Genomic DNA, 72,089 nt, shown 5'->3' with positions numbered 1-72,089 from the left:
GTAGTTTTGTGTTAGTGTAGTGTAGAGTTGTGGTGGTTGTTTAGTGTAGGGTCATGCTGGGGGTAGTGTTTTAGGGTTTAGGGTTGTGTTGTAGTGTTTGCGTAGTGTAGGGTCATGCTGGGGGTAGTGTTTTAGGGTTTAGGGTAGTGTTGTAGTGTTTGCGTAGTGTAGGGTCATGCTGGGGTGTAGTATTTTAGGGTTTAGGGTAGTGTTGTAGTGTTTGCGTAGTGTAGGGTCATGCTGGGGGTAGTGTTTTAGGGTTTTGGGTAGTGTTGTAGTGTTTGCGTAGTGTAGGGTCATGCTGGGGTGTAGTATTTTAGGGTTTTGGGTAGTGTTGTAGTGTTTGCGTAGTGTAGGGTCATGCTGGGGTGTAGTGTTTTAGGGTTTTGGGTAGTGTTGTAGTGTTTGCGTAGTGTAGGGTCATGCTGGGGGTAGTGTTTTAGGGTTTTGGGTAGTGTTGTAGTGTTTGCGTAGTGTAGGGTCATGCTGGGGGTAGTGTTTTAGGGTTTTGGGTAGTGTTGTAGTGTTTGCGTAGTGTAGGGTCATGCTGGGGGGTAGTGTTTTAGGGTTTTGGGTAGTGTTGTAGTGTTTGCGTAGTGTAGGGTCATGCTGGGGGTAGTGTTTTAGCGTTTTGGGTAGTGTTGTAGTGTTTGCGTAGTGTAGGGTCATGCTGGGGGTAGTGTTTTAGGGTTTAGGGTAGTGTTGTAGTGTTTGCGTAGTGTAGGGTCATGCTGGGGGTAGTGTTTTAGGGTTTAGGGTAGTGTTGTAGTGTTTGCGTAGTGTAGGGTCATGCTGGGGGTAGTGTTTTAGGGTTTAGGGTAGTGTTGTAGTGTTTGCGTAGTGTAGGGTCATGCTGGGGGTAGTGTTTTAGGGTTTAGGGTAGTATTGTAGTGTTTGCGTAGTGTAGGGTCATGCTGGGGTGTAGTGTTTTAGGGTTTTGGGTAGTGTTGTAGTGTTTGCGTAGTGTAGGGTCATGCTGGGGGTAGTGTTTTAGGGTTTAGGGTAGTGTTTGCGTAGTGTAGGGTCATGCTGGGGTGTAGTGTTTTAGGGTTTTGGGTAGTGTTGTAGTGTTTGCGTAGTGTAGGGTTATGCTGGGGTAGTGTTTTAGGGTTTAGGGTTGTGTTGTAGTGTTTGCGTAGTGTAGGGTCATGCTGGGGGTAGTGTTTTAGGGTTTAGGGTTGTGTTGTAGTGTTTGTGTAGTGTAGGGTCATGCTGGGGGTAGTGTTTTAGGGTTTAGGGTAGTGTTGTAGTGTTGTAGTATTTGCGTAGTGTAGGGTCATGCTGGGGTGTAGTGTTTTAGGGTTTTGGGTAGTGTAGTGTGTGCGTAGTGTAGGGTCATGCTGGGGGTAGTGTTTTAGGGTTTAGGGTAGTGTTGTAGTGTTTGTGTAGTGTAGGGTCATGCTGGGGGTAGTGTTTTAGGGTTTAGGGTAGTGTTGTACTGTTTGTGTAGTGTAGGGTCATGCTGGGGGTAGTGTTTTAGGGTTTAGGGTAGTTTAGTTGTTTAGTGTATGCTAAAGGCATATTCGTTCTAAAAGTTTTCGTTATTTTAATTTGCGGCCTAATAGTACATGCAGGAGTTTTTTTTGCGGACTGATGGTATGCGGGATTTCGTCATATATTCGCTAATCATACTTTCCATGGCAAAATGAACCCCCTCATTTTGTTCCTTTTTAAATTAAATGTTTTAAGAGTTACCACTTTATTCCAATCGAGATGGCTTCAGGTGTGCCATACCTTTGTAATAAGTAGGACTGTTAGCACTCTAGTTGTTCTTTAGAACACTCTGGGACATTCTGTCATTGGGCTATAGTTGGGCTACATCTGGCTGATATGGGGGCTACATTTGTTTTTTTTGTCTCTGGTGGCCATCTTTGGGCTACATTGGGCTACATTGGGCTACATTGGGCTACATTGGGCTACATTTGGACTCCAACATATATATAGCCCAATGTAGCCCAATATATATTTTTCAAAGTTAATTTTCGTAAAAACCACTGGAGCCTATATCTTGAGACATAGCAAAGGCACATCGGGCTACCAGTCCCTACAATTTTGCCAAGTTTGGTGTAAATCCATTCAGCCGTTCAGGCTAAAAGTGAGGCCAACCGCCCTATGGAAAATTGCATGGGAAAAACACGTTTTGGGACCCCCCTTTTTTCTCGGCCCCCCCTTGACGAAACCCCCCCAAATTTTCAGGGGCTGCTCAGAAACAAAATGTTCCATTTTCCTGAAAATTTCAGCCAATTCGTCCTCAAACGCCAAAGTTATTCGACATAGAATTTTCAAAAATCCCATAGGAAAAAAATCCTAACTATATATACCTACTGGCTATCGCCAGTAGGTAATAAATGCATATGCATATATATGCATATATATATGTGTATATGTGTGCATGTAGAGAGAGGTAGAGAGGTAGAGGTGTAGAGGTAGAGGTGTAGAGGTAGAGAGGTAAAGGTAGAGAGGTAGAGACTAGTAGAGAGAGAAGTAGAGAGAGGTAGAAAGTAGAGAGTGAGTAATAGAGAGTAGAGAGTGAGTAGTAGAGAGTCGTAGAGAGCAGTAGAGAGAGTAGCAGAGAGTGAGAAGTAGAGAGTAGTAGAGAGTGAGTAGTAGAGAGTAGTAAAGAGTGAGTAATAGAGAGTGAGTAGTAGAGAGTGAGTAGTGGAGAGGGAGTAATAGAGAGTGAGTAGCAGATAGAGAGAATAGTAGAGAGTAGTAGAGAGTGAGTAGTAGAGTGAGTAGTAGAGAGAGTAGTAGAGAGTGAGTAGTAGAGAGTGAGTAGTAGAGAGTGAGTAGTAGAGAGTGAGTAGTGGAGTGAGTAGTAGAGAGTGAGTAGTAGAGTGAGTAGTAGAGTGAGTAGTAGAGAGTGAGTAGTAGAGAGTAGTAGAGAGAGAGTAGTAGAGAAGAGAGTGAGTAGCAGAGTAGTAGAGAGTGAGTAGTAAAGAGTGAGTAGTAGAGAGAGAGTAGTAGAGAGTGAGAAGTAGAGAGTAGCAGAGAGTAGTAGAGAGTGAGTAGTAGAGAGTAGTAGATAGTGAGTAGTAGGGAGTGAGTATTAGAGAGTAGTGGAGTAGTAGAGAGTGAGTAGTAGAGAGTAGTGGAGAATATTCCAAAGTTTGGCAGAGCACCACTTGCATAACAAGTCCAATCAAATCATATCACTTAGAGTCCTTATTGAAGAGCTGAATCTTGGTGTATATTCAAATGCTTTTATTTTCCTTAAGTTTATGTACCACAGCCAGCCGACGCGTTTTGTTCTGTACAACAGAACTTCTTCAGGGCGTTCTTATTTCCTTCAAGTTATGTCGGTATCCTGTTGTCATATAACTAGATTTTTCTTCCAAATGTTAGATGAGTCGTAAATACATTCTTATTCAAAGTGACTAGGTATCAGTTTTACCCACACAATTCGGGCAGACGAGTAATTTATAGCATCCTCAAAGTCAGTCTTTCAAAAATTCCAAAGTATAGGACACGATAATCCAAATCCAAATGTTTCTCAAGAAAAGTCATTTTCAATCGTTCGGAATATCAGCGTCTGGGCAGATATGACCCATGGACACGGTTTATGACTTTTCTTGAGAAACATTTGGATTTGGATTATCATGTCCTATACTTTGGAATTTTTGAAAGACTGACTTTGAGGAAGCTATAAATTACTCAAGTCCATGGATGCTGCTGGGAACGCCCCCAGCAACACCCATTGCACGCCCCTTTAACGCAGGACACTGCGTTAAAGGGACTGATATTTATCAGGCAGGATTATGCCACAAAAAGTGGCTTAGTCCTGCCTGATAAATATCACTCAGTCTTCTGCGCCACCGGAACGTCACAAAAAGTGACGTACCGGAGGCGCAAGGGGCTCGTAAATAAGGCCCCATAGGTTTCACACTCGATGTAGTTAGGAATTAGCATTTAAAAAACCTTTGAAATTCACTGAAAAAACCATAGGTTTCACACCAGTTATAGTTATCTGGACATTTTACTCATACAAAATCATTGAAATTACATATCACATCATTCATGACATGGTCAGTGACATCACTGATGACATCATCCAGTGAATTTGGTTTGCTTTGATATTTAAAGATGTATTATAAATACACTACTTTGCATTGAAGACGCAAATAATTTTAAATGTTTGATAACCAATTTTTATGCATTTTAAATTGTGAGTTTTAATTAACTGTGCAATAAATTTACCTTACCATCAGCATTGAAGAATGAGTGGATATATAAATATAAATGTGTGGATGGTGGATTTATTAACAGTGTCATTGATTGTTTCCTTGCCTGATTTGTAGAGTATCACTATATATATAATGTGTAGTTACTAAACTGTGTGAAAGTCTTTATTGCTTTGTCTTAATTGCTATGTTAAAGACTATCCCCCAGATGCATCAAGCATCCATTTTGCGATTCCTTATTAGCGAAAAATAAGGATTCGCTAATAAGGAATAGCAAAATGCTATGCATGAAGAAATTGCTAAAATAAATTGCGATTTCTTAATATTCCTTAATTGCGACTCGCAAATTGCGATTCGCAATTAAGGAATACCTCCCCATTCATTCTAATGGGCCTAGAGGCCCATAGGAAAGAATGGGAAGACATTTTCAATTTGCGATTAGCAATTAGCGAATCGCAAATTGAGAATGCAATTTCAAGGGTGCAGGGGTGTCCAAAGGACACCCTGTTGCACCCCTGAAATTAATCTGTGCACATATGTTGCGCACACACATCCCCTAAGGGCATGTGTGGCGTAACATGAAACTTTGAAAAATGCACAAAAGTGCATTTTTCAAAGTTTTTGCCAATTACCATGAAGTTCAGCTTAAATATTAAACACAATTCTGTGCTGGATCGGGAGCAAATGAAGATTCTTCCTGGCTAAAGTGGCAGAGAAGGATTTGGGGACGTCCAACACAAATCTCGCCGCAGCGTTCTGCACGCTCTGAAGGCATTGAATAAGGCCCTTATTAATATCTGCGTACAGAGCATTGCAGTAATCCAGACTGGAGGATACCAATGCTCCTACAGTCTGCTTACGTGCCTGAGGAGAAAGATAATGGACAATTCTCCTAAGAATCCTGATGACTCCCCAACAGGTAGCCACAGTTCTATTTACCTGAAGATTCATAGTCAGCGAGGTGTCAAAAATGACACCCAGATTCCTAGCAGAAGACGAAGGTATAGGACAAGCTCCCAACGATGGAGGCCACCACTCATTGGACCAGACATCCTGGTCTTTGCCAAAGATCAGCACCTCAGTTTTATCGCCATTCAGCTTCAGGGAGTTTTGAATCATCCATTCTGCAACAACTTGCATGCTGTTCCTGAAGCTGGACGCAGCGGTGCTGACCGAATGGGCCACATAATCTGTGTATCATCTGCGTATGATACAACCTCCATCCCCTGCGATTTTACTAACCTAGCAAGTGGGGCCACATAGATGTTAAACAGGGTCGGACTTAACGCCGACCCTTGAGGCACCCCACATTGCAATGGTTTAGCAGGGGAGAGGAACTCTCCAAGCTTGACCCTCTGCTCCCTAAGATCTATAAAGGAGGACAGCAGGCTCAACGCTGGGCCCTGCACCCCTATTTCCCTCAGACGAGCTGTTAAAGTCGAGGGGGACAGGGTGTCAAAGGCTGCCGTCAGATCTAAAAGGACTAGCAGAGTAGACTGTCCTTGATCAACCTTAGTTCGAATATTGTTCATCACCACAGTAAGTGCTGATTCCATACTGTGTGATTTCCTGAACCCATGTTGGGACTGGTCCAGGTAACCAGAGGAAGCAAGGAAAGCTGTGAGATGTGAATTAAGATTCCAGCATCTTAGCAGGGGCAGGGAGCAGGGAGATAGGTCTAAAAATGTTAAGGTTTTCCGGGTCCATGGTAGGCTTTTTAAGAAGGGGCTTAACAATCGCCTTTTTCCAGGCTGCACGGAAAGATACCCTGAAGGATAGCACCATTTATCACTTCCAGTAATGGTGGTAACAGGGTATCCCTACAGTTACTCAAGACTTTTAAGGGACAGGGATCCAGCGGGGAGCCTGATTTCGTTTTGTTCAGCAGGGAGTCAAGATCTTCAATGGAAAGGGGGGGGAGACCGTAAGAGATTTAGCCAGATCTCTAGACCAGGGCTCTATACTATCCTGGTTAAAACTAGGATTGACATCAAGAGTCTTTCTCTGTGCTTCCAACGTGAGGTATATATCCACAATTTTAGAGTGGAAGAACTCAGAGATCCTGTCCCAAAGCTCTTGCGAGCCTACGACAGGATCCGGTTCTTGTAAAGAGCACAGGGAATCGACAATCTTAAAGAGATCCCTAGGTGAAGAGAGGGACATCGTGCGATTGGTAAAGAATTCCTGTTTCTCCTTGATGATCCTGGCCTTATACTCTCCCAGTAACTGCTTGTGACAATCTCTTTCAGTCGGCTCCCATGATTTCCGCCATTTCTTCTCCTGCCTCCTACACTTCTGCCTCAGGAGTCTCAAAGACTCTGTGACCCAGGGGGCAGAGGGTTTAGCCCTTGCTGAATAGCAAAGGGATGCCGCAGCTAGAACATCCATTGCTCTAGTGATGGAATTATTGAGCTCCTGTGCCGCAACACCGGCATCTCTGGAAGCTAAAAAGGCCACAGATCCTATTAGGGGGGCAAGTGCCTCATTAGTAAATATTCCTAAGGCATCTCTTAGGGATTCTATTGGTGGAAACCTGGGAAGTCAGAGATCCTAGAGAGGAAATCAGCTCTAAGGGCACGGCCCAATGATCTGACCAGACCAGTGGTACTGGAGGGCCGGAGGAAAGCCTGGGGTCGTTGGAAAACACCCCATCCAGGATATGTCCTGCCAGATGGGTAGGACTGGACACCAGCTGAAGAAGGCCACATGCCGTGAGAGGATCCGTTAGAGAAAGAGTGTCTTTCGTACTCTGATCGTCTAGATGGAAATTTAGATCCCCTAGAATAGTAAAATGAGATTTACCAAAGTAAGGTTCCAGAATTCTGAACAAATCGTGACAAAATATAGATCTGGGACCCGGGGGTCTATAGATAAGAAGACCCGTGAAGGATACTGAAAGAGAGGAGATGCAAAAATGCATGGCCTGAAAAGAGTCAGAGCTCTCCGAGAGGACTTTCATGCGACATACAGAGGAGGTTTTATAAAGAATCGCAAGTCCTCCCCCTCTACGTTTTACTCTATCAAATCTATGTAACGCGTACCCTTCCGGGATTGCATCCGGACCCGACGAATCCGAAGCCCAGGTTTCCGTTATAAAAACCCAGGAGGGATTTCTAGCCGAGACAAAATCATGGAAAGCAATATTATTTTTGATGAGCGATCGGGCATTAATTAAAAAACCCCTTTCCAAATGAAGGGGGACCCCATGATTGGAGGGGCCTTGTAAACTTCCTGAAGCCGAGATAGATAAGGGGTCACTATAACACATACGGCAGATGGAAAAGTTTACCAGGGACTCAGGTATAGCTTTATGATTACAAGGTAAGGGAGAGGGTTTCAGGGCAGTCAGATCAGCAAAGGAATAAGAGCGGAATACCTGACGTATGGTACGTGTACGCGGTGAAAAAGGAAAAAAACTAGAAGTTCGCTTTATGTTAGGGTTTGTGCACAGCAAAGAGCATGTCCCCTCCCATTGCACTAGTGGTTTCTGTAATAGCTCTCTTTAAACATACTATTGAAATCCTTTCTTGTTATCGCAGCCCCTCCTTAAGACTTCTGTGTATGTTGCTCAATATATTCACAAGTTTTGACATTGCTGTCGTGTTTGCACATTGGACCTTGCTTTTACCAAGGCTTGTTTAGAGCACTCCTCCCAAGGCCATGTGTTACTTCAACTCATTAGCATAATAACTGAAGCTCTGATCACCTGCATGTGGGAACCACACCCAGTTCTTCGAACCACACCCAGCTCTTCTTACCACACCCAGCCCTGTCTATAAAAGGCAGCATCTGAGCCTCACCCAGTGCTTGTGCTCGTCTACCTCCCACTTACCTGAGAACATTTCCTTCGGCGCTGGCACTCCTACTCCGACATAGTGCAATTGTCCTTGTTTTAAATAAATCAAGAGTGAATTCAATGTTTTCTGTAGTGCTGGCGCTCCTGGTATCTAGTTGTCAACTCTACTGACCAGAGAATAGATTGAAGGCAGTTCTCAGCACAGATACTGAAGACAAATTTAGATCCAAAGCTGAATTGAAGTAGTGAACCCTGCTGTCCGCAGTGGACATCGAAGGCACTACTTGACACAAATATCGATGAATGCTATTTTGTCACAGTTAACAGAATCTGAAGACATAGTACAATTGTCTCTGCCTTAAATAAATTGAGACTGTTGTCTGTGGTGCTGATGCGCTTCTGGTATCAAGTGGTAAGCTCTGTTGATCGCAGTGTACATTTGAAGCAGTATTTAGTACAGACATTGAGGAACGTTTTTTGTGGCATCCATTAACAAAATTGTCTCTGCCTTACATAAATCAAGGCTAACTATAATGGTGTTCGTAGTGTAGATGGAAAGCTGAATTCAAGTTGTGAACCCTGCTGTCCGCAGTGTAGATTAAAGGCAGTTGTTGACACAGACATAGACGAATGCTTTTTGTCACTTATTTAAGCAAAATGTGAAGACATATAGTAGATTTGCCTCTGCATTAAATAAATGAAGGCTGAATTTCCTACTGTTCAAACTTTAAGGAAATCTGAGGACATAGTGCAATTGTCTTTGTTTTAAATAAATCAAGTCTGTGATGCTGATGCGCTTCTGGTATCAAGTGGTAAGCTCTGTTGATCGCAGTGTTCATTTGAACCAGCGCTCCTGGTATCTAGTTGTCTACTCTACTTACCGGAGAATAGATTGAAGGCAGTTCTCAGCACAGATACTGAAGCCAAATTTAATCCAAAGCTGAATTCAAGTTGTGAACCCTGCTGTCCGCAGTGGAGATCGAAGGCATATTTCCTACTTCCTTAGGCCGGAGTAGTAGCTACAACAAAAAAGGCTCAATAAAGGTCCTTGACTTTGAATCAGAATATGAAATTGAAGAATAATTGATAACACCTGCCAAGAAAGGCAGCAAGTGTTTAAATTTCCCACTGCCTTTGGCCGGGGTAGTAGCTACAACAAAAAGGCTTGTTAAAGGGCCTTGTCTTTGAATCAGAATATGAAATTCATGAATAATTGATAACCCCAGCCAAGAAAGGCAGCAAGTGTGCAAATTTCTACTTGCCTTCGGTTGGGGTAGTTGTTACAACAAAAAGGCTCGAAAAAGGGCCTGCTCTTTGAATACGAATATAAAATAGATGAATAGTTGATAACCACACCCAAGAAAGGCAGTAAGTAGGTGTGTGTACATGTAGATGATGTGATGATTGAGGTGAAGATGAATAAGGTAAAAAATAAGAAAGTCTGCAAGTGTGCAAATTACCCACTGCCTTCAGCTGGGGAAGTAGTTACAACAAAAAGGCTCGATAATGGGCCTTGACTTAGAATCAGAATATGAAATTGAAGAATAATTGATAACCCCAGTCAACAAAGGCAGCAAGTGCGCACATTTCCCACTGCCTTTGGCCGGGGTAGTAGCTACAACTAAAAGGCTCGATAAAGGGCCATGAGTTTGAATCAAAATATGAAGTTCAAGAATAATTGATAACACCAGCCAAGAAAGGCAGCAAGTGTGCAAATTTCCCACTGCCTTCGGCCGGGGTAGTTGATACAACAAAAAGGCTCGATAAAGGGCCTGCACTTTGAATAGAAATATGAAATTGAACAATAGTTGATAACCCCATCGAAGAAAGGCAGCAAGTGCGCAAATTTCCCACTGCCTTCTGCCGGGGTAGTATCAACATGAAAAAGGCTCGATAAAGGGCCTTGACTTTGCATCAGAATATGAAATTGAAGAATTGATAACCCCGGCCAAAAAAGGCAGCAAGTAGGTGTGTGGATCTGTGGATGATGTGTTGATTGAGTGGAAGATAAAAAAGGTGAAAAATAAGAAAGGCTACAGACGCGCGAAGTACCCACCGCCTTGTAAGGGAAGTGGATCTTTGGATACCCAGCTCATTACACAGACTGTGCGTCCGATTCCGCAGTGGGAGCATGTGAAATGGCTACCACATCGAAGCATGCAATGCAAGTGCACTAAATTCCCACTGTGGGCGGTAGGGCTGAAAAATTACAACACCGGGCCCATTTCAGGGCCTCTACTTTGAATTAGAATAATACGTGGCAAAGGCAGCAAGAAAGTCAGCAGGTCAGTGTGTTTCAGGTAGTGGATGCAGAATAAGGTGTAAATTAAGAAAGGCAGCAGACGGGCAAACAACCCACTGCCTTGTAAAAGGAAATGGGTGTTTGGTTTTCCAGTCCATTACAGACTGCGAGTCGGATTCCGCATTGGGAGCCTGAGAAACGGGTATGTCATCTAAGGAGTTACAAAGTACACACACTGTGCGGTAGAAAGGACGCAAGAAAGGACGCAAGTGTGCAAATTACCCACTGCCATTCACGGGTAGTAGTTAGCAGGAAGGCTCAATAAAGGGTCTGGGTTTTGAATTTGAATTACTTGAAGAAAAGTTGATAACCCCAGCCAAGAAAGGCAGCAAGTGTGCAAATTAGCCACTGACTTCGGCCGGGGTAGTAGCTACAATAAAAAGGCTAGATAAAGGGCCATGAGTTTGAATCAGAATATGAAATGCGAGAATAATTGATAAACCCAGGCAAGAAAGGTAGCAAGTGTGCAAAGTTGTTATTGTTTTCAGCTGGAGTAGTTGTTACAACAAAAAGGCTCGATAAATGTCTAATGACTAATGTCGAGGACGGCGATGCTCCTGCATCCTGCGTTTTATCAGGTAACACAAAAGTTCATTGCAATAAATGCATAGAATTTTAACTTCACCAAAATCAGGATCAATATGTGGGTGTGGATTGCTTGCCGAAGATGCTGCTGTGGTAGTTGATGTGCTTGGTGCAGCAACAGGTGGGTTGTCCTGCAACGTCCGTGTTGCAGCTCGACCAAAGTTGTTGGGATGCAAGTTTTTGATGTGTTACACCATATTTGTTGTGCCAAAAGAGTATTTTTGGGATGAATCACCCTTTGAAAGAGTTGTTTGGCAATTTTTACAGGTTACTTATGGAGCATTACCCTTTTTTTCCCTTCAGGGAAAGTGGTGAAACTATATTATAGATTCTACTGTCAGACGTCTACCTTAGTGATAGTGGATTTACCACTACTTGTTAGACTATCATTGAACAATAACGTGTGGATAAGCGGTATTGCTTTTTCACCTTCAAAGACGAAGAAGATTTAAATTTATATTTTGACACTCTAGGAAAATAGTTGCTCAATTTAAAAAAGAAAATTAAGTAGGAATATTAGAGAAAGTCTGGCCCAAATTTAAAAGGATTGTGCAAGTTGTGTCAGCTGAAGGAAGTGTGTCTCAACATTACTTCTTATGATAATCCGGACACAACACTACATGGCAGGAGTATGCAAAACATCTAATTAGACATTTTGCATGCAATCACATGTTTACTTTAAAACATACATCTTTACTTTCTTAAGACATACATTTTGTAAATTTGTAACCAGTTAAAGGTAACCAGGATGTTACATTCGTTTTGATACATTCAAGGTGGACCCGTCTGTCGCTTTCGAAACATTGGGCCTGTTGGGAAGATAGTGAAAAGTGATTTGTTATTAAGATTGCATTGTTTAAAGGTATATAGCTTTTTTAAATGAAAAATGTATATGTATTTACATAGTAAACATAGTGACTTGTCAACACTCAGTGGGAAAGTGGTAATGAGAACATAACTAGGAAGGGTGCATAGCCAGCTATCCAACATGGTGGACACAACTCTGAAAAGATCCTTGCAAATGCCTCAGTTATCTGAGTCATACTAACATACACCCTGCATCAGACGAACGTGAACTGGAGACTTAATGCCACCAAAACAGCCCGAGGACTTATATCACTTAATTTTGATCTTCAGCATCTAGAGTCATTGAGGATTCTTACCATTTAGTTTTGCATTTAAATTGGTGAAGTATCTTGGTTGCAGACACCACAATACTTTTCAACAGACTCTAAATGTAAAAAAAGATGTACATAAGCACATCATAACAGCAATGCTAATAATTCAAAACTTATTTTGGAATATATCATGCATGATTCTAGTTGTTTTCAGATCCAGGAATAGAGACAGTCACAACTGTTGCAAACATATTCAAATTGTTATATTACGAACATCATTGAAAATTCACAAGCATAATGATAGTATCTTACTATACTATGTTAAAAATTAATGGTATGCCTTTATCTATAAAAGGCCTATGAAAAAACAAAAGACAGAATAATCCAATGTTCAGGATAACACTACAGTGTGACACCTTATTTATCATTGAAATGTTAAAGTCAAACCTGATGACTCCATTAGGTCCATTGCAATTTTCAGTAGATAATTCCCATGAAATATTACATTAGTAAAAATCTCAGCAACTGGCTGCTGAGTTAGGCACATTCTTCAAACTGAAAACATAATAACTAATGTATATGTTGAGCAAAAGTCCAGCCTGAATGTTAATGTACATAAAAACAATTAATCACAAAAGGTTTGAGGTTGAAAAGCAATCATAGGTTTCAGTGCTCTAGATACATTACAAAATCATTTAGAAAAATTAGCATTTAAAATAATTGAAAAATATTTCTTTGGCAATTTAAACTATTGAAACCAGTCATTTTCCAACAAGAACTTTGAAAATAGATTGATAAATGTAAAAAAAAAAGTTGCACTTACCAAAAGTATCCAATGTCAGTCAGTATTTGTCGGGTAAAGAACAGTGTCTATTTTGTCAAAAGGTATCTGAAGAGTTCAAAATGGCAATCATGAAAAGCTATTATATAAAAATATATGAAACCATATTATCTTCTAAAGAGGAACCAACATGTATATCATACGCCATTAGCCATAGTATACACAATTTACATGTAGTAGAAACTAAGTTTATCAACTATCCATTAGTCCGTTGAAAGTGACCAAAAGAACTGTTGTATATTTTAAAGCTCAACACTATTGCTTCCAAACGTTCTTTTACTGGTTTCTTCCACACATTCAAAACTTTTTTTAGGGATATATATTGACTTGATGCTGGAGATGGATAACGAGCTGCAGCTGGTAGAGGTGCTGAAGATGGTTCAGGTGATGAAGATGGAACAGGTGATAAAGATGGAAGAGGTGCTGAAGATGGTACAGGTGCTGGAGAATTATCACTCGTCATGCTTCCTGCAAATTCATTTTGAAAAAGTAACATTTCTTAAAGAAGAAATTACTTAAACAATCTACCACAAACTTTTCTCTAACAAAAAAGCTAATCAGAAATACCTTTCTTACATTAAAGTAATTTGCAAAATATGTCGTGTGCAGAAAGACATAATCACGTACTCTTCCTAAACTTACTAACTTTTCACCTATATAGGAGAGCATTGCAACAGCCAATAGAATTCATTACTCTAGACATCCAAATTATGTGCCATTACATAAAAAAGGGCTAAGCACGACCCTGTGACACAGAAAGAAACATTTCCAATATGTACGCACAATTTAAAACCATATAGGGCTGGGAGGGCCACGTGATGCAGAAAATAATACCATCATGCACTTACAATTTATCAGAATAAAGGCCATAGCACGTAGTGCTCCATAGAAATACGACACAGAAATTCATGGACACACAATTTATAAGAAATGAGGCCTGGGAGGGTCCCGTAACACAGAAGGAAATATTACGATCATGAACAAAAGATCAATAAGAATAGAGGGCTAGGAGGTCTCCTGACGCAGAAAAAAAATACTATCATCCACGTAGAATTAATATGAATAGAGGGCTAAGCACGTGGCATAGCACAGAAATACGACACAGAAATTCATGCATGCACAATTTATAAAAATAAGATGCCTCGAGGGCCCCGTGACACAGAAAGAAAAATTGTCATTATGTACGCACAAATTAAAACCATTGAGGGCTGGGAGGGCCACGTGATGCAGAAAGTAATAACATCATGCACTTACAATTTATAAGAATAAAGGCCAAAGCACGTGGTGTACCATAGAAATACGACACAGAAATTCATGCAGGCACAATTTATTAAAAAAAAGAGGCCTGGAGGACCCCGTGACGCAGAAAGAAACATTTCCATTATATACGCACAATTTAATACCATTGAGGGCTGGGAGGGCCACATGGTGCAGAAAATAATACTATCATGCACTTACAATGTATAAGAATAAAGGCCATAGCACGTGGCGTACTATAGAAATACAACCCAGAAATTCATGGACATACAATTTATAAGAAATGAGTCCTGGGAGGGCCCCGTAACACAGAAGGAAATATTACAATCATGAACAAAAGATCAATAAAAATAGAGGTGTAGGAGGGCTCATGACGCAGAAAAAAGTACTATCATGCACGCAGAATGAATAAGAATAGAGGGCCAAGCATGTGGCGTAGTTCAGAAATACGACACAGAAATTCATGCATGCACAATTTATAAGAAAAAGAGGCCTGGAGGACCCCGTGACGCAGAAAGAAATATTTTCATTATGTACGCACAAATTAAATACATTGAGGGCTGGCAGGGCCATGTGATGCAGAAAATAATACCTTCATGCACTTACAATTTATAAGAATAAAGGCCAAAGCACGTGGTGTACCATAGAAATACGACACAGAAATTCATGCCTTTACAATTTATAAAAAAAAGAAGCCTGGAGGACCCCGTGACGCAGAAAGAAAAATGTCCATTATGTACGCACAATTTAACTCTTTGCATGCTCATGACGAGCTCAGCTCGTCATGAGGCACGGTGCCCCGGTGCTCATGACGAGCTGAGCTCGTAATGAGCCGTGGATCGCTCGCACGCTGGGCTAATTCCCCTGCTGTGCTGAACGTTCCACGAAAACGGGTGTGGTCATGACGAGCTCAGCTCGTCATGAGCACACCACTTTTCTCTAACAAAAAAGCTAATCAGAAATACCTTTCTTACATTAAAGTAATTTGCAAAATATGTCGTGTGCAGAAAGACATAATCACGTACTCTTCTTAAACTTACTAACTTTTCACCTATATAGGAGAGCATTGCAACAGCCAATAGAATTCATTACTCTAGACATCCAAATTATGTGCCATTATATAAAAAAGGGCTAAGCACGACCCTGTAACACAGAAAGAAACATGTCCACTATGTACGCACAATTTAAAACCATTGAGGGCTGGGAGGGCCACGTGATGCAGAAAATAATACCATCATGCACTTACAATTTATCAGAATAAAGGCCATAGCACGCAGTGCTCCATAGAAATACGACACAGAAATTCATGGACACACAATTTATAAGAAATGAGGCCTGGGAGGGTCCCGTAACACAGAAGGAAATATTACGATCATGAACAAAAGATCAATAAGAATAGAGGGCTAGGAGGTCTCGTGACGCAGAAAAAAAATACTATCATCCACGTAGAATTAATAAGAATAGAGGGCTAAGCACGTGGCATAGTACAGAAATACGACACAGAAATTCATTCATGCACAATTTATAAAAAAAAGATGCCTCGAGGACCCCGTGACGCAGAAAGAAAAATTGTCATTATGTACGCACAAATTAAAACCATTGAGGGCTGGGAGGGCCACGTGATGCAGAAAGTAATAACATCATGCACTTACAATTTATAAGAATAAAGGCCAAAGCACGTGGTGTACCATAGAAATACGACACAGAAATTCATGCATGCACAATTTATTAAAAAAAAAGAGGCCTGGAGGACCCCATGACGCAGAAAGAAACATTTCCATTATATACGCACAATTTAATACCATTGAGGGCTGGGAGGGCCACATGATGCAGAAAATAATACTATCATGCACCTACAATGTATAAGAATAAAGGCCATAGCACGTGGCGTACTATAGAAATACGACCCAGAAATTCATGGACATACAATTTATAAGAAATGAGTCCTGGGAGGGCCCGTAACACAGAAGGAAATATTACAATCATGAACAAAAGATCAATAAGAATAGAGGTGTAGGAGGGCTCATGACGCAGAAAAAAGTACTATCATGCACGCAGAATGAATAAGAATAGAGGGCCAAGCATGTGGCGTAGTTCAGAAATACGACACAGAAATTCATGCATGCACAATTTATAAGAAAAAGAGGCCTGGAGGACCCCGTGATGCAGAAAGAAATATTTTCATTATGTACGCACAAATTAAATACATTGAGGGCTGGCAGGGCCATGTGATGCAGAAAATAATACCTTCATGCACTTACAATTTATAAGAATAAAGGCCAAAGCACGTGGTGTACCATAGAAATTCGACACAGAAATTCATGCCTTTACAATTTATAAAAAAAAGAAGCCTGGAGGACCCCGTGACGCAGAAAGAAAAATGTCCATTATGTACGCACAATTTAACCCTTTGCATGCTCATGACGAGCTCAGCTCGTCATGAGGCACGGTGCCCCGGTGCTCATGACGAGCTGAGCTCGTCATGAGCCGTGGAACGCTCGCACGCTGGGCTACTTCCCCTGCTGTGCTGAACGTTCCACGAAAACGGGTGTGGTCATGACGAGCTCAGCTCGTCATGAGCACACGAGCACTGTGCCTCATGACGAGCTGAGCTCGTCATGAGCACTGGGGTGCTGTGCACGCCCCCCATCCCCCCAGCATAGCGGGGGAATAACCCCAGCATGCGAGGGGTTAAAACCATTGAGGGCTGAGAGGGCCACGTGATGCAGAAAATAATACCATCTAGCACTTACAATTGATCAGAATACAGGCCAAAGTACGTGGTGTACCATACAAATACGACACAGAAATTCATGGACACACAATTTATAAGAAGTGAGGCCTGGGAGGGCCCCGTAACACAGAAGGAAATATTACAATCATGAACAAAAGATCAATAAGAATAGAGTGCTAGGAGGGCTCGTGACGCAGAAAAAAAATACTATCATGCACGCAGAATTAATAAGAATAGAGGGCTAAGCACATGGCATAGTACAGAAATACGACACAGAAATTCATACATGCACAATTTATTAAAAAAAAGAGGCCTGGAGAACCCCGTGACGCAGAAAGAAAAATTGTCATTATGTACGCACAAATTAAAACCATTGAGGGCTGGGAGGGCCACGTGATGCAGAAAATAATACTATCATGCACTTACAATTTATAAAAATAAAGGCCAAAGCACGTGGTGTACCATAGAAATACGACACAGAAATTCATGCATGCACAATTTATAAAAAAAAGAGGCTTGGAGGACCCCGTGACGCAGAAAGAAACATTTCCATTATATACGCACAATTTAAAACCATTGAGGGCTGGGAGGGCCACATTATGCAGAAAATAATACTATCATGCACTTACAATTTATAAGAATAAAGGCCATAGCACGTGGCGTACTATGGAAATACGACCCAGAAATTCATGGACATACAATTTATAAGAAATGAGTCTGGGAGGGCCCCGTAACACAGAAGGAAATATTACAATCATGAACAAAAGATCAATAAGAATAGAGGCGTAGGAGGGCTCGCGACGCAGAAAAAAGTACTATCATGCACGCAGAATGAATCAGAATAGAGGGCCAAGCACGTGGTGTAGTTCAGAAATACGACACAGAAATTCATGCATGCACAATTTATAAAGAAAAAGAGGCCTGGAGGACCCCGTGACGCAGAAAGAAATATTTTCGTTATGTACGCACAAATTAAAACCATTGAGGGCTGGGAGGGCCACGTGATGCAGAAAATATTACCTTCATGCACTTACAATTTATAAGAATAAAAGCCAAAGCATGTGGTGTACCATAGAAATACGACACAGAAATTCATGCAGACACAAAAGATGCGTGGCTGCTGGGCCTGGGTTGAGGATAGGACTGCCTGAGGGTAGGGGCTGGGCCGCTGGGTCCGCATGGACTGGGCCTGGAGCAGAGGCTGATGGTGCAACGGCTTCTTCTACCTTTGCTTCTGTTGTGTCTTGTCTTGTCTTCAAAGGCTGGTGCTTTGGCTGGGCCTGGGCGTAGGCCCCGCCGCCACCAGGCCTATGGTGGCGTGGCTGGGCGGCTGCAGTAGTGACACCACGTCAAGTGTCACGAGTCCTCCTCCGCTCCAGCAAACAGTTCATAGTACAATCGACAACGACGAGAGTCAGTCTGTCACTGCAGCACAGGCAGGCAAAAGAAAAGGTGCTCACGTCAGTCCCTCTGGTTTACTTTTCACATACATGACTGATTCATTAGGGGCACCTCCTATCTCCATGTCAGCAGGTTGTCTATTGACAAGCTATTCAGCTCTGGCAGCCATTAACACTCCCTCCAGATAAAGAGCTTCTCTCAACATTCATCGTGTGAATGAATCTGACAAGCATCCATCAATAACTCTAAGACATATAGTTTATTCATCATTAAATTCATTGAACTTACAGTATTTGATGAGAGTGTTGAGACTCTGCACAAGTTCATTGATGGTTTCACTAAATTTCTGTCGTTCTTGGCTGAAATTGTATATTTTGTAAACAACTTTGGGCATTCAATTAAACTTGTGAATCATAGTTTGTTTAATCTTATGGTACGTGATTCCTTCATTACCTGGCAGCACCTTCTTTATGACTTCTTTTACACCATCATCAGCAAGAGTTTTGAAGTATTTCATCATCTTTTGTTATCAGTGCATCAATGAAATCATCAAATATCTCTATCAACATAATCCATATTTTGCTTTTTGATGGTATCAAAAAGTGGTGGTTACAGAAAGGCAGCACCATTGTAGGTATTTATGGGAGTTGCTGATATAGATGATGGAGCTCTCTCAGGGTTTGTTGGCTGTCCACTAGTACCTGAGTCATCTGCACCATCTCCGAGGCCCAGCAATGGATCAGCCTCTGGATTGTCCTGGACAGTCCATGGTACGGTGAGCTCCTTCTTGGTCTGCATTGGATCCCTTCACTTTCTGGAGGCCTTTGGAGTTGTTGTGAGCCACCAGCAGGCAGCTATTGTGGTATGCCACATCAGGTATTAGACAATTCAGTAAGCACAGCCTTCATGCTTCTTCTTGGGTCTCCTCGCTTGTTGCTGAGGTCGTAGAGCTCCACTTATCGAGGCTCTGGGTAAGCTAGGTCTCGACTACTGCAGTTTTTAGTGCTTCTTTTTTTGTATCCGTTCAAATACGCCTTTGACAGCAGTATTCTGTATAACTTATGACTTTGTCTGGCATGGCGGTACCTTTATGTATGGTCTAACTAGCAGGTTCTTGGCCAATGCCATGTAGATTCTCTGCAAAGTTTTTATTCTTGTGAACTGCTTCACATCGGCTAGAGTTGTGATTTGACTCCACATACATTAAACATCGATTATATACTTCGATGACGGCGCATGTTGTATGCGCAAGCAGTTTGCTTGGACCACGGTAAATTCTCTGGGAGAGCACTATTGATCTTTGGGTTACTTATCCCCTATCTCATTGCCATTTGTATCATCTTCCCCAGCCTGGGTACCAGCAAATGACCACGCCAAACACAGAGCATTGTATAACATGTCTTTACTCTTCTGCATGTAACTGTGAACTCAACATTCTAAATCCACCTTCATTGCATTCTTCTCTAACACCTATGTCACAAATCTACAGAGTCGTTCAGGAGTCAAAGGAGTTCTGTTATTGCTAACTCGCAAGCCATTACACCTTCCCCCTCTTTCGACCATAGTCAGCTGTCTCAGGGAGCCTGACGGAACAAAACTAGCAGATTTGTACACATCATGAATGATCTCACTGTGTCAGGTTCATCATCTGAAACAAGCAGAGAATATTGCAATAAGATCCCAAGGTATGCAATCATGATGATATGGTTAAGGTTGATGCATTCACAGTTTTCTCTGCACCTTTCGATGGGAATAATGAGATGTCATCACAGCCAGGATATGTGGAGTTGCAAATTACATTACCAAAGGTAAATAACTGTGTTTCTATTCACACACCTCTGCAATAGACACTTCAAAATAGGGTAAAGGCCAGTGCCTGACAGAGAGAGGCGCCTGTCTTAGCAGGGACTGAAAACATAGGACTTGTGGTGAAGGAAGCCTGACTTACTCTCTTCCAGTAGCAGGAGGCTTGTAAGCCAGCCATGCATTTTTGGTATTAATAAGCACACAAAATGGCTGCTCCTTTTCATGTGTGATCACACTAAATCACAAGGTGCAACATTTGCACTTAGAAGGTCCACAGCAGACACAACGGAGCAGATTTACAAGCTCATTGCGTCACTTTTGCGCTGTTGTTGTGTCATTTTTGTGACGCAGTGGCAGCGTAAATGTTGCGGCCCATTTACAATGTGACGCATCTAGGGTGATGTGTCACGTTGTAAAGCCCTGTGTGACATTATACCTGCGTCAGGTATAATGCATGCACGGTAGGCGTTCCCACGCAGGAAAGCCTAGTAAAAGTGATGCAGTGAAATCTACAAGGTTTCACTGCGTGTCTTTTAGGGCACCACTGCGTCAAAACCTTACGCCTGTTTCAAGCAGGCATAAGGAGTGACGCAGTGTATTGGGAATAGGCCACAACACGCATTGCTGGAGTTGCGTCGTGCTTGCGACACAACTCCAGCAATGCATGACTTTTCCGTCAACAGATTCATCAGAATGTCTTACCCGTCTGTCAATCCATGCGCCATGGTGCGCCGTGTTGTAAATACGGCGCATCCATGGTGACGCAGGGGTTTTGCATGGTGGCGTAGGGAAAGTGACGCATCTGTACAGATGTGTCACTTTCTTGTAAATCTGCCCCAAATTTTTTTTATATTTTGACAAACTACTTTCCAAGTAAAGTATGTACTCTTTATTATGTGATTACTATGTACTATGTAAGTAGTCTGAATAACGCAAAATGGATTGAAATAACTTAGCATAATGTTTTAGTAAGTCCGATAAAACCTTCAACAACCGATCTACATTCATATTTATTCTGAACTATAAAAGTAAAACATTTTTGCGCACATAGTACTAGATTACAGACTAAACATAAAAGGTCATGGCTCAGGCATTATGTGATGATTTACCACAAAATTGCAGATCATCATTTGAATTCCCGGTATTTTGAGTTTTATTTTAAACGTACTGGCATTTTTCATGATTGAATATAAGACATCCAGATGAATGAGTTTATGGATCGTGCCTACATGTTTGCAATTGTATACTGGCATGCAAATCTCAATCTCTATGCACACTATCAATAATACCGTATTATATTACGTGTTCACACATTCAAGTTAGTACAGGCTTATGTACTATACTTGTGCACACCTATATTAACATGAATATCAAAAGTTATCGCTATGCAGGTATTAAGACGGTGTCTGCATATAAGTGATTTAAACACGCACATACGTACCCCATATGCAAACAAGCATGCCACACACGCAGGTGCGCACGGTCATAGGCGGGCTCACTGCTCTTTCTTCTATGCCTGCAATCCCGTGTTTTTTTCCAAAGCAGAGTGATGAATTACTATCAACCTAAGACAGATTTTTGATGTGTCCTCGTGTACATGAGAAACCAGCTTGAGACCACCTGAACTCATTTCTCTTGGGATTGTGAACAAGTATAAAAAATGGCTTTGTTTTGGACTTGGTAGGCCTCAGAAATGAAAATGCCAGGATATCGAGGACAACACATCAATCTAAATTGCGACCGGAGTTTCATTCCTATCTTCCTCTCTGTAAAATTGCAGCACAATGTGTAATACAATATCAGCCATACTTCACTCTTGTAGAATAAATGAAGTGGGCAGCATTTTGCACTAGGATTTAAATATCTGAACAGGCGTAACTCATGATGGAACACGTTTACTAATTTGTGTTGTACTATAAAGATTCAGAACATGATTTACAGTCTTACGATACTCATCTTGAGGACAATAAATCAGTGGCCAGCGTAATTGAATTAAATTGCCCAGTAATGTTATTTTAGTTCACCCTCAACTCTCCTTCACACCCATCCGAACATTGGCAATCGCCTTCCAAACTAAAATCAAATGCTACCAAAAATATTTAAACAAATTTGATTTTGAGATTCAGTGTAAATACAAAAACACAAGATCACACATTTACACACACACGCATACACATATTTTACATATAAATATATATATACACATACACCCGCACAAACGTGTAAATACATATGTATGTGTATGTGTGCATATATGTATGTGTATGTATGCATATTCACTGAAAAAAACAAGTGCAGCCTCCTGAGTGTGGTCCCGTGGGACCAGAAAAAATCAAAATATAAAAATAAAATTAGGTTTGGGGGCTTAAGACCATGTGCAGCAGGAGGTTGGTGGTTGGCTTCCCGTGTATGGTTGACCGCCCGCTGTGGTTAGGTATGGGAATAAGGCTAGGTATATTAATAATATCTCACTTTGCATAAAGAAAATCCTAGAGATTCAATGAAAAATTAAAAGTTAAAGTACATTTATTGTTCGACAAAAATTTCAGCGATAACGTCATGTTTTAACAGCAAAAAAAACATTGAAATTCATCAGTTATAGTTTACTGAGCAAACTATAACTTGTGCCCCTGGCATGCCCTTCTTATGACCTCACCTATCTCAGGGCAAGATCATCTGCAACACAGGCTTGGCCCCGGGTGTTTAGTTAATGCCAGCTGAGTTCAGCCATCCACAAAATGTTTAGTACAGGCTAAGGCCTTGTTCACCTAAGGGAGGCTGTGTGAGTGAATGGTAATTTATAGTTTCATGATTCTGCACCAGTTGGTATTTAATTTTATATCTATCATGAGCAAGGCATTGTGATGGCACAAGTTATACTTAGCTCAGCAAACTGTAACTGGTGAATTTTAGTTATCAGTGACATTTTCATCACAGTGAGATGTAAACCTAATGGAAACTAAGGTGCTAATAATGTTGGCGGTCGGAAGAGCGTCTGACCTCCATCATTTCGGGAACGGGAGAGGCAGACAAGTAGTCGGCGGTCCCGCCCACCAAATTATGATCCGACCGCCGTGGAAGTGGCCGGAAACATGACTCTTAGGGCTCCATTAGGATGACGGGCGGAGGGTCCCGTGGGGGGAATTAGGATGTGCCCGCCACAGTGGCGGGCACATCCTGTAGTTTTAGCATTGTGGCAGGCGGTGCACTCTGCACCGCCGGCCACAATGTGAAAAATGCTTTTTTGCATTTGCATATGCAAAGCGGCAGGCACCGCGCGGTGCCTGCCTCTTTGCATATGCAAATGTGGGGGGGTACCTTAGGTACCCCCCATGTGCCCCCCGACAGTGGTGGCAACCTGGGGGCCCTGCAGGGGGCCCCCGCACCAATCTCCGCCTGCCTTTCCGTGGCGGCATTGCCGCCGCGGAAAGGCCTCTACATATTGCCATTGTAATATGGCTGGCGGTGTCCATTGGACACCGCCACCATATTAATCTATTACCGCCGCGGTCGCAGGGCGACCGCGGCGGTAAAGCGGCGGACGGTCTTTCCGTCCGCCATTGTCCCCTCCGCCATCCTAATCAGGCAGAGGGGAAAACAAGAGTGGTTGTCGGGCGGATTGCCTGGCGGAGGCAATCCGCCCGATATCGTAATGGAGCCCTTAGCATTGAGGCTTGGGGTGCGGACCTGAAAAGGACTGCAGCACAAGCCTCAATGCCAAAAGGCATGTTTGTAAACATCCCGCTCCCTGTGACAGGCACCATGCAGTGCCTGCCACACGAATCAGGGATGTTTAGGGGGCACAATAGCAGAGGGCCAGGGGGACAGGTGTCCTACTAGGGGCCCGAAAAAACCTTTCTGTCAGTCTTTTAACGCCGATTCTTACGGCGTGAAATGGCTGGCGGGAAAGTGGATCATAATCCCCACAGCGGTGCCTGAGAAGCTACAGTCCCCATTGTGGAGAAAGCCATCTGACCAATTTTCCGACAGGCTCCTTGAGCCCGTCGGGAGTTGTCAGTCAGTCTCCGGGTAACATGGTCCGACTAGCTGCATCGTAATGCGGCGCTTTGCCCGCGGTTGTAGATGTTGATTAGACCAACACCGACAGCGAGTCAGTGTTATTCCCACTAACATAATAATCAGCCCTTTAGTGTATAACAGTTGAATGGAGAGCATGATCACATATTAGACTGTAGTCCTGACTTGTGACCATTATGTTTACCACAACAGTTGTTACATTACACCTCAACACTTTTTTACTAAAACCCCACGTCACCTGATGGGAATCCATAACAATCACCTGAGTGCTCAGCCCAGCATGACACAGTTCCATGGAATGCAGATCAAAGGAATATATGATATGCGGAAGTTCAAATAGTGTACCCATGTCAATGATTATTCCATGTATTGCTGTGAATCCGATACGAATCCACTTTGCTGACATGCATACAGTTTCATTTAAAAACAAGATAAAGAAATTTAAAAAAAATCAGTGCCATTATCACATAAATATAACTCCACTTTAATCTTTGTTTTTTTCAGTGAAGTTCTGATTTTATTAAACACAAATTAGGATCGTATTATCATAACTAACCACCGTGGGCAGTCAACTTCACATGGCAAGCCAACCAACCACCTTGCATATGGCCTCCAACCCCAACCCTGATTTTAACCTTAGTTTCTCTAAAACAGCTGAGCAGGATTGCACCAAATCACAAAAAGCATGCTTTCTGAGTAAAAATCCAGCTTTCTGATAAACTTGATTTAATGTTGTTCAACAGCTTTTCTGTTTCTCGGACTAATTTTCTCTATTGAAACTGCATGGGAAAAAGTGTATTGGGGCCATGCCTGTTTATCGGCCCCCACTTTAAAAATCAGGCTGAAACTTTTCAGAAAGAAGCAGAGATGGAGGAACATGTTTCATATTGTGTAAATGTTTGTGAAGATTTATTCAATGGCATCATAGTTATTACCAAATAAAAAATGTTCTTCCTTTAACTACATAGGGCCCGATTCCGATCTCGCTCGGAAGGGCACCGGACGCGATCCGGCCGGAAAAAGTAGGAGCCGTACGCGTGTTTTCCGCCCAACTCGTACAGCTGTACGAGCGAGCAAGTACGATGCATGCAATGCGAAATTCACCAAGTGAATCGTTTCCGGGTCCAAACCCCTCCGTACGTCTCGTCCGTAAGAAAACCTTGCCGTGCAATGAGTGTGATTTACATCCGAGCCAGTATGATGCATGCGTCCGTCAGCCGCTTCAAGGCGAAGTTTCCGGCTCGCAAAACATCCAGGACATTGCGGGGGTCTGCGTAGGACTCCTTGCCATCCACAGCCTTACGAATCGGACACAGTGGGAGACCCAAGGGTCTCCCCAACTCATGCATGTATGGTGCAGATGGCACCAACGTGTGCCCACTGTAGGGGGCGCCTTTGTGTAAGACATGCCAATTAAGTCAATGGGAGCCCACGTACGCCTCGTACGACTGGATCCAATTGACTTCTATGGGAGTCCGACTGAACCGAGTCCAGCAGCATGTGGACGCATCGTACTCTCTCGGTCGAACTGCAGGAGTCCGGCTCAGTCGGAAAACACTCCGGTTCTGGCTCGGTTGGAGAGATTTCGGACCCAGATCAGAACAGGGCCCTTAGTAGTAACTGCCACTGTGAAATATCTATATACAAAAGTTAAAGTAACAGTGTATTTAGGTAAACATGTCAGTGACAACAACCCAAAAAACGGGACATATAAAAAGGACCATTGCAGATGATGGAATGATGGGCTGTGTTCTGTTAAGTGTCCACCTGTTGCAGTGTAGTTTAATACTTACATGAGTAAAGTGAAGGATAACTCTCTTCAGCAATTCTTACCATTTACCTATCAGGTTATGTGGGTTAAATGACTATTGCATGTACCTGGTACCATTATTTAGTAAATGCTGGTGAAAATAGGCATAACTTTGATCTGCATGAAAGATTACGGGTGTTCCATTGCCATTGAATCTATTTAGAAATGCATTATTTTTCCAGGTAGGAACTTGGGATAGAAATGTTCTACATTGGGGATGATGAGCATTAAAATCCTATTACACACACCTTGCACTCTTATTTAATAAATGTTAAAGGAAAATGGGTATTGTTGTGTTCTGCATAGGGGATTATGTGGGTTACATGCTCATTGAATGTATTTGGGACTCTATTAGGATTGCTCTAGGTAGAAAATAGGGATAGGGATGTTCTACATCAGGAATGATTGGCATTAAATGGCTTTTATACATACCTAACACTGTACTTTCATGATTTCTGTAAGGAAATGGTAAAAGCTACTTTACTCACAGGGGATTATGGGCTTAAACCACTTGGTGATACAAGGTCCCCCTATATTATGATAGTCCTGTTAGGAAAATGGAAAGAGATGTTGTTTAAATAGGGGGTTATGGGATGTAAATGGATGCTACATACTCTGGGCATGGTATTTTAAATAGCCCTCTTGGGATAATGGCCATAATGATTTCTACATGGGGGATGGTGGGTGTTAAATGGCCATTACATACACCTGCCACTGTAGTGTAGTTACGTGTGTTGAAAAAACAGGCATAAACATCTCTTTAAATGGGCATGATGGGGGTTAAATTGCTAGTACATATACCGGGTACTATTAGTTAGTAAATGTTGAAGGTAAATGGGTATAGCTCTGTTCTACATGGGGGATTATTGGTGTTACATGGCCATTGAATCTATTTGGAAATGTATTAGGATTGTTCAAGGTAGGAAATAAGGATAGGGATTTTCTACATCAGGGATGATGGACGTTAAATGGCTTTGACATTTACCTACCACTGAATGTTAATGATTACTGTAAGGAAATGGTAATAGGTACTGTACTCACTTGGCATTATGGGCTTTAAACAGCTGTTGAACACATTTTCCCCTGCATTATGATGGTCCAGTTAGGAAAATGAAAATAGATAATGTTTGAATTAGAGATCATGGTGGGTGGGGGGGCAGGGAAGGCGGCTGCATACCCTGTGCCTGGTATTTTATGTAGCTCTCTTGGGAAAATGGCCATAATTATTTCCACATGGGGATGAGGGGTGTTAATTGATGTTAGATATACCAGCCACTGCAGTGTAGTGACTTGTGTTGAAGAAATGGGCATAAATATTTCTTTAAATGGGGAAGATGGAGATAAATGGTTGGACCATATACCCAATACTGTTATTGAGTAAATATCAAAAGTAAATTGGCAAAGCTGTGTTCTGCATGGGAGATTATGGTTGTTGCATGATCATTGAATCTATTTATAAATGTATTAGGATTGCTCAAGCTAGGAAATAGGGATAGGGATTTTCTACTTCAGGGATGATGGGCGTTAAATGGCTTTGACATATACTTACCAATGTATTTTCATGATTTTTGTAACAAAATGGTTATTGCTACTTTACTCACAGGGGATTATGAGCTTTACACCACTGCTGAACACAATATCCCCATATTATAAGGGTCATGTTAGAAAAAGAGATATAGATAATGTTTAAATGTGGGATCGTGGGGCTGCTACGTAGCTCTCTTGGGATAATGGCCGTAATGAGTTCTACATGCGGGAGGATGGGTGTTAAATGGCTGATGCACACACCTGCCACTGTAGTGTAGTGAAATGTGTAGAAGAAGTGGGCATACATTTTTGTTTTCAATGGGACTGATGGGGTCAAATGGCTGGTACATATACCCAGCAATGTTCCCTCTAATTTTTTTCCTCTGTGTGCGACAGTGTGAGGTCTCTGTGTGCTCCAGCCACAGCAATGTGCGCCAAGAACCCGACTGGGTGTGTGGGTGTAGCGACAGGGGGTTTGACACTGGAGTTCCTGCTTGATTGTGCAGATAAATGACCTAGGTACTGGAACGGAGGAGGCCTGTTTGATGGGGCTGGCAGGGCCGGACTGCGAACCCAAAAAAGTAGCGCTGGCAATTTTGCTGCACTGGCTCCCACCCACCAGAGGTGGGGTGGAGGGGGGTGAGGGGGAACAAGTGTCAAGCACTACTGCTTAAACCCGGTCCCCAGCACTGGTGCTTTTGTTACTGAGGGCCATATTGCAGTATCGCTGCCAAACTGCCATCAGTAACACAACTGGCCCCCACTGCTCCAAAACTGACCCCCAGCCTTCCAGGCAATCGCCTGATGCCTGCTAAGGCCAGTCCAGCCAGGATGGTGGCCTTTGTGTTGGTGACTTCTGTACAATGATTGTGTCATGTTTGAAATGAAAAAATGCAGTGCAGAGCATCTGCAACCTCGACAAAGCTACACTAATATATAGAGTAGGAAAACGAGGCAACCAGCCTCATTCCACAGTGCCAGTTAACCTCTTCTTTACTAACTAACTACACAGCAGCGGCTCAGGGACATCTTAAGGACTTTGAGCGCCCTCGGCCAAACGTATTTTGGGGGCCTCTGTGATGATCAGCTTTGAATTTATGATCCAGTTTCTCGTGTCCTTTTGGCCAGATCACAAACAGTGCACAGACACACTGGTTCAAATTCCAAATGTGTTTATAGGTAATATTCAGGGATAGTGATGTATTTTTCCAATATTGTAAACCCACTAATACTACTGCAAATAATCACTGTGACATCCTCCCATTTCTCATAACCGAGATCCTTTTTAAATCTAAAATAAACATTTCTTATGAATGCTGCATGAAACAAAACCACATTTGTCAAAAAATGTCTATAATACAATCTCACACATTACCCAGATTAAAAATAAATGAAAGGAGAATGCTATTTGCAATAATCTGTTTAAGAATTATTAAAGGTCATCAGGGCAAGCCCGGTTGGGGCTCACTCTACTTGATCCATCTGGGTGTTCTGGGCTTTGGTGAGCCATGAGCTACAATTACAAGTCTTGCTTAACCATTAGTGCAACTTTCAAGCCTGTAAGTGACCAATTATAAGTGGCATTTGCTACATTTGAAGCCTCTCTAACCTCCAGAGGGGGCTGGTGTAAGTTACCACCACACGGAAACCTTGCTGTCCTAGCCAAGATTACTGCTGAGAATCTCCATGTCCCTGATGCTCTACTCCTAGCTGAACAGCCTGTCGGTATTATCAATGCAGCCTTCACCTGGGAGGCCTTTGAGATCCCTGTGTGTATACAAGACCCTGCCTAACAAGGAATGGTCACGTGCACTCCCTCCATTGCATCCCTTTCTAGGCGGATCTGCAACCTTCATTATCTCATAAGTGATGGAAAACTACTAAAGGAACAAGCTATTTTGGTTGTTGAGGTGCCCACCTCTAGTTTGCAGAGACAGGCTCTTGCAAGGCTGACATGCGTGCAGACTAACTGTAGTCCACAGTGCATGCGTGATGTCATAGGGTTCTAAACATGGGACCCCATGTTTGCTAACTATGATAGAGTCAGGCCAACCATGCAGATCGATGCATGCATTCCTTGTCATGGGATTTCATGCACTATTGATCCTATCTAAAGTGTGTGCTTGTTTTTGTGTTGTACTCTTTACCATGTCCAGGACTTTATGGTTCTGCCCGTGGTGCACAATTGCTGATGTATGGTCCTGTCCGCTGTACACGCTATGTTATGTGCCCTACGCTCTCATCTGCAGATAGGCGTCATATGGTCTCATCTTTGAAGGGAATGGAATGATGTGGTCTTGCTTGGTGTGCACACTTGGTCTTTGGAGCAGCAACTGTGCAAACCACACCCACATATACAGTACAAGATTCCTTCAGGTGTAGTATATAGTGCAGGCATCAGCAACAGCGTAACTTGGGAGGGACGGGGCAACTTTTTTAGTTTGTCCCGTCACTGTAACATCAGCATAGGAGGCCCTGCTACTATAAACATGGTGGTGAACATGGCAGAGAGTAGCAAGGCTGAAGCAGGTTGAGTAAAATCTAGGTTGCACCTCCATATAGTAAAATACATGTCTACTATGGTGCAGGTAAATGTGGCCTGTGCTGTCAGCTTATGTATAAATGGCACTCTTAGTATCAATAAATACGAATAATTACTAAAACTATGCAACACTGCCACATTCTCACTTGTGTCTTTCATTTATGCAATCTATCATTGATTAATGAGTTTTTGTGAGTGGAAATAAGATACAATGCAATAGCTAACTAATCTAAAATGTTACAAGAGTAGTCCTGTTTATTACTCATTACTTTCCTCCCCAATCTCAAATCAGAAAACCTATATACAATCTAATGCAAAATCAAATCAGGACTTCACTTATTTGGTTTCAGATACCGCTCCCAGATTTTGACAAATTCTTCATGTCTGTCCTCCTAGGTTTGTAGTCTGGTTATATTCACACAATCTTCCGGCAGCCACGCTCTAGTAACAAAAAGCATGCTGCAAGTCCAGAAGCAGGACGCGTGCCTTTAGAATCACTAACATATATTAGTGATTGTAAAAGCACACGGTATGTTTTTAGGCATGATGCATGCCTTTGTTAATAGAGGGCGCAGAGTACATGCCTTTTGGAAAGTGTTCATGTTAATTGCGAAGCCCGATATAGTTATACACGGGGCTGCATTTAACATCAAAACTTTCAAAAAGTCACACAATCTGCCGCACTCTATTAACAAAAGATATGCAGCAAGCCTAAAAGCACCATGTGTGCTTCCTTTACACGTCGATCTTTTGTGCTGGTTGCATGCCTTTTCTTAATAGAGCACAGCTACGAGCTGTCTGTTGACCATTGTGAAAATATTCCTGTTAATTGCAGCACCGTCGTGCGCATCAATTAACAAAAATATTTTCACAATGGCCCACAATCAACCCGCAGCCGCGCTCCATTAGGGGAAGACATGCACCAAGCCCAAAAGAACGACGTATAAAGCACATGTCATGCTTTTGGACTTTCTGCATTACTTCTCTTAAAGGAGCGCGGCTGCAGGCTGATTGTGGGCAATTGTGAAAATATTTATGTTAATTGCAGCGCACGACAGTGCTGCAATTAACAGGAATATTTTCACAATGGTCCACAAACAGCCCCCAGCTGTGCTTCATTAAGAAGGAAAACCCGCAGCAAGTACAGGAGCCACCAGAAGCCGGACATTACAATTTTTCACGCCGCTCCTGTTCTGAAAGAGGCAGGGCGAATGCTCTCCTAAGATGTGCTGTGGATGCGATTTCCACACGCAGCACTGCACACTCGAGGGATCAGACTTGGGCGCGCACGTTACTGGGAACACTGATACCCATTACTGTTGTTTAGTAAATCTTGAAGGTAAGTCGGCAGAGCTGGGTGTAACATGGTCATTTGGAAATGTATTTGGATTGTTCTAGGTAGGGTATAAGGAAATTCATTTTAAAGTAGATAAAGACTTTTGACCATCTACATGTGGGGTTTGCCTCTCTTAAATGGCTATCATGTATATTTGGCATTACATTTTCCAGCAATGGTAAGTTTTTTTATGTATGTGGGATTAGGGGCCTTAACAGGCTGTTGCATACTTTTACCCTTGTACAAAATCACACAAAGAAATAAAAAGTATGTATACTCCATTGGAAAGCCAAATGCCAAAGTAGTTGGACCTTAGGTTTAATAATGGTGAAGACTACTCTGTCCCCTTTCTGATTAAACTTTCAACAGGCCTCTGGAGTAAGCGTGGTTCGAAACAGACATCTAATTCCACCCACCTAATTTAGATGGATGGAATTAGAGAGTTAGTTTTCACTGCCTGTCACCGCCAGCAAAACCCTGGTGGTAAGGAACAGTGAAAACTGCACAATGCTCCCATCGCCAAGAAACTGAACACCCATGGTGAGGGGATCTTGTGCTATAGCCGCTTTGCGGCTGCAGCACAAGGTCCCATAGAGAAATGGGAGTATACGACCGCACCATGTCGATCAGTCATGATTCCGCAATGGTGTGCCAACATCATAATAAGGCCCATAGTAATTATAGGGCTTTTGTATTTGCCACACATGGTGTAGGCACAATTGAGTTCAAGCAGTTTGAAATGCTCCTGCAGTCTGCAATGGCAGGCCTGCTGACAATAATTTCCTTGAGTAACTCAGGGTGGCACAATCAGTGCTTCAGGCTCTGGTGACCCCTTTACCATCCATGTCCTGGTACCACTGGTACCATACACTAGGGACATGTAAAGGGGTTTAAAATGCTTGCCAATTGGTGTTGCCAATTCACAGCTACCAATTTATGGAGAGAGCACTGGCACTGGGGCCAGGTTAGCAGGCTACAATGCACTTCCAGTGTCATAACCAACAGCATCCAGAGAAAATAGTGTGGGGGTGACCATATGTTACAAATTGGGTCTCTAGTTGGCATAGGTTTGCACCCTGTCCAAGTAGGGACCCACAATCCTAGTAAGGTTAAGCTAGAAACACACTTTAAATTATACTGTGCTCAACCTCTGGTAGCTTGTCATGGGATTCAGACAAAATATCAAAACCAAAATATCATTCTACCAAAATATTGTGTACAACATATCATGATATGGAAATATCATCGGCAACAATATTGCATTCCAAATTATGAATTTACGGTAAATAAAATTGATTTTGGTAAAAATATCTAAGTCGTTAATATTGTTTACAAAAATATGGGGCATCATTATGATGCCTGGCGGCCCCACCGCCACCCGCTATCAGGTCGGTCCAAGGACCGCCCGACAGGCAGGCAGCAGTCTGACTGCCAATTATGATTTGACCGCCATGGTGGTGGTTGGAATGTGCTTTTTCCATGCAGCTTGTGCTGAGGTCCAGGAAACAGGCACGTGGTGCATGAATGTGTGGGGGGGCATTACATGTGCCCCGCAGGTTACTTAGCAGTGGCCCACATGGGACAGGGCCCCTGTATGGGTAACCAAAGATTGAATCCATCTGATTCTTCATAGCAATCGAACTGCCATGAAAAGGCAGTCGATAAAGGGACATTGTAATCCCTACGACGGTGCCAGTGCAGAAACTGCCCCATGGTAGGGATATGAATCTGACCGCCACCCTGACAGGATCTTACCCCCGGCCCCTGCGATGGCCTGTATATCGGCGGGCTCACCGACATCGTAATCAGTACGTAGTTGTTTATAATATAGTTTTTGAGTAATTGTTATGTATTTCAGTATATATTTTAAATGTATATGATTTAAAATGGTTGTATAATGATTGCATGTTTATTAATATAGGTGTTGCATTTTTAGTAGTTATTACATTTAATGTAATACATTTTAGTGATTTTTAGTACCGTAGTGGGTTGTGGGTTTATAGGGCTACAGGATGGGAAGTACTTTAATTTAGAAATAATATTTCGTTTTTAATTAAAATTAATCATTACATTTATAAGTAATTATGTTCAGTGTGCAATTCATTTTTATAATTTAAATGTTATGAGTGGGTTGTGGGGTTTTAAGGGGTACTTGGTGGGAAATTAATTATAAGTAATTAATTATTTATTTTTTAATTAGGATTAACGATTGAATTGATAATTAATTATGTTAATTGTGCAATTATTTTTTTAAGAAGAATTTTTGGTGTGGGTTTTGTAGGGGTACAGGGTGGGGAGTAGATTCATTTAATAAAGTTAATTTTTAATCATTATAGAAATGAGAAATAATGATATTACATATGTAAATAAAATATTTTTCTATATTATGTGTTTGCTGTGATTTTCTTTAATTCGTAGGAGTAAATGGTGGGAAGTTAACTAAATATTATTCATTTATTAATACTAAGGGGTCCATTAGTATTGCGGGCGATCGCCACTGCCCGTATGGTGGTGGCGATCCGCCCACGAAAAACCTCCGCCCGCTCTCTATTTACCCCCGCCACATTACCATGGCGGGAGGGACCCCGGCGGACGAAAAGACCATCCGCCGGTTTTCCACCTGGTCCCAGAGTCAACTGGGCAGAAAAGGTGCTAACATGGTGGCGTCATTCATATTAGCATGTCTGCTGGGTTGTGCCTTTCCATGGCGGCATTGCCGCCACAGAAAGGCAGGCGGTTTTCGCCATTCGGGGTCCATAGCAGGCCCCCTGGGATTCAGAGGGGTGGGGGGTGCACATGAGTGGTACCTGCAGTTCCATGCACAAAATGACAGGCACCGTGCAGTACCTGCCATGTTTTGCAGGGAAGTGCACGCAATGCCTTCCTGGCATTTTGGCGGGTGGTGCTGAGTGCACCCACCGCCACAATTTCAAGAATGCAGGATGCACCCGTCACTGTGGAGGGCGCATCCTAATAGCAGGCACGGGACCTCCACAGCATCGGCGGGCGGTACCATTCCCCGAAAGGTTGGCGCCATCCTAATGACCCCCTTAGTTGTTAATACATTTTTTATTGTGATTTAATTATGAAAATATTGGAAATAGAATGTGTTAATGTATATGTTTTGTTTGCAAAGTTTCATTGACTACAATTATTTTAGGAAGGCATTTTTATTTTTAATATTTAAACTAATTATTTAACAACTTTAGATATGTCTTGTATATTTTGTTGAAGTATAGTGTATAATGTACCTTGAGTTATAACAAATTTAAAGATATGTAATTATTTAAATGAAATATGTTATTCATTATCCAATGCTTTAATTGTGTTGAGCTTTTTTAATGTAAATAATATTCTACCTATTATTTGTTTTGTGTTGTTGTTTTGATGTAAATAATTTTCTATCTATTAGTTGTTATTATTTTGAGAATATATTTCTGTATTTTAATGATATGTGTAGTAATTTATGATATGTATTTAGCATTTCAACACCTATTTAAGGTATTTAACTTCACAAATTAAATATATGTGTATTTTTTTGTTTACATATTTATATTTGTAAATATTTACTATGTATGGGAAATCATTTTAATATATTGAAGAAAATTAGTTTGCTTCTAAATTTGCACTGACTGGAGTGGGACTATAAATGTTACCCCTCCCCAATCCAACACGTAGCCTACTGTTGCACTCATTGGAGTGGGAAGAATAAATATTACCGCACCTCAATCCAACACTTTCCCTACTGTTGCACTTGTTGAATAGCGAATAGTCAATTTTGCCCTGCTGCAACTAACACTTTCTCTACTCTTCCTCTGGTTGGAGAGGGAATAATAAATTGTAATACCCCTGCAATCAAACACTTTCCCTACTATTGCCCTGACTGGAGTGGGAATAGTAAGTTTTACCCCTCCACACTCCAACACTTTCCCTACTGCTGCAGGGAGTGGAGTGGAATAGTTCATTTTACCTCTGCGCTATCCAAACTTTTCCTAATGGTACACTGACTGGAGTTGGAATAGTACATTTTACCCTTCTGCAATCCAACAGTTTCCCTATTATTATAGTGAATTGAGTTGAAAGAGTAAATTGCACACCTCCGCTATCCAACAGTTTTTGCACGGTTTCACTTAGTAAGGTGGGAATAGTCTAATCTAACACTTTCCCTATTGTTGCATTGAGTGTAGTGGAAATAGTAAAACGTAACCCTCATCAATTTAACAATTACCCTACTGTTGCACTGACTGTTGTGGGAATAGCAAATGTTACCCCTGTGTGTTGTAACAGTTTTCCTATTGGTGAATTTGATCGATCTTCAGTATAACACTTTGCCGACTTTTGTATACATTTTAGTGGGAATAGTAAGGGGCTCATCACAATGTCGATCGGAGTTCCCTCCAACCAACATTATCAGGGATACAGAACTGACCTACCTCACGTCAGGGGTCCCAAAACCGCAATTAGGATGTGACCGCACATTATGCGGTCTGAAACTTCCATTTTACAATGGGAGCTTGTGCGGTGGTCAGAAACCGCCCTCAGAATAAGCTCTCATTGCGAAATGGACGTTTTTGAACATTTCTGAACCATGTAGCAGGCACTGTGACTGTGTATGGATGTGAATTGCCCCCCAGAGCCAGGCCATAAGACCAGAGGGGTTAGGGGGCCCTACTGACCAAAGTCACTATCCAACAGCTTTTCCATGTCAGAAAAGCCGACATGGGAAGGCTGTCAGAAACTGATGTCTTAATCCATTAGGGAATATGTGCAGCCTCCAAATGGCCGACGGGTTCCTTGAGCCCGTTGGAACCCTCGGTTTAACCCCTTGGCTGCGGGGCACATTCCCCCGCTGTGCTGGAGGGCGGGGGGGCGCGTAAAGTGCCCCGGTGCTTATGACGAGGTCAGCTCGTCATGAGCTACGGTGCTCCGGTGCTCATGACGAGCTGAGCTCGTCATGGTCACACCCGTTCCGATGGAACGTTCAGCACAGCAGGGGAATCAGCCCAGCGTGCGAGCGTTCCAAGGAACGGGCGAGGTCATGACGAGCTCAGCTCGTCATGAGCACCGGAGCGCCGTAGCTCATGACGAGCTCAGCTCGTCATGAGCACCCAAGGGGTTAACAGGCCTGTTTAAAATTTGTCCGCCAACATTAAAATTCATTTGTCGGAATGTAAATCGATGATGTTTGACGGTAAGCCTCTAAAGAACGGTCAGATGCTTACCTACCGACATTGTAATAGGGCCCTATATGTATTAAATGTAACAATTTTTAATTTACTTAATATTGTTACAATGTATATTATTATGTTTTTGTTTGTATATAATTATTAATGTTTTAATATGTAAAATATTTTGTAAATTGTAAGTTATATATGCTATTTACTTTTCTATTTTAATTAAAATGTCTTGTTTTAAAAATATTTGATGCTATATATATGCTTCGGTATGTTCTCTTGCTCGCCTAACTGAAGGGCACGTCATCAAACGGACCTCGCAAGAGTTGGTCCGAAAACATCTTCTCCAGTTCCTCAACCAAGGATGACGATGCCGTGTGTGATTGTATGCGTTTCGGATGATCCTAGCCTGCTCACCAATGACGAGGCGGTATTTTTGGAAGTCTTTTAACTATTTCTATTCTCACATGTGTTACTACCAGTGCAAAAAACATAAACAACAGACCTGTAGTTCATTACATGTGCATTAAGTTCCATATAGTTTACGAAAATACAAATACAATTTATCAGTATGTTCTGTTCATTATGTTCCCTTGTTTGGGCAAAAAATTGTATTATAATAATACATTGATTGTGTCTTTGCTATTAATTCTTAACACAATGCAGACTATTATACATTGTTGTGATTGTCAAAAAAACACTTTTGCCTCAATGGATAACCGCTATACTCACAATGAATGTGTGTCAGTATACAGCCCATGAGGGCTTTTACCTAACTCCCGCATGAACATAACGCCAAAGCCCAAGTGGGCTTCTTATTCCAAAATGTTATTTTTTGCATGTCTAAAGCTATTGGTTGTTTATAAAAAAAAAATTGAGTTCTTCAAGTTACATGATAATGGATCTCATTATGTTGAAAAATATAACCTTTTAAAAAAAATACATACAAAATAAGGAAAAAGTTAATGAATACTCTGCTACAAGAATGGGAAGTTTGTATCCACTACACAAATGTGTTAAAGATGGGTGTGCATATCCTCACCAATATTAAGGCCATTTGGGCTCTTTGTATCAAGCTCTATTATGTATCTGGATTCAAGCCTCCTAAGGCTCTTCTTTCTATTTCCACCTCTCACATTTGTTGTTACTGCATCAATTACATATTATGTGAGGCCTTTTACATCCTTATTATGGTGCTCATCAAAATGGCGCGATACCGTGTAACTTTTGTCGCCACTTTTAATGGCACACACATGTTGTAAAATGTGCTTATGTACCTCCAAAATACTGCCCACGTACCAAAATCCACATAGGCATTGAAGTACATAAACAGTGTAAGCTGTTTTGCATGTGAATCTTCCTCTTATTTTCTTTTCTTTTGGATTTTGTCCTTGTTATTTCTGGGAGTCTCTAGTTGGCAATGGTATTCACCTTTGTCCACATAAGGACCCTTACTTCTAAGTCAGGATAAGGGGATTACACTCCTTAATAACCCCTGCTCGCCTCCTTGGCAGCTTGGCACGAGCAGACAGGTTTATCTCAGAGGCAGTGTTAAGCATTTGTGAATATACCCAGTAATACAATGAAAACACTACAGATAGACACAACTCAGGTTTTATAAAATAAAGTATTCTTTATATAGACTTAACACAAGACCACAAACAACAAAAATCCACAAGACTACACTTAAGATTGCTTTAAATATGAATAAAAGTTACTTAGTTCAAGTTGATGATCAATGTGACAAAGTTCTCAACAAAGTACCTGGATGCGTAATGCAAAGTAAACGAAAGGCTCGCAAAAGGGGAGATGCGTTGGTTCCGTGATCCGGGGGAGATGATGCGTCGTGCCTCAATGCTTGCACAGACTAGGGGATGCGTCGTGATCCTTAATATTGAATGCGGAGGTGATACATAGATTCAAGGCCTGCGGCACCTTTGCGGTGCCTAAGATGGCGCTTTGATGCGATGCCATGATCCGGTTGCAATGCGATAAGATGATGCCCTTGATGCGGCGATGCAATGACGATGTGTAGATGCGCTGGCAGCCTTGCGACGACTCTGTACTTTGGAGCCACGACAGGCCCTGCGACACGCTTCTCTGGTGATGCAATGGCGACTCTCTCGATGGCGTCACACTTCTCCGGTGATGCAACAGCAGGCAGCTTCGATGATCACACGCTACCAGGGAGATGCGGCGAAGGCTCGCTTCTCCGGAAATGTGAAGATTTCAGCTGCGGCGGCGACACGCTTCCTTTCGATGCGTAATGCTTCCAGCTCCCAGCGACACGCAAATGTCTAGAGTTGAGAATTCCCAGCAAGGAAATTCGGAGGGGAGCTGGAGATGTAGTCTTTTGTCCCTGAGACTTCAGCAGGAGACAAGCACAGTTCAAGCCCTTGGAGAATATTCTGTAAATGACGAAAGTCCTTAAAAGTTCCTTCTCCTTTCCCTAGTAATGAAGCATCCACTGCAGGCCAACCCAACAAACAGCACACTGGCAGAGGGGCAGTACAACTCCTGCAGCTTCTTTGGTTCTTCTCCTTGGCAAGAGGTTTCTTGTTCCAGAAGTGGTCAGGGTCCTAATATTTATACCCCAAAATCCTTTGTTCTCTGGAGGCAGGGAGGCCTCTGCCTAGTCCAAACCAGTTCCGTGTTTACATGACTCTCTCCTTCCTGTCACTCTGCAGGACAGTGACATCAACCGCCCCACAGGAGGCGGAGCCAGCACAGGGGAGGGAAGGCCCAGCTCTGGAGCCCTTTGTTGACAGCATTCCTTCTCTCCTTTCACAGTGAAGGGCAGATACATCAGACAAGCCACAGGAGGGGGAGCCAGCATTGTAGAGGGAAGACCCAGCCCTATTCAGGTCCCAGGTGCAACTCCTCCCTCCCATCTAGATGCAGATCTCTTTATTCACCACTGTGCTGTCCCAGCCTGTCTCCTGAAATCCCCCAGCCCTTTCACTCACAAGCCCAGACAAGGAAGACACAACCTAGCAGAGGCAGGCCTGGACAGTTAGGCAAGAAAATACATACTTTCTAAAAGTGGTATTTTCAAACACAGAATATTAAAACCAACTTTACTAAAGGATGTATTTTATCATTCTGAGTTCAGGTATACTAAATTCGAATTTCTACCATGTTCCCTGAGTCAATTAGGATTATAAGAATGTAATAATCTAACTGCCCAATCTAGCCTAAGGAGAACAGGTAGCCTTCAATAGTGAAAAACGCAAAATGGCTATAATTCACTATTAGGACATGCTACACAAACCACAACAAGTCCTACCCTATACGTACAATGTACCCTGCCCTTGGGCCTACCATAGGGGTTTCTAATCTGAAGTAAAGGGAAGGTTTAGGGACGGGCAAGTGGGTGCACTTGGCCAAGTCGACATGGCACTGCTAGACTGCACACAAGCCTTGCAATGGCAGGCCTGAGACACACTTTACAAGCTGCTTCTGTGGGTGGCACAACCAGTGCTGCACGCCCACCAGCAACATTTGATTTACAAGCCCTGGGCACACATGGTGCACTGTACTAGGGGCTGACAGGTAAATCAAATAACCCAATCATGGAATCACCAATTAGTACATCAATTTAACATAGGGAGCACATGCACTGTGGCACTGATTAGCAGTGGCACAGTGCCCAAAGCATAAAACCAGAAAAAACATATCAAAACAGAGGAGGCAATCCATCAAAATGGAAGGGAGACTCATGCCAATGATGCCAGGTCTAACACTCCTGATGTGTATTTTTTGTTGTGTTCTTGCCGTAAAGGCATGCTTTACATTTAAAACACCTTAGGAACACTTGCTTCCTTGTTAACCATGACATGCCTTTTTGTGCTTTGACTTCTTTCATGGTATTGCTCACCAACCTCTGTTGTACACTCAGAATGGCAGTATCTGCTCTGATACTATCATTCCTAGATTACAGTAACTCCTTGTACATTGGCCTTCCGGGTAACCCCCAGACTAGATTGCAGGAGATTATGAACAGCGCTGCTAGACTTATCTTTAGAGCACCCAGACAAGACGAGAGACAGAGAGCAACATTCAAAGGTCTCTGTATCGCACATAAAGCCATCTACGGCCAAGCCCCCAGCTACATCAAGGACGGTCTTGCCAATTATACTCCGAGCAGGGCGCTACGGTCCTCCGATGCCAGCCTCTTTAACAAGTCCACGAAAGGAGGAAGAGCAATCTCCTCATCAGGAAAAAATTTCAAACAGTCCTTTTTGCGGAGGCCTGGGGCTCAATCTAAACCCCCTCTTGCGAAGGTTGGATCTTTGACAGCGCTTAGAGACCTGTTGGTGATAACGCACTTAATAAATAACAATTAAAAATAACAATAACAATATTTTAATATATAAATATACATATATATTAAAATATATGTGTGTTTAAATTTTTTAATATGTTTGTTATATTTGTTTAAATATACCTTACATCTATTTTATAATTATTACATTTATGTTACTGTTTATTATATTAAATATTTACTATTTAAATGGATATATATTTAAAAAACAATATTATATACAATATTAACCCGTTCCATGATGCCGTCGGCAGTTGGCCGATGGGAGCACTACCTTCCTAGTGCAGCCCCGCCCACCCTTTAGAACGCCCGCACCGCGGCGGAAAAACCACCACGGTTAAGGCGTTAATGACAACAATATTATTTTTTTCAATATATTTGTACTTACCATTATAAGTATGGGATGATAACATTTTCAACAACAATATTTATGTCATGATATTTTGGTATGGTGATATTTTCAGGGCAATATTTTGTCTGTGGACCACTTGGCACAGAGCAGGCAGACTTAACTTAAGAGGCAATGTGTAAAGTATTTGTGCAACACATACACACACATAGAGTTAAAAAAACGAAAACACCACAAAAAGACTCCACACATGTTTAGAACAATATATACTATTTATCTGAGTAAAACAAGACCAAAGTGGCAAAATTCCAATAAGTAGAAGTCGCGAGCAGCTTTTGCTTTGGCGCTAAATGGCGAAGCAGCGGAAATTCTCATGCATTCGAGGCGATGCATCAATTTTAGCAGAATTCAGCTGTTGAACCCATTTGTGAGGCCCAGAACTGGTGGGACTATCTCAGGCAAGGGTAGGACTCATAGATAGCAGAGTCCAGCTGCACCAGGAGGATTGCAGGAATGTTTTTGTGTCCATGAGACTTCAGAAAACAGGAGTCAAACCTTTGAAGATGCTCTGGGTTCAAATGAGATGGGTCCAGTCCTTGTCCTCAGCAGGGCAGAGATCAGCAGGGCAGCGCAGCAAACCAAAGAAGCAGTTCCCCAGAACAGTCAATGAAGGTAAAGTGCCAATCCTTATAGCACAGCAGTCTTTACTGCAGCACAGTTCTTCCCAGTTCAAGTAGGAAAGTGATTTGGTAGGGTCAGAGTGCCAGTACTTACACCCAAAAAAGCCTTTGATGTATGGGGTGACTTCAAAGGAGATTTCTGAAGTGCACACAGATCGCCTTTAACCCAGTCCTGTGTTGGTTTATCCTATAAGATACAACTTTGTTGTTTCCTCTTCTTTATGTTTGGGATGAACTCATGAGTTCATATTACTTTCTGTTTGTGACTCAATTGAAATTAAGTATTTATATTTAAGGTGTGCTTCTTCCACTAATAACTTACTCTCTGCCAGGCTAACTGTTTGGGGTGGGGGGTGAATCAGAGTGTCAGCCCCTCCCATTCCTTCTTGCCCAGGGAAGACCCATCAGTATGTAGATGAATGCAGATGAGTGCTCAGAATGCAGATGAGCCTCACCTTCCTGTGTTTGTGGCTGTCTGGAGGGAATGCACATAGTGTAGCTGTCACAGAGCCCAGATGTGTATTGTAGAAAGGCAGAAGGCACAAAGAGCAAAGTTAAGAGAAGAAAAATGTCCTCTTTCTAAAAGTAAGGAAAATAGCGTTACAGTGCACACCGAGTTTGTAGCATTCGCTTAACACTGTGGCTACTATTAAAGCAGTGTTTTCACATATAACATGTTGATTTAATGTCCACCCAGTATAGCGTGTTCCCTCTAGTCTAGAATCAGTACCAACAATAATATTACTTGAACCAGCCCCTACAAAGCTGCGCCTCCAAACCTCATACAATTTTCCTAGTAATGGGTCACCGCCCCAGAATAAAAACCCTCATTATTCCTGCCAGCTCCCTCTTAAGTCTCAAGACCGTCTCCCTCTCAGAACACAACATAAGCGCAACGCACCTTAGTTAGCCCATATACCTTACCAGTTGTTAATAATCAAATCTATTTCACACCAGTTCTTCTCTTGAAATAAGCGATGCATGGTCAATTAACTCTGACTTTCCTCTCTTTAAATTTGAAAGTCGTACCTCCAACCTCTGCGTTAAACCATTGATATTGGCCCACAATTGAAATGTTTGCCCAAGAAACTACTTAACCCATCATGGACTGATGGAACTATACATGAATATGGACATAAGGTGGACCCACAACGTTTACAAAAGTCTTTTTTTCGCCGGTTTCATCAATCAAAACTCTTGCCATGTAATAAAATATGTGTACCCCGCCCTCCCTTTAGATGTTTAACATGCTTTTACTACTGAGTGACAATTCTTATCGTGATGGCACATTAAAAATAGTCCTTAATACATTTCTCAGAGTTCATGATTGAAAAGAATTCATCATCCAAAAATAATATGCAAATAGTTCTTGATCTTCTTCCTCCAGGATGTGACATCCTATGTGTGCGTTTTTAATGTATTGTCCATTAGACGCCGGGTGCAGCATGTAAACAGGGCAGAAACGTTGCTTTTGCAAGAAAAAGATCATTACAGTGCACACCGAGTTTATGGCATTCAATTAACCTTGGTAATCATCTTCTCTGTTTTCAATTGATATAGCGTGCGGCATAGGCAGCAAGATCCACCCTAGTGTCCCGCGTTTATAACAACAAAAGAGGGAGCGAGATTTCACTGCAGTCCAGTGCACAGCCTGCGTCACAATACAAATATGTATGTGTTGGTAATCCATGTTTACGAAAATAATGGTTTGAAAGTACTCCAAATTAATTTCAGAAATTGCTTTTATTCGCCATAATCACACGTAAGATGCAGTGGTATTTTGCAAAGCTTTTCATGCTGCAGATATGCCTGTCCAGGCCTTTTTCTGAGCACGTGGAAAATACAACGACATCCTGAGCTCACAGCTTCTGTAACCCAATGCATTTCGGGCCGTACTAGGCCCTACGTCAGGGGTTCAGTACGAGTGAAAGAACATTAATATTCAATTTGTGATTTATTATGGTTACTATTTGTAACTATTTCAGTGTTTTCACATATAACATGTTGATTTAAAAGGTACTGCAAATAGTGGAAGTAAGCAGGCAAAATGTGGACAGATGACTAACCTAAGTTTGAATGAATGAATGACAGCATTTGTAGAGTGCATAGCTACTCAGGAAGAGTGTCTCTGTGATAAAATGACCCTGTCAAACCAGCTGCAGCCACTAACATCAGGAGATCAGGATTATAAAATAGCTAGAGGAGAGGAGAGCTCAAATAATTGCAAAATAACCAGGGCTTAAGCATTTTCCTTAAAACGGCGAAGCCGGTCTCAGATCTGAGGGGCAAGGGAAGAAGATTCCAAGCTTGGGCTCCCTGAAACCCAAACTAACGACAGCCTAATCGGACGCGGCAAGTCCTGGGGACAGATGCCAAGCTTAAATTGGAAGACCGCAACATTCTAGGTGGCGCATAATGTGAGACTCTCATTCTGAGGTACTCCACACCACTTCCGTGAAGGGCCTTTAAAAATAGCACCAGAGTTTTAAAGCTGATCCTCTTTTTTATTGGGAGCCAGTACAATGCCTTGAGGTGTGGGGTAATATGAGTTGTGGGTTTAAGCTGGAGAACTGTTCTGGCTGCTGCATTCTTGACTACCTGTAAACGGTTGAGCAGATACTCAGGGAGACCCACGTATAGGACATTGACATAGTCCAGTCTGGAGGTAACCAGTGCCTGGACTAAAGTCTTGCTGTGCTCAGACGGCGGAAGGGTAAGAAACTTCCTGAGCATCCACAGCAGCCCAAAGCAAGTGCCTGTCACCGACTGGACCTGGGATCTCATCGAGAGAGTACCTCAATCAAGATGCCCCGATTTTTAGCATGGTTTCGCACCGTAAGGGGAGGTGACTTATCCGCAGACCACTCACTTTTCCACTCATCAACAGGAGGGGAAACAAAGAAGATGACCTCAGATTTCTCTGGATTACATTTCAGCTGGTTCCTCCTAAGCCATGAAAACACCATCAAGAGGCAGGTGCTGATCTGCTCACCCTCAAAATCAGCTCCCTTGTCACAGGTGAAAAGAAGCTGAGTATCATCAGCATAAGAGATTATTTTTGCACCACAAGCCTCCACCAGCGGTGCCCAAGGGGACCTATATAAGTTGAAGAGGGTAGGCTCAGTGTCGAGCCCTGAGGAACTCCAACTTTCAGACTGGGAATAGAGGCTGGGAAAGGAGAAGTTCAAACTTCCAGGTCTCTATCTTCAAGGAAGGAGGAAAACCATTTCAGATCGGGCCACCTAATCCGCAATCTTTTAGCCTGTCTAAGAATCTGCAGTGCGGGACAGTGTCAAAGGCCGCAGACAGCTCCAGTAAAATCAGAATGGCTTTGCCCCCCTGATCCAGCTTCTCCTTAATATGTTCCAAGACTTCCAGCAGTGCGGTCTATGTGCTATAATTTGCTCTAAAACCCAACTGTCTCGGGTGCAGGGGATTATATTTTCGGTGTAGTCTGAAATCACTGCATTCTTCTCCAAAACTTTGGGAAAAAAACAGCAACAGTGAGATGGGTCTGTAGTTTGCCTACACTGCGGGTCAGCCGAGGGCTTCTTTCGCAGCGGTAACATTTTGGCATGTTTCCAAATGACCGGCACAAGGCCGGCGGTTAGAGAGGAGTTAAGTACCTTATTAGCCACAGGATTTAATGTGGCAGCCTCCACAGGCAACAGTTTTGCTGGGCAAGGGTCCACAAGGGACCCTGCCTTCAGAGGCTTGATGGTATCAAGAGACACTTCAGGTTGTAAAATAGGAAACTGCATACGAGCCGGGCATCCTTTAGAGGAGAGATCCGCAACCTGGGCTCAACGGTCAGCAGACTCAAAGTCTTCAGGAGACCCCCCGAGAAGGAGTCCTGAATCGCCATTTTTTTGTGTTAAAAAAACTTGCTAGTTGGTTAGTCCATTCAAGAGAGAGAGGTAAAACCCTAGCAGCAGATGACAGGGCGGAGAAGGCTTTCACAATTTCGAAGATCTCACGCCTTTGCTACTGGCTGACTCTATGTTATTCTTCAGATACCTTTTTATAGCATCAAGGAGTTTTGTGTAGTGGGCTTTCAGGGCCAGTTTGTACTTCCATTTCTCATCACAATTAAAAATGTTCACGCCATTTCCTTTCTAAACCTTCGCGGGTGCTTTGCTTATTTTCAATTGCTCATTAAACCAAGGTGTTGAGAGCCTGGCTTTCTTAGGAGTGTGTGTGGTCATGGGGGCTAAAGCGTAAGTGCTGTGCTGCACCCAGTGCATCTCTCTCAGGATCACCTGATAAAAGAGAAGTGGAGGTTTCCAACACCTCTCCTAAAACATTTGTAGAAACACAATGGAAAGGTCTTTGTTTGTTTATCCATTTATTAGCGGGTGTCTGACGGGCCCTAGCTGGCCTAGAAACTTTGAAACCAATGAGGCAGTGATCCGACCATATCATGGGTAGGGGTAGATCCACCATTAGCTCAGTATTGGAAAAAATCTGGTTGAGAGAAATCTGGTTTATTGCGCATTGTGTGGGTAACATAAGGGTCAAGGCTTAGGATTGCGAGGGACTTGGTCAGGGAGATGACCTCAGGCTCCGTGGGTTTATCCATGTGGATGTTAAAGTCACCTAACACCATAAAGTGACTGTATCTCAGGACCTGAGGGGTGATTGCCTCATTAATAGATTTCAGGAAAGCGCCCGCAGGCCCAGGGTACGTATTTATGAGGGCACCTGCCATGGATAGGTGATCTGATAAGGAACAGAGGAAGCGTAGGCATTCAGCGTCTGCCAGCTCCCCAAGGGGAATAGTATTACAGGTATATTCTTGCTTAAAAAAAATGGCAACTCCCCCTCCTTTTCCAACAGGGCTATCTTTCCTAAGGTTCTTATACCCGGAGAAATAGCTGTGGCTAATGTGGGGTTAGAGAATTGAGTAAGCCAAGTTTCAGTTAAAACTTTAAATCAGGGAGTGAAACTTGTATGAGGTCAGAAATTTGTAATTTGTGTTTCTGCAGGGAGCGAGTGTTGAGCAGCAAGGCTTTAAGGTTCCCCCCTTGATTGGCCTTGTCGTAGCTCACAACACTGTTATCCGCCCCTACTGGGTGGTTCATGCGAACTGCGACAGATGCCCAGTTACATCAAGCAAATTTAGGACGCCACATCCATGATGGTATCCTCGCAAAGTTTCTTTCTACTGAGACTGAAAAACGTAGTTCTGTCGTATTGCATGTGCTGCTTATCGTCACTGGCAGAACCGGCAGCATGGCCAGTGCTGGACACTGACGGGACGCTGACAGGCACAGAGCCATCCAAAAAGGGCCCTTTCCTACAGATGGGGTCAAGCATGTTCGCTGTGTTTTGTGTGGAGTCTGTAACTATGTGGGTTAAGCTGATGTTGTTCTTGGTTTCGAGGAGATTGGCGGGTTTGGTGTCATTAAGGTCTTTTGGGTGAGGATGAAGGTCTCCGAGGAAGATGTAGTGCTTGAAGTCAATGGCGAGTGGGGTGATGATTTCAGGGATAGCATTTCAGAAACTGGGGTGCAGTCCTGGAGGCCTGTAGGTGAGCATTCCTCTGATGGTGATTTTGCCATTGGTTCTGAGTTTGAAATTGAGGTGTTCTATGACCTGGGTGATGTTGTCAGTGAAAGTACTTCAGTGTAGGGTTTCTTTGTGGGAGATGGCAATTCCAACTCCATGTTCATTGATGCTGTCCCAGTGTGCTATCTTGTAATCATCAGGAGTTGCTGGATGATGACATCGGGGGTGGGAGAGGTGATGGTGTTCCAAATCTTGATGGCTTGCTTGCAGTGGAATAGTGCATTAAGAATGATGAAGTGAAGTGGTTCTTAGGTAGTTGTGGTTGTGGTGGTGGTAGTCGTCGTGCATGCAGGTGCTTCTGTGTTGCAGGACAATTGGCAGTGCAGGCAGGTAAAGTGTCCTACCATAGATCAAGATGAGGTATGGCAGCTGTTTTTGTTGCAGTTTCTGGGGTCCAGAGCTCGGAGTTCAGTGACAATGTATCTTTGAGTTTGAGAGAGCAAGGATTCGTGGCATGGGGTGAGATCTCGGTGCAGATGGGCGCAGATGGTCCTGCCTTTGGTGGGCCTGTGGTGCACTAGAGGTACGTCTGCTGCACGCCTGTGCTGCAGCCTTCATTTCGTAGGTCCTGTGTATACGTAGCGGTGCTGGTGGGTAGCTTGGCATGAGGCGGGAAGTGGGAGGGAAAAAATAGCAGTAAACAGCGGGAAAAATTAGCGGAGGCAGAGGCAACACACAGTTATAATAATAATAAAACCAACAGTGGAATAAGGAGACCAAACAGTGGACTAAACAGCAGTCATCAGTAGAAATTAAACAACAGCAGTAAAATTAAAAGACAACTGAGGGCTACAGCAGTGGGCAAACAGTGCAGTGGTGAAGCAGTAACTTAGCAGAAGATAGGGAGAAAGCAAAATAACAAAGTTCAAAGAAGAAACTAGCAAAACAGAAGGATCAGGGATGCTGGCATGAAGAATAGCTTGTGGTAATAAGGTGGGAACTCTATTGGCAAGAAATAAAAATATGCCTTTAAAGGGCTAAGATGCATTTTATTAAGGCTCAAAAGAATTGTTGCTCATGGTCGATAAAAGAAAAAGACAAACAGTAAGCCTTTAAAGTAATTTATAAGTCTTTGTGTTTGAGGGGCGAGAAACACCCAGCTTATATTGTGAGCTACCTTGAAAACTACAATTCACCATACCTCACCCCTGATCAGAGGGATGCCTTTGAGTCCCCCATAGACAGCACAGTTTTAAGACAAGCACTAAAATCTATGCCCTGAGGGATATCCCATGGTCCAAATGGATTCATCTATTGAGTTCCACAAAACATTCTTGGCTCCGATGGGTGAACTCATGAGAGCAATATTCAATTTGTTCACAAAATCCACAGGCCTTTTCCCTCACTATGGGTCAGAAATAACGTTAATTCACAAACTGGTCAAGGACCCTGCACAGTGCTGGTCCTACAAGCCTACGGTGCTCCTTAACACAGATGAAGAGCTTTCACCATTTTACTGGAAAGTCACCTGTAGACTCTCTTGCACCTCCAAATAAATTCTGGCACAGTTGAGTTAATTCGCTATACACAGGGTTTGGCTAATACCAGGAGCAAGGCCACCTAATTGAAAAGGCGCAAAAGAAAAGTATTCTTATCTTATCACTCTATGCCAAAATGGCATTTGACAAAAGGCAGCTGAGTGTTTCTAGAAGTTGTCTTATATAAAAATTACGGATGGTCTAAAGCTAAAGGGCGAGATCCTTGCAAGATACATTCCCTCTATAGCTTCGGTCAGGGTTAATGGCATTGCTCCTGTGCCTTTTCGCTATACAGGGGAACCAAGCATTGATGACTTTTTTCCCCAAGGTATTTGCTCTTGTGGTCAAACACCTGGCCATACCGATCTGAGCCACTAAAGGGGTGAGTGTTGTTCCCTTTAGGGATGAATCACACAAGGCCCACTCCTCAACTTGTCCAAACCATTCACATGCCTATTGGGAGCGGTTGGTCTACTTGACTGGTGTGAGTCTATTTTGGTTTCAAGGTCAATAAATACAATTCACAAATATTGAATATCAAGCTCCCAGCTACAGGTTTCACACAGTTAAAAACTCTTATTTGCTTGCATTGACAAAGTAAGTCAATCCAATGCATGGATCTTATTAGCGCTAACCACGTGGAGAAGTGGACTAAGGCCACTCTACATGTCATGTCATCAAAATGAATATCCTGCCGAGGATACTTTACCTATTTATTTTCCTCCCTACACCCATGCCTGTTAGGGACATATATTCTCTGTAAATGAGACTGATAGAATTCATACCATTGATTATTTATTTTTCTGATATGCTATTTGTATTTGAAAACACTTTAAAAAAGATATAGTTATTGTTTCGTTTGTGTTTAGTAAAGTACTTTTAATTGTGTATGTCTTTGTTGCATTCAAGGTTAGTTCTCTAGTTTTGTAGGAACAGTATGATGCTCCTGTTCTTAGAATCTTTATGTTATAAGAGTTGAAGATTCCTGGACAGCTGTTCGTCCTTAGCTATTGATTCTTTTTTTATGACGTAGAGTAAACTACCTGGAGCTCAGTGCTGAGATGACCCGATTGTGTTATTACCAACAACCACACTTTGTAATAAAAAAATATTATTTTTTATTAAGTTTAATTGGTAAAATTTAAAAGTGTATTAAAAATTATTTGACAGTAATATTGGAACACTGTGGGCCTGTGTCACAAACGTAAATATACACATGTATATATACTAACATCTATACTTATTACCACACTTACAGTTAACTTTCCAATTTTTTGATAATCATCATACATCATATTTAAATGGAAAAATTATAGACTGTTAATATTTAAAAGAAACTATAGAAATATTTAAATGCACAGCATAAATTAATGTAAAATATTAACCATGAGCTAATAAAACAAAATGTGACAACCCAGTAACTCATTAAATTAAGTGTTTTTTAAATAATCAGTTATTTCTACTATATATATTTATGTTAGAAAAAAATGTAAACAATCATTTAAAATTACACACTATCACTTAAAGATCTGTTTGTATTTAATAATTAACATGTATTTAATGGATTGAAATAATGTACTAACAAGTTGAAAGGTAAAGTCATTTTTTAAATAAGTTTATTATTACATTTTATACAAAACCTATAATTATATCTGGTTGAGTACGACATTTATGTACATACCTACACACAGACACATATGTCAAATGGAATCCAAATACACAGAAACAGAAATAGGACCGTTCCAAATCTGGTCTTCAGGTGCTCAAAACTCTTTATTTTCAGTTACATGGTGATAATATTTTAATGTATTAAACAATAGTTTAAAAAATAACTCTGATACAGGTTTATAGTAGGATCCCATTAAACTGGCATGTAATTGTTGGTTTCTAGATTTTTGCTAAGTAAACCTGTAGATATTTATTTGTTTTTTCCTAAAAATGTACCTTGTCTTCCTCTCAACATGTTTGTATTGATATAATCTTTTTCAAAAAAGTTATTACTTTCCCAAGAAGGCAATAACAGTGCATAACTGCTCAAAATCACAAGAATAAAATTATCACCCTGTCCAGTCCAGAGATTACATTTATAAGTCATTAGTCAGCGGACTTTTGATCAGCTGGCAAGCAAATAATGCACATTCTGCAAAAATCTATCTATGTACAGAGTTACTCATTTGTGAAGGATTCCGAAAAAATCAAAGTTTGCTTTGTTAACTTTCATAAGCATATCCAACAGCAAAATACTTCATTGAATTGTATATTACATCTATACTGGTACACAATAAGACAAGAATACGGCACTGGCGGTGCACTAGTGCACATGCATTGATAGAGCTGGATGATGGTGCCCCGTTATTGGTTTCTCAAATATCTGATGGCCTGTTTTTTTTTATTCAGAAAAAATGAAATAAGTTGGTGATCTTCTTTTAAGACCTTCACACCTCTAATGATACCTGTTTCTGGACACTACACATATCACCTGTTTTTATTCATGGTCTGTGAAACGGTGACTTGATGAGCACAGGGTACACCCTTCTGTGTTACTGTAATAGGAAGGAAAATACTCATACCATCTTCTGTATTTTGCACTGCCTGCTTACCACGGTTGGGTTGTTTTGCTCAATTTTACTGCCTATAATGTTAAGTATTGCGTTCTCTTTACTGCCAGTGTGTAAGTAATCTTCCCGTTTTTTTGCCATCCAGCCATTTTCTTACCTGATTGCTGTGAAATGCATTTACAAATCTAAGTCCATTACAAATAGTAAAGGAATTTAGTATGACATTCAGTATTCATTAGTCTGTGAATCGATTATTGTCACGGTCTTGCGTTTTATATCTACCACTCCTAAAGACCAATGTAATCGTTGTCCACGTAGAGCTAAATCTGTGTTTATTGGAAATAGTAAGATATCATAGTTAAGAATTGACGCAGAATCAGCACATTTTATAAAAGGGGTGTATCCTTCATTTACCACAGCATGAACATAATTCAAAGGAATAACAAACCAACAGCTGGAAAGAACAGACTACTTTACTATGTTAATCAAAACACAGTCGATTACATTTCCTTCCAGCCACACCTTTAGTTTAAGGCAGGGAGTCAAAATGTCCTCTTTATCTGTATGTGTTTCCCAGGCTTGTGTAACTGTGTATTTAAGTGAATGATTGTTACCCTCTGTTTGCATACTATTCGGTATTGAAGAGAGACCCTTGAAAGAATGTGCTTCCTTTTGAATCAATGTAGAATTGTCACATATCGTTTGTAGAATCAGAGAATCAGCATTTTCTTTTAGTGATTTAGCACATATTTCCATCTTGAAATCTGGTGCTGGCTCGTTTTAATAGTCATTGTCATGTTTCCTGGCCCTTTTGCAACCAGATTTCCCTTCCCTTCTTTGGTGACGTGTATGTTGTCGCAGTGTAGACAGGTTTTTAACAGACATTTTTGGGGATAAAAAAACCTGCTGCTTTTTGGACTGCAATAAAATGAAAGCAAAGTCCTCCACTTTTACAGGAACAATGTGGTTTTAGGCACAACAGCACAGACTGAACCTCATTTTTCAATCGACTTTTCACAAGGAACACCTGCAGCTGAGCATTGAGGGAGACCAAATTGTTTTCAAGACAGAGGTTTGCTATTGCTGTCTATGTCATCTTGTTGGATATTTCCGTTTTCATTTGTAAGAGAATTCTAGGATCTTCTGATTTTACCTTTTGAACTATGTCAATTACTAGTATATATGAAGGCAATTATGTATGCTCATTGGGTAGAGCCTGCAAATCTCTAAATGCCCACTTCAATGTGAACATTCCAAGGCCATAATGATGCCTCTGAAGCTCATAGACAAAGAAAGATTGCAAATGGAGCAAATAAAGTAAAAGGCTTTCCAAAGATAACTCCTTCCGCTCTGCAGCATTTTTTTGTATCGTTTTCATTTTTTCGTAAATGTTATTATTCGAAGTTTTGTCTTGGAATGCTGGAAACCTTTTAGTATTAAATCAACATGCATATTGAAATGTTAGTTCATACAAGTATTTTTCATATTATTCCCTAAAAGACTGTGACCATAACATCCTGAATTTTTCATATTCATCATGCCACTCTTAAAAACATTATGAATTTGAAAATTGTTCAATATGATCCTTTAACACTATTGTATCATCTTTTGTTCCCCTGGCTGATTTCACCCATTATTCAACATCTTCAAAAATGTGATTTCTAAATACAACTGAAATGTTTGGTATAACCTGTTCAAAACCACCAAGTATACCCTTTTTGCGATAAGTGACTAAAGGGATGTTCTGGATGTTTTGTGGTTTTAAGTAATGCAAACATTCTCTTCTGAATAGTTCATGCTTGTTCTAAAATTTTCTTTCATGAATCATAAACGCCAGTGGAAATATTGGGTTTGCATCTACCACCGCATTTCTTAATACAAAGATAGATACATAGAAATTGCCAATAATAAAAGTTGTATCATAGGAAATTAACTGTTCAGTGTTGGGGTCTTGTGAGACCATGTTTATCAATTATTTTCCCAAATCCATCAAGTCTTTCAACCATGCAAACACCACAAGATATGGATGTATAGCGAACAATGACATACCTGATAAAATCAGTTTGTTCTGCCAGCTGTAGTATACTAAATATCTCAGTCTTCCTATTGTTTGACATCCTTTCATTCTGCAAAGTCCCATACTACCCCTATTTTAGAAACCATTCAGTAACACAAGTACCAGGTCAATTACATAAAGGAAATCATCTCCATCAGAGGAGAATGCTCACACTTCCTGAAAACTGTTTGTGGAAGTAAAGTGGCCTCTACTGTGGATAAAGAGAATACTTTACACCCTGTGGACCCACACCGAATAACATACTAAGGTTTAAAGTAATTTTTTTTATCAAAAATGGAATCCTTTGAAATATCTTGAAATCAATAGTTTGAGCGTATTCTTTTTAGTATAGTCATTAAAAAGTCTATTCAATTGGACAAATACAGAGCAGTTCCTTTTTTCATGCATTGCTTTAACATAAATTCTCTGATTGACAAATAACCTTCAGAGGTAATGAGGCAGAGAAGAGAGTCTATCAAGTTTTATTCTGCCTGGGTGAGGTGTAGTGATACTCCTGAGAATGATTGCTGGGTCCTCCAACAAAGGCTTAGGGCAACCAGGAGAAGACAAAGGTTATGTGTATGAAAAAAGGGGGTGGAAAAAATAGCATTCCTAGTTTTAGATTAAGTAAGAATTTGAAAACCAGGATTGCTGGAGTAGTTGTGTGCCAAATGGTTATTTTCTCAGTTATATGTGGTGAAAATTAATACCTCCATATTAATGATGTCATAAATCAGGACCTGTTTGCAGAATACTCCCACTTTTAACATCCATTTTGACTACTAGGTGCTGGTTTTCTAACTCTGATTGTGCCCTTGGCTCTGCTAACCAAACCCAGGGCAGGTGCTCTGATTAACAGTACATGGTTAGGCTTAATTATAATTGGCAATGACAGACCCCTGCAAGACCCTAGTATGTGATAAGGCAAGGGGGATTCAAACTACCTATATGTCCCTAGTATACAATATGGCAGGGAGGCTTAGAGGATAGAAAGATTGACTATAGAGTGTGTAGAGGATGCACAGCTGGTAGTTCAATGAGGGTTAGTTGATGAGAGGGTGCACTCCTTGGTGGCGTTTCCGTCACAAGACGCCCACTGGATAATTAAATGAGTCGTGTACGCATGAAGCATGCAAGTACATCCCAGGGAGGCACTCCAGGGTGGCTCAAACACAATGATTCCACTTGTTGATATTCACGTTTTTATTCGTACATTTCAATGATATTCAAATTCATATCAAGGTGTTTTTAGAATGTTGCAGTACATGTCATTCCACGCATATGGCTCCGATGCATTTCGGGCTCAAGAACGCCCTTTCTCAAGAAGCGCTGAAAGAAGAAGAATTCGGTGTGGATTAGGAGTGTGCAGAACGCGCTGTGCGTGAACTAAAGTGCATGCAGTGAACTAAGTGCGGTAAAAACGAGTATTTAGCCGGTGTTGTTGCTGGTGGAATTAACGTGCTTAAAGGGTGGATGATACGGGTGATAAGGGTAGTGAAAGGGTCATGGTAGGAGTAGCCTGCCAGGTCAAAAAAAATGAATCTATCATGCATGTGATAGTGCCTACGACCAGCGAGCACCTATTTAGCTCCGAACACCCATAAAAGCATAGATCTCTTTGAGAATCTAGTTCGTCAAGAACTATCCAAAATCAATTTCAAAACCAGACCCAAACATTCAAACTTTACACAAAAGGACAAAGACACCTTGAAAAATCTGGCAAACAATCCACACATTAAATGTGTTAAAGCGGACAAGGGTGGAGCAATTGTCATCGTAAACAGCACTTTTTACCAAGAACGTTTACTTGAACACATCAAAGATGAGAATATTTACCTGGAATTAGACCATAATCCCACCAATGAGTTCCAATCTACTCTTACAGAGCTAGTCAATCTTGCTCACCAAAACGGAGTTATTGAAGACCGCACGAAGAAATATCTGCTTTGCAACCACCCTAAGAGTCCCACAATCCACATAGCACCAAAAATACACAAAAACCTACACAACCCCCCTTTCCGACCTATCGTATCCACCAAGGGATCCATACACGAACATGTCGGTAAATACATCGACAAATATTTACAGCCATCAGTCACCAAAATGCGGAGCTACATCAAAGACACCACAGAATTTCTACTTAAACTACAACAAGTGGACATCAGTAGCCTTGAATCCGTCATACTATGTACAGCTGACGTCAGTGCCTTGTATACTTCAATACCCCATCAGGGCGGAATTGAAGCGATCGAACAAACCCTACTACAAAGTGACATTGAACCATCCATGCAATCCTTCCTAATGGAACTCATGGTATACACCTTGTACCATAGCTACTTTCAGAACGACAATAAATGGTACTTGCAACGCTCAGGAATGGCGATGGGAAACTGTGCGGCTCCCACGTACGCTAATATCTACATGCACAACTACGAACAACAACATATCTATGACAACCCCGATTTCAAAGACAAGATGCATCTTTATGTCAGATACATTGACGACTTGTTCCTTATATGGACTGACACCAAGGAATCCCTCAACTCGGCTTTGATTACCCTCAATACCAAAGACGAACGGATTAAACTTACCTGGATGATCAATGAGAATGAAATCTAATTTTTGGATGTCAACATAAAAATCATCAACAAAAAAATCATCACAGACCTACACCGCAAAAGTACAGATCGCAATAACACCTTGCACTATTCAAGTTTTCACCAACAATCGTTAAAAAAACATCTCCCATATTCCCAACTACTACGGGTCAAACGCATAGTTTCAGAAGAACTGACGTGTACAACAAGAATGACAGAAATGCAGAGTCGATTCACCCAAAGAGGTTACCCTCCCTCAATCTTGAATGAAGCCTTAATGCGAGTTACAGCCATTAGCAGAGAAGACAGTTTGCAGAAAAAACCAGTTACTGACACCACCAAACGCATGGTTTTGGTATCCAAATATTCCACCACTAGTCATACCTTCAAACAAATCATCCTCAAGTTTTGGCCTATTCTCCAAATGGAACCTGATTTCAGGGGATGTTTTCAAGATCCACCATTGTTTGCATATTCACGTAGCAAAAACTTGAAAGAAATCCTATCGTCAACACCAGAAACTCCAGTCGAATACAAAGGAACTGTTCCATGCAAAAATTGCAGCAACTGTAACTGCATTATCAAAGGTAACATCATACAACATCCTATGAAAGGCTATCCGATAAAGCTGCACGTCAATGCCACCTGTGACTCAATGAACCTAATTTATGGCATTAAGTGCCCATGTGGCCAACTATATGTTGGTAAAACTGAAAGGAAAGTGAAAACCCGAATAACCGAACACAAGTCAAACATCCGCACCAAGAATGAGAAGTCCAACCTAGCGGTACACTTTAATGAATTTCGCCATACCATCGCCCAATTACAGTTCATCGTTCTAGAGACATTATCCAGGAAAGAGGGCATTGACATTCGTAAATTCCTCCTACAGAGAGAACTAGAATGGATTTACAGATTGCAGACCCTGAAACCGAACGGTCTTAACGACCGGGTGGAATACAGTTGTTACTTGTAAATAACATTTGTCATATTGCATATATATCTGTCATATTGTGATTAGTTTCTTTCAATCATTGTTACCGCACGCTGTTTTCACTCTTTGTACATAAGATCCCACACCTCACATTCCCCACTCCAAGATGGCCGCCATCACCCGAGTTTCATCCTTTCATTTGTGTTTACCCCTCTTTTATGTCGCCGGCACCTCCCGCTTCACTTAACCCGTTTTCACGCGCCAACTCAAACGCATCCAGCACGCTGAGAGCTAGAAGCATGTTCCCCTCCGCATAACTGTGAGTAACCCAGCCGGCCGACTAGCATGTTTAACCATATCCTTGTCACACGGAAGCATATTTATGCTCCGGTATTGAATTCACCGCATGTTGTAAACTCTCGGCATGAACTAGCCGATAGAAACCCACACCCTTTTAAACTTCACTGCACTTGCACATGCATGATAGATTAATTTTTTTTGACCTGGCAGGCTACTCCTACCATGACCCTTTCACTACCCTTATCACCCGTATCATCCACCCTTTAAGCACGTTAATTCCACCAGCAACAACACCGGCTAAATACTCGTTTTTACCGCACTTAGTTCACTGCATGCACTTTAGTTCACGCACAGCGCGTTCTGCACACTCCTAATCCACACCGAATTCTTCTTCTTTCAGCGCTTCTTGAGAAAGGGTGTTCTTGAGCCCGAAATGCATCGGAGCCATATGCGTGGAATGACATGTACTGCAACATTCTAAAAACACCTTGATATGAATTTGAATATCATTGAAATGTACGAATAAAAACGTGAATATCAACAAGTGGAATCATTGTGTTTGAGCCACCCTGGAGTGCCTCCCTGGGATGTACTTGCATGCTTCATGCGTACACGACTCATTTAATTAGGGAGGCTTAGAGGGCCAGTAGATTTCCTTCACTACAATGTGCCCTGCAGTGTTGCCTACTGTCATTTTAAGAGCCAGTCCTGCATTGTAGGTTGCTTTAAATTAAAATGTACTTCAAAAGTCTCAAACTACCTTATTTTTTCATTATACCCCCAAGGTGTCCCCTGAGTGCCTCAGGGGTAGGGTGCCTTGCAACTTTAAGCAGGGGCATTATCAAATATGTTTTCTAAGCCCTGGTGAGGAAAAAACAGCCAATTCTGTTTTCCCAATTGTAGCAAATGGCTCCATAGCTTAACATTGAGATATTGTATTTAAGTATAAATATTGACAGGAGCCACCTAAAAATATACCTACAGGTATCCAATTATTAGTCAAGATAAATCCAACCACTTGTCACTGTTAGAGTCATAATAACTATTACAGAAAATAAGTTACTAAACTTTTCTTTTCTGTGAGCCAAAATCTAGCTTTCCTCAATGGCCAACCTTTCCCAGGCTGAGCCAGAGCTGCTTGATGAGGTGTAAAGTGTCCTGTGGATGGGGAAATTTAGCTGCAGAAGCCAAAAGGCAGGAAGAGGTTGGGGGAGCCAGACAGGTCTTCAAAGGGAGAGAAACAGTTTGGTACCAGCACAGGCTGACCCCCAGATCTTGCACCCCCAGTCATGCAAGAGCCTCAGTAATTAGATTAGTCAGGGGGTTGGAAAGGGAAACCTAGCCACACTAGTGGGTAGGCTTAGCCAGATCTAACCCCATAGGAGAATTCCTCTATGTTGGATGTTGAGAGAATGGTGATTTCTGGGACAGGAATATGCCACAATTTGGAGGAAATGGTCATACACCTGGGTGGTAACCTGCATCCTACTGGTTAGGGGTGGCCCCTGCTTGATGCGCAGTGATTATGGACACTGGTGAAACCGCGGCCCTCATCCTCCTGCACCTCTCGGCCGCCTATGACACCGTCTGTCATCACACCCTGGGTACACGCCTGTGCAATGCAGGGATCCGAGACAAAACCCTGGACTGGATACCTCCTTCCTCACTGGCAGAACCCAGAGTCCGCCTCCCCCTTTCCGATCCAAAGCCACCACAATCTCCTGCGGCATACCCCAAGGATCTTTCATCAGCCCGACCCTTTTTAACATCTACATGGCACCGCTCACCAATATCGTCTGATAACACTACCTCAGCATCGTCTCCTACGCTGACACAGATCCTCTCCCTATCCAAGGACCCGCCTACCGCCAAATCCAACACCCATGAGGGAATGGAGGCTGTCGCAGAATGGATGAAGACCAGCCGGCTGAAGCTAAACTTGGACAAGACAGAAGTCCTCATGCTCGGATCCAGCCCCTCTTCATGGTACGACTCCTGGTGGCCGGCCATGCTGGGAGCTGTCCCGACACCCACCAACCACACAACAACCTGGGTTTCATCCTGGACTCCATGCTCTCTATGACCCAGCAAGTTAACGCTGTCTCCTCCTCCAGCTTCAACACCCTCCGCATACTCCAAAAGATCTACAGATGGATCCCCACCGAAACCAGAAGAACGGTCATCCAAGAACCAGTCAGCAGCAGGCAGGATTACGGCAACGCCCTCTATGCAGGACCCACGGCCACACTCTAGAAGAGACTCCAATGCATACAAAACGCCTCTGCACGCCTCATCCTTGGACGCCCTTGCCACAGCCACATCACCAACCACCAGAGAGACCTGTAATGGCTCCCGGTCAGCAAGAGGATCACCTTCAAGCTCCTCACCCATGCCCACAAAGCACTCCACAACGCCGGACCGGCATACCTTAACAAACAACTATCTTTCTACACCGGAACCACCAGCTTCACTCCGCCGATGTCGCGCTCGCCACCGTTTCACACATCTGCCCAAAGACCACTGGTGGCAGATCATTCTCCCACCTCACCACAAAGACGTGGAACACCCTCCCCGCCCGCCTACGGCCATCCCAGGACCAGCTGACCTTCAGGAGACTCCTCAAGATCTGGCTGTTCGACCAGTAGCGGCTCCCCCCACCCCCTTAGTGCCTTGAGACCCTCACAGGTGAGTAGCATGTTCTACAAATGTCTTGATTGATTTATTGATTGGGTTAAAACTTACAGTATAGAAAGATGTCAACCTTAAATGTGAACATGTCTAATGGAAGTGTTTGTGCCAGGGGCCTATGTAACCTCACAACCAATTCAGAGCAAGCAAGATACAGTATTCTGAGTAGAAGAAAAGGATAATTGGAAAGACACTATGAAGAGGAATCACAATGTCCTCAAATTCGAATACCGGAGTGAGAGACATTCATTTTCTTAGGTCCTCATTATGACTGTTGGTGGTGCAGGAGCAGCTGCATGCCACCGCCAGGCTCCCACACCATCAAGAGTCACTGCTGCCCACACACCAGATTACCAGTGATTTTGTGGTCTGGCAGGAGAGAAGTGTGGTGGTCCCAAGGCCGAGCTGTTTAAAGGCTCATTTTGAGCCTCAAACAGAACCACAGTGGGACCGCCAGTGCATGTTCCTCCATGGGAAAGAAGGCACCATTTTGTACATTACTTCCTGGGCAGGAACTGGTATATAGTGTCTGTCTTGTGTTGATATCATAACACCATTTCAAACGTAATTACTGCCACACGCTGTTACAGAGAATTCCTAATATTCCAACCTAACGTTTGCCTTTAGCCTCATATCACTGGCTTACTACTTTTCTGAGGGGTATCTAAAAATAATGATATTGCATATTGCTGCTAAATTGAATTTTACTTAATTATATTTATTGTGACATAAATATCACAGAACTCAAACCTACCTTTTAGACAAATGTGTTTCTCTGAACCATGTCCTCTGGTGATTGTTTCCTGTAGAAATCCATCTGTACTAATCCCTTGAATAATCATTCTCCTGTTGACTTTTAAGAGGCACAAATATGTAAACTTCACCTCCTTTAGGAGTCACAAGTGGACAATGGATGACCAGCTCATCAGAAATACATGCATTTGATACATTTTCAGTCAATTTTTTGAGTGATTTTTTATTTTGACATTTAGAGAGCGCGCGGCTACCTCCAATGGAGGTGTCCCAGCGCTAAGGTGGCAGATTCATACAGCGGCACTAGAAAAGGGCTAAGTGTGGTTGAATAGCCAAATCTTCAAAGCCTTCCTGAAGGCTGATTCTGGTTCTGTCATCTAGAGATAGAGAGGCATTGTATTTCAGAGCTTTGGGGTTCTAACCGCTAATGCTCTGCCGCCTATCCTGGCCAAGCGGTTGGATCTCAGGACCCGGTTGTGTTGGTAACTTTGCAATCTGAGTCTCAGTCTTCAATTCTTCTATTGACTAGCAGCCAGGGAAGACTTCGCAAATGGGGAGAAATGGAATGAAGGAAAGGCACCTCGCAGACCAGTCTGGCCATAGTGTTTTGAACTGTTTGTAATCAGCATATCAAATATGCTGGAAGTCCTAAGTAGACACTGTTAGAGTAGTCCAGGTGAGAACTTATCAAGGCATGATCTACAGTCCTCCTGCAATCCAGCGGGAGAAAATGGAGGAATTTCCTCAAGGCTCGCAGTTTCCAGAAGCATAAGTAGGAGACCTGCCAAATCGGGGTCTTACAAGATAGAGCATTGAATGTAAACCCTAGATTTCTCACAGACTCCACTGGAAAAGGAGGGGGTTCAGTTCTGGGGGCCACCAAAGCTTGGAGGGAGGTGGGACCAGTAGGCTAAAAAAGAGCACCTTCATTTTCTCAGTATTTAGCTTGAGGCAGTTTTGAGTCATCCAGGCTGAGATGTTGATCAGGCATTGTCTAGAGTAGACAAAATCAACCTCTGATTGTTCTTCCTTTTTTCCTTTATTATTATCTTTCCAAATATGTTTTACACTTTTTTTAAAATTAGTTCATTAAAAGAATGTTCCTGTATTTCTAGTACATGTGTCCACATGCCCATATGACTGTATTTTTGGTTTTCCCTGAGAAATAGGACTTATATATCAGCATGACTGTTGTATAGCTTATTACAAAGAATCATATACAGTGCAAATAATCAGCAATGAATACCACTAAGTGAGTTCTAAATTTTGTTTTATTTAATTTTAGATTTTTATGTCTGATGGTATTTCCTGACGAAGACATGCCTTGTGTCGAAACGCACGTCAAAGCTACCATCACCTTTTTCTTTATTGTTTCAATGTATAATGATTTTTAAATACACCACTGAAAGTCTTTGACTTTGTTTTTAAGATATACAAAATTTGTTGTAATAATTAAAGTGCATTTTTTTTAACACAATTTCTCTTGAACTCCTTTTTAGGTTTTGCCTAGCAATGCGTACGAAGTACGCATGCGCTAGCAAAACCTCTTGAGTTCTATGTCGGATGATGACCCGCCTCTGTCTATCATTGGCTAGCTCCATAAATGGAGGCTAGCCATTGGAAGACATTGGCTGTCAATCATTCTTTCCCCTCGGAACGCGATTCAGGGGCGTTTCCGTGACTTTTTTTTAAGTCCCGCCCCTTTTTCGTCATGGCATTCGGTGGGCGTTTCATCTGGCAGCTTCCAGCCCTCACCTCAGGTCAATTTTTAATTGTATTCACAGTTGACAAATGTAGACAATTCGGGGCCATCTTTGATTAATTCATTAACTTGCTATAGAAACATAAAACGTTTTGTTGATGTTACTTAAATGTTCAGCAAACCGAAAAGCAAAAATCTTAAAAAAATACTACGTTTACGTTTGTATGGCTCATTTTTTAAACGTTGTTTAATTAAATGACTTATGCGAGAAATATTGTTGGCCCGTAGCAAAAGGAATATTTTCCTTCATGTGCCTCGGGCTGCGGCATTTCACAGTAGCTGTTCAACTCAGTATAAAAACGCATAAATAAAGTATCACAGTGTTTCGCTCTGTGCAGGAGTCCTTTCACTATGTCTATGAAAGCCAGTTTCTATTGCCCTGGGGAGGAGTAGAGGAAGCCAACATCTCGCCATGGCTACTAACCGGAAGTGCGCGCGGATTCGGCAAAAGTGACTTTTCAAACCTAGGAGGCAGGCGCGAGGTTTCATGTTTGAGTTTGTTTACTTACTGAAGAAAGGGGTTTAGAGGACGAGCGTGCGGGGCTGGATGTGAGAACAGGGAGCGAGCGAGCCGGCCGCAGAAACGGACACCTGACCCGGTGCTCCTGGGGAGGGGGGGGGGGTGAGTTGTGTGTGAAGCCTCGGAAGATTGTACTACATGTTGGGTTTTTGAATTAAACTGTGTTGTGGCGAGCTGCGGGAGGAGGGGCGATATGACATTCACAGATTCAAATTAGGGAAGCTGCTTTCCCTCGGACTCCTTTGAGTCAGCTGTGGCTTCTGTTAAAGAATCCAATAGAACAGCCTGCAGTTTATGATTTACTTCAGGGTGGGAGGGAGGTTGGGTGTTCAACTGAACTACTTATCCCATAATGCATTGTTCGAGAGTAACAGAACCAGCATAGCTCCCATTGCTCCTTGTTAGCAGCAGGGATGTCCCCAGCCCCCCAACTGTGCATTACCGCCAGTCACTGAGGCATCACTCACACTGGAGAGACTTGGCAAGATCGCTAAATCGGTCATCGATGAATCCAAAGGGACAGTCCCCATACTACTGTCCTCGTCATGACTGGGAGCCGAGACTGGGGCTGGTACTGGTGAACATACAGGTACTCCCTCCCCCTCCTTCACAAGACGGTGTTTAATCACTTTCAATGGATCAGCCAGCTTCTCTCCCACTCTGATACCACTGACCTCGGGGGGCACTTTCCCTTTCAAAGACCGCCGACGGAACAGCTGCGGGACAGTCCGCTTGCCTTTCAAAGAAACCGCAGAAACAGGCTTTGTAGTGCCGATAGGCACCGCGACCTTCTCAGCACCCCCGCTGGCAGCTGACGGCTCCTTTCCATCGGAATCACCGGGACCGGCAATGCGTGTGATACCGCGTGTCTTCGCTGCTGCTGATGCAGTCTTAGAGGCTGTCTTTGGGGCCATATCGGGGGCAGAGCAAAATGTGAGGTCGATACACCTGAGGGAGCAGGAGCCGGAGGCGGAGCGCACGTAGACCCAGAGCGACTTGGCGGTAAATTTCGCTTGCAACTGACTAAGTCTGTGGATCATGGTCATCCAACTATGCAGCAATAGTCACCTGAGCATTGGCTGGCCAAAAGTCAAGTCTGCATACTGCCTACAGCAAACACCACAGCAGACTGAAAAGCGGACAATCGCCTGGGCAAGAGGAACAGGGGGTGGTCGAGGCAAAAGACGATAGGGGAGGAATTCACCAGGGGAGCACTGACACCAGCCTATTCAGCCGAGCAAAATCCTAGATTCGTTCCCACTTAACGATGTGTTGGTTACTACATTTCGGATTGTCAACAACACTCTTAATTCGAAAGCAGAACTATGAAAGTCATAATGCAGCAGTACTTAAATCAGAAACCTGTTAATGACTGGACTGCTCGTCTTTGAATAAAAAATGTATTCCTTTTATGGATATTGATTCTATCCAAGCAAGGAGCTGGGTGTGGTTACTTTTCAGTACAATGCAAAATTGTAATAAAGAAAAGGATAATGACAAACTACCAGCCGTGCCCACGTCATACAAGTCCGCTTCCCCCATGCCGCGAGGCTTACGCAGGCAGGGAGGGGTGCCTGTTTCGCGGCTTGTCCAGCCCTGACTGACCAATGAGATGCCGAGCCCGCCTCCCTCCTACAGGTGAGCTCATTAGGCTGCTATAAATCACTGAGCCTGACACGGCTTCTGTTTGTTGGGTCGGGAGGCGACAGGGGAAAGAGGGTAGTTTTGGCGGTGCATATTGACTCCGAGATGACTGAATGAACTAAGATGTTTATTTTTGTGAACAGTTCGTGAGAAATCGTTTTTCTTTGTCCTCGTGAACGGGTTTACTTTAAAGCGCCATTAAATGTAATAATATGCAATTATTTAGTGGTAGGCCTTGAAAGTGTTTAGAAGTTTGGTTCTCTTTGCCCCCAAAAATGTTGCTTTTGAATAAATACTTGCTGGAAGAATAGCTCTAACTTTTCCAAAGGCGAAACCGTTGCATTGTAAATGCTTGTTTTACATTGCTTTTGCCTCATATTGCCTGGGAATGTTATTTCTCACTTCATGTTTTACCCTGTCCTAGAATTGATATTTTATTACAGGGGGTCCTTGTTACTTACACATGTTCTTTCAAAGAGAACATCTTCTGGGTTTCATCCCCAATGTAAAAAATCCCTATCCCTATTTCCTGCCTCGAGCAATACTAATATATTTCCAAGTACATTCAATGGCCATGTAATACCCATAATCCCCCATGCAGAAAATAGATATATGCCCACTTACCATCAACATTTATGAAATAATAGTACTGGGTATATGTACCAGGCAATTAACCCCCTTCATCCCCTTTCATCCCCATTGAAGAAAACGATGTATGCCCATTTCTTCAACACACATCACCACATTGCATTGGCAGCTCTATGTAACAGCCATTTAACACCCACCTTCCCCTAAGTATAAATCATATTGGCCATTCTCTAAACAGGATTATTTAAACAATACAAGGGAACCCAGGGCGCAATAAGCTAAGGACCTTGGGTAGGTACTTATTATCACAAACAGTGGTCCTTAGACAAGAGAGAGAATGTTCAGGGAATAAATATAGACTAAATAGAACTATATTTTTAAGAAATGTCAAGCCGTACAGTTTAATATCTTGATAAAAATAATGCAAGAGGAATGAGACACAGGGTGTGATGGACGTGGGACACCAGCCGATGTCCGACTAACACACTGGAGGGACACAAACAGGGGGGGGGGAATAGTAGGCCGAATCGGGTCATCTGAATATCATGAACCATAAACAGATAATCCACTGTATACACATATGCATGCACAATTTTTGTCAACTATGCATTTAGTGCATTTTGGTCAACGACGTTTCGAACCATACATAATATCGGTTCATCCTCAGGACAGAAATAATTGCCTAAAGAAATAACAATTTCACTTGGACCCACTGTGTGGGAAACAATATGCCATACAATAACAAGGGGAATAAGCAGGAGGATAAAAGAAGAAAAGGGGAGACATAAAAGGATAAAACATGTCAGTTAAACAGACCCTTATCTCAACTACATATATTGTGCACAACTCATACCATGCATAGGTGTAGTTTGCGACAGAGTGTGATGCATGCTAAATACATGCAATGTGCTTGGAGTAGTAGGAGCAAGGAGGGAGCAATTTGGGAGGCACAACATCCTGTGTTTGACTCGGACTGGCGATAATAAAGAGGTGAGGGGTGTCGCTGTAGTGAGGGGGTACGTTCGGATTTATGAGGTCAGTCTACATCTCATAACACAAACATAAGTGATGGGCTGTGAAGAAGTGCAGGGGTGGGGGACTTTGAGGAATTGGTCTCTATGGACGGTAACAAGAGGGCTTACCGGTTGGGTGAAGCTGAAATAGAATCAGCACGGTATAGATGATTGAGCCAATTTCTATGGGGAGAGGAAATAGGCAATTAAAAAATTGTCAAATTATCCTCGAGCAGGTTCCCGCCGTTGCGAGAAAAACTTTCCAAGGGGTAGAGTCAACTCGAATAACAAGGAATCTACAGGAAATGAAGGGAGAATAAAATAAACTCGAGCAGCCAACCATGGTTAAGCAATGAATAACCTGGTGCTATGCTCGAAGAGCTTACCAACGGGAACGATGCCCTGGTCCAAGGATCTTTGGGGGGGAAACAAGGAAAGTGTACACATAGTGAGGGCGAGTTCTAGTTGCGGGTGCCAGGACGCTCGAACATAACGAGCAGCTGCAAGAGCTTACCGGATAGTAGAAAATGCAGGTCCGCAATGGGGTCCTTGCATAACGTGAGGTAATCTTCACGAATCGCAGTCGGCGGAGTGTGACCCGAATAAGGAAGCAGTTCCTGGTCACATGGGCGATAATGTCCAATAGAAGCACGGCAAAAAGTTTCGGCCATTTTGGAGTTGTCGCGTAGTGCAGCGAGTTAGAAACAGACGAAGGGTACATTGGTTGCCTCCGGCGGCCCTCTTGAGTGTACTGGGGGCAAGGGGTCCGCAGTAATAATTAAGGCATGCACCGGAAAGAGCTTGGAGGCTCTAAAAATGAGACGAGTGCAATTCGAAGTGCCGTGGTACATAATCAACCAGTGACATGTATACAATAAACAAAGCAACATTTAGGCAATGTCCTAATAAAGTGACAATTGTAATTGAAAGAAAACGAGTTAAAGTAAACCTAATAAAGTGTCAAAGTGAACCAGTCAAAGACTTGTACTGTTATGCAAAAGTCAGTGTGTTGTCCAGTTACAACAATGGTCCTACAAGAGTGCTGGGGTCTAAATCAGGGCAGTCCAGTCCTCCGTGCGGTTCAGACCAGTGTCTAGGCTCTGGGTCTTGAGTATCCAGCGCAGTACCTCCTTGTTCAGTAGTTGCTGTAAATTTCCTCCACGGCTAGGGAGTTTGATCACAGAAATGATGGTCCACTTAAAGTCCACTTCAGTGTGTGACAGTTCTGTGAAGTGATGCACAAGAGGAGCATTGGGAGTCCTGCAGCGTATTCTGCTCCTGTGTTGGCACATTCTTGTACGTGCTTTCTGGGTTGTCTGCCCTATATAAATCATAGAACATGGACACACAATAGCATAGATGGCATTAGCACTATTACAATTAGAAAATTCTCTGCGTGCATGCTTGATATCATTGTGTGTGAATTCCTTGCCTTCTATAGTACTGTCACACATGGAGCAGTTGCCGCATTTCACATGCCCAGTGAGTCTCGGGAGACCCCAGAGCTTGTCAATAGTGGCACTTTGATCAGAGGCAGGTAATGCTGCGCGCACCAAGTGGTCTCTCAAATTCTTGGATTTCTTGAAGGCAAACATAGGTTTGTCTAGTTGGAGTTGGCCTGCATTCAGCACTGGCCAATGTTCTTTGATGCTCTCAGTAAGTGAATTAGATGCTGGCGGGAAAGTGGTAACACAGACCAGCCGGTTTTGTGCTTTTTTAGGTTTGGGTTCTAACAACACTTCCCTAGGGCAAAACCAAGCTCTATAAAGTGAGGTTTTTATAAGTCTACGTGGGTAGCCTCTAGCGCTGAGTTTGGCGCTGAGTGATTGTGCTTCCTTGAAATAATCATCTTTAAGGCAGCAATTTCTTCTCAACCGTAGAAATTGTGAGTAAGGGAGGGAATCACGGAGAGCTCTGGGGTGGTTGCTCTTGTAACTTAACAAAGTGTTGTGCTCCGTGGGCTTCCTGTAGAGGCAGGTAATTAATAGGCCATCTTTATCCTGTATATTCTCTAAACAGGGCAACATACACTAACATGCCTAGGGTATGTAGCAACCATTTCTCCCCCTATAATCCTCATTTAAAAAATTCTATGTAATTTTTAAGTTAAAGTCGTTTAACGCCCATCATCCCCGGTGTAGAAAATCCCTATTTCCTCCCTTGAACAGTCCTAATACATTTTCAAATATATGCAATAGCCATGTAACACCCATAATCCCAGAACACAGATATACCCACTTACCATCATCATCATTTACTAAATAACAGTAACTGGAATATGTACCAGGCATTTCACCCCCATCAACCCCTTTAAAAAATATATTTATGCCCACTTCTTCAACACATTTCAATACACTACCGTGGCAGGTGTATGCAACAGCCATTTAACACCCATCTTCCCCCATGTAGAATTCATGATGGCCATTATCCCAAGTGGACTATGTAAAATACCATGCCCAGGGCATGTAGCACCAATTTACACCCCTCCCCCATAATTCCCCGTTTAAAGATCATCTATTTCCATTTTTCTAACAGGACCATTATAATTCAGGAGAAATTTTGTTGAACAACTGTTTAAAGCCCATAATCCTCTGAGAATAAAATGGCCATTACCATTTCATTTCAGTAATCATGAAAATACCGAGGTAGGTAGATGTATAAGCCATTTGACGCCCACCATCTGCGATGTAGAAACCCCTATCCCTATTTCCTACCTTGAACAATCCTAAAACATTTCCAAATATATTCAATAGCTTTGTACCGCCATAATCCCCCATGCAAAACACAGCTATCCCGACTTACCTTCAACATTTACTAAATAACAGTATAAGGTATATGTGCCAACCATTTAACAATTTAACCCCCATCAAATAAGGTCAGGGACTTGTAACCTGTAATATAGGGTCTGCTTTTTTGCACCCTGTGTCAGGGTGCTCTCCATTTTCAAAATGTGCATACTTGCAACTTCTCCCCATTTCTTGTTCGTGGGGTAAATAGTAAATACCCAGATGATGCACTTCATAGCGTGAAGTTTACACCAAGAATGCACATATGTGTTCTGGCAAGAGAAGCAGGAAGTCAGTTTATGTGCTTGTAGCACACGAGTAGTATATGGGTGTGAGGTATTTGCTGTGGGTGTCGCATGCATAAGTATGTGATATGTGAGGTTTGAATGTGTTACGCAGAGTGTTGTGAATGTGCAAGTGGTATGCCACTTGTGAGCTAGAAATCTTGTTAAAAGAAGGGTTGAGTGGTACCATTGCACCACATAAAATGATTTGCTCAGAGCAAGCTGTGAATATTAAAATTGTTTTTAACAACATTCTAATGTGTAGGGGAGTGGTGTGCATTGCACAAAAAGCAGATGTTTCATGAGACTACAACATGAATGGCTGGTAGCACTTAACACATGCAAATGTGCATGCAGCATTTCTGAGATTTTGTTTTAGGTGAACACTGACACGCACACACACTTGCATGCCCGTATGAGCACACTCATTGTATATACACATGTGCATTAATGGCTGTGTGTGCTATGTGTATACATGTGCATGCATGCATGTACAGCCAACACACTTGTGTACAAATGTGTGTTTTGCCATTTCCATCTGTCTCTCGGTGTAGATGGTTAGGTTTATTAGCATAAACTCACTTTTTTCTGTTTATATATAAGACTTTCTTTATATTAGTGTGTGTTATGACAGAGTGCTTATTTACTCAGTGCTTTCCATCACCATTTTGTCATCACAGAAGGACAAGGGGAGTGAGGACATATTAAGTGATGGGAAAGAGATAGAGATTCAAATGAGGGACTAAGAGTAAAGAAGGCAGACATGTAGTCCCAATGAGGAAGGAGCCTTGTCGATTTTGTGGTCTTTTCCAAAGCACTAATACCATAGAGTGCAGAGAAGCAGTGAACTGAGCAGCTAATCTTGGGAGTCTGTCTATCAGGTAGGAAGGGGGAGCAAGAGAGGTATTGGGAAAAGAAAGCAAGAGAAGGCACGAGAGGGAAAGATGTGCAAGATCGGTGTGGTGGCACACTGTTCAAGAGATACTAGTGCAGGCCAGGAAGATCGTCTTGGAGTAATGAAACTTCTCCCTCTGACTCTCCTGGCTGTCTATGCAGTTTAACCTTTGGTGCAGTCTCTATATAATAGATACATGCACCTGTTTTCTAAGCTGAAAAGGGAATAGGAGCAAAGAGACATTTGAGGACCCCTCATATCAACAGGAACTCAGTAAGGAGGTTAGGAGGAGGTTCAGCTCACAAGAATCTGAAGGCTTGACCATGCACCTCGCTGTAAATTGCAAAGCTGGTTCCTCTGATGAATCACCTGTGCTTTGAGCCTGGCGAGGGATGGAGCTTACTTTTGGAAGAAGGAAGTCAGGCTTGCCTACCACTCCAAAAAAGACACATATGAGAAATCAAGGCAATAGGCCACTTCAAGATGACAGAATTATATTCCATTTATTTTAGTCATAATGGAGAAATGTAATTTAAATCAAAAGTCTCAAACGTATGATACACAATTATACATATACTTGACGGTTATCATCAAGGAAAAAAAAGAGTGTGAAAAAATTGTGCTCAAGTGAGTAGAAATAGAGGGGGTGAGCAGTATCCACGACAAACTGTTTGGCAAGTTGTCCCTGAAGGTGCCAGAGGCGGAGAAGCGCAAAATATGGCTGCGCATCAAGGAGAGAGAGTGAATGCTGCGGGAGTTACCCACTGCAGCACAGAATACCTGAAGAAAAGGTGGTACGACCTCATGAAGTATGCCAAGGAGCGCATAGCCAAAAGGGTGAAGGATGCAGCTGGCACAGGAGGGGGACCATCGACAGCACCCGCCAACACAGCCCTGGATGACCTTATTGAGGGGACGATTGAGCCCGAGGCAGTCGTGGGGTCAGCCATTTGGGCACTTCTGGCGCAGCTAGTACACAACAAGGTAAGATGCATGCAAGCGCTAATACTATGCGTACTGTATATCATGCACATACCCCCATGCAAATCACAGTGTGCATGGAGAAGTCCCTCCAAATTTTACCTCATACAGATGAAGCATCATGGGAGTTGTAGTCAGGTCAGCCAAGTGGCAATGGTTAATCATCAATGCTTAATTAAGCATAACAACACATCATGTCATACAGTTAATTTTAATCAATGATTCAATATGTACGAAGTAGGCTATGTGAGAAACATATTTAGGAACAAACAATACTAACACTGCACTGTTTCACACACAGATGCAGCTCATGTGGACTCTGAGGACAGTGACAGGCTCATCATCTTTGAGACACCGGCAGAGACGGATGTAGAGACCCATGTGGAGCATGAATCTTCACCACCACCACCACCAAAACGCAGGGCACATGTACCCGCACTGCCAGAAATGGAATCAGGGCCGACTCCAGCACCCACAGCCATCCCCAGCCAGCCACGTGTCCCTTCACCAGCTCCAACACCAGCACAGCTGCGACTAGGACAATGGCGCAGGGCCAGGACCTGCATTGTGGCCGATGTAGAACAGGCTCCAAATGTATATGGAGGCTTTGAGTCGCAGATACTTCGTGTCCAGCGCCTGCAGGGGAGACATAAGGGCACCATAAATATGAAGATCACCAAGCTGGCCAAACACATGAGCACTATGTCTGACTGCGTGCGTGAGCTCACTACAGTTGTTGCAGAGGGAAACCAACAGACAAACAATAGACAACAGAAGCTCACCCGTTCCATCCTTGCAGGACAATGCTCCAAGAGTCGGAGGCATCGGCAGAGGTTGCTTCGGATGTCAGCAAATACAAGGGCCATAACAAAGCTGAGCAACA

The sequence above is a fragment of the Lissotriton helveticus genome, chromosome 8 (genome assembly GCF_964261635.1).
Source record: "Lissotriton helveticus chromosome 8, aLisHel1.1, whole genome shotgun sequence".
In the NCBI taxonomy this organism is placed as follows: Eukaryota; Metazoa; Chordata; class Amphibia; order Caudata; family Salamandridae; genus Lissotriton; species Lissotriton helveticus.
This window is presented reverse-complemented; position numbering follows the sequence as displayed.